At 44.5% G+C, this 72,089-nt stretch overlaps 1 long non-coding RNA gene across 1 annotated transcript; it reads left to right on the top strand.

The window, feature by feature from the left end:
* Positions 1–20,909: 20,909 nt before the first annotated feature.
* LOC134929268 (uncharacterized) lies at positions 20,910–66,519 on the top strand. The gene is made up of 4 exons (XR_010178431.1): positions 20,910–21,070; positions 64,487–64,555; positions 64,631–64,843; positions 65,763–66,519. It is a non-coding gene; the product is annotated as an uncharacterized LOC134929268 (long non-coding RNA).
* Positions 66,520–72,089: the final 5,570 nt, after the last annotated feature.

Here is a 72,089-nt window from a genome sequence, read left to right as displayed (position 1 = left end):
GTATGAAAAATCAGGTAAGGGCTTTTACAGGATAAAGCCGCCAATTCTGACACACGCCTGGCTGAAGCCAGGGCCAACAGCATGACCACTTTCCATGTGAGATATTTTAAGTCCACAGTGTTGAGTGGTTCAAACCAATGTGATTTTAGGAAACCCAAAACAACATTCAGATCCCAGGGTGCCACTGGAGGCACAAAAGGAGGCTGTATATGTAGCACTCCCTTAACAAACGTCTGGACTTCAGGCACTGAAGCCAGTTCTCTCTGAAAGAAAATCGACAGGGCCGAAATCTGGACCTTAATGGATCCTAATTTTAGGCCCATAGACACTCCTGCTTGCAGGAAATGCAGGAATCGACCCAGTTGAAATTCCTCCGTCGGGGCCTTTTTGGCCTCGCACCACGCAACATATTTCCGCCAGATGCGGTGATAATGCTTTGCTGTTTCATCCTTTCTGGCTTTTATCAAAGTAGGGATGACTTCGTCTGGAATGCCATTTTCCTTTAGGATCCGGCGTTCAAACGCCATGCCGTCAAACGCAGCCGCGGTAAGTCTTGGAACAGACAGGGTCCCTGCTGGAGCAGGTCCCTTCTCAGAGGTAGAGGCCACGGGTCCTCTGTGAGCATTTCTTGAAGTTCCGGGTACCAAGTCCTTCTTGGCCAATCCGGAGCCACGAGAATAGTTCTTACTCCTCCCCGCCGTATAATCCTCAGCACCTTGGGTATGAGAGGCAGAGGAGGGAACACGTACACTGACTGGTACACCCACGGTGTTACCAGAGCGTCCACAGCTATTGCTTGAGGGTCCCTTGACCTGGCGCAATACCTGTCCAGTTTTTTGTTGAGGCGGGACGCCATCATGTCCACCTTTGGTTTTTCCCAACGGTTTACAATCATGTGGAAGACTTCTGGGTGAAGTCCCCACTCTCCCGGGTGGAGGTCGTGCCTGCTGAGGAAGTCTGCTTCCCAGTTGTCCACTCCCGGAATGAACACTGCTGACAGTGCTATAACATGATTTTCCGCCCAGCGAAGAATCCTTGCAGCTTCTGCCATTGCCCTCCTGCTTCTTGTGCCGCCCTGTCTGTTTACGTGGGCGACTGCCGTGATGTTGTCCGACTGGATCAGCACCGGCTGACCTTGAAGCAGAGGTCTTGCTTGGCTCAGAGCATTGTAAATGGCTCTTAACTCCAGGATATTTATGTGAAGTGATGTCTCCAGGCTTGACCACAAGCCCTGGAAGTTTCTTCCCTGTGTGACTGCTCCCCAGCCTCGCAGGCTGGCATCTGTGGTCACCAGGACCCAGTCCTGAATGCCGAATCTGCGGCCCTCTAGAAGATGAGCACTCTGCAACCACCAGAGGAGAGACACCCTTGTCCTTGGGGACAGGGTTATCCGCCGATGCATCTGAAGATGCGATCCGGACCATTTGTCCAGCAGGTCCCACTGGAATGTTCTTGCGTGGAATCTGCCGAATGGGATTGCTTCGTAGGAAGCCACCATTTTTCCCAGGACCCTTGTGCATTGATGCACTGATACTTGGCCTGGTTTTAGGAGGTTTCTGACTAGCTCGGATAACTCTCTGGCTTTCTCTTCCGGGAGAAACACCTTTTTCTGGACTGTGTCCAGGATCATCCCTAGGAATAGAAGACGTGTCGTCGGGATCAGCTGCGATTTTGGGATATTGAGAATCCAACCGTGCTGCCGCAGCACTACTTGAGATAGTGCTACTCCGACTACCAACTGTTCCTCGGATCTTGCCCTTATCAGGAGATCGTCCAAGTAAGGGATAATTAAAACTCCTTTCCTTCGAAGGAGTATCATCATTTCGGCCATTACTTTGGTAAAGACCCAGGGCGCCGTGGACAATCCAAACGGCAGCGTCTGAAACTGATAGTGGCAGTTCTGTACCACAAACCTGAGGTACCCTTGGTGAGAAGGGTAAATTGGGACATGGAGGTAAGCATCCTTGATGTCCAGAGACACCATATAATCCCCTTCTTCCAGGTTCGCAATCACCGCTCTGAGTGACTCCATCTTGAATTTGAACCTCTGTATGTAAGTGTTCAAAGATTTTAGATTTAAAATAGGTCTCACCGAGCCATCCGGCTTCGGTACCACAAACAGCGTGGAATAATACCCCTTTCCCTGTTGCAGGAGGGGTACCTTGATTATCACCTGCTGAGAATACAGCTTGTGAATGGCTTCCAATACCGCCTCCCTGTCGGAGGGAGACGTCGGTAAGGCAGACTTTAGGAAACGGCGGGGGGGAGACGTCTCGAATTCCAATTTGTACCCCTGAGATACCACCTGAAGGATCCAGGGGTCCACTTGTGAGTGAGCCCACTGCGCGCTGAAATTCTTGAGACGGGCCCCCACCGTGCCTGAGTCCGCTTGTAGAGCCCCAGCGTCATGCTGAGGACTTGGCAGAAGCGGGAGAGGGCTTCTGTTCCTGGGAACTGGCTGTTTGCTGCAGCCTTTTTCCTCTCCCTCTGCCACGGGGCAGAAATGAGGAGCCTTTTGCCCGCTTGCCCTTATGGGGCCGAAAGGACTGCGCCTGATAATACGGCGTCTTCTTATGTTGAGAGGCTACCTTGGGTAAAAATGTGGATTTCCCAGCAGTTGCCGTGGACACTAGGGCCGATAGACCTACCCCAAATAACTCCTCCCCTTTATAAGGCAATACTTCCATATGCCTTTTGGAATCAGCATCACCTGACCACTGCCGCGTCCATAACCCTCTTCTGGCAGATATGGACAGCGCACTTACTCTTGATGCCAGTCGGCAAATATCCCTCTGTGCATCACGCATATATAAAAATGCATCTTTTAAATGCTCTATAGTCAGTAATATACTGTCCCTATCCAGGGTATCAATATTTTCAGTCAGGGAATCCGACCACGCCACCCCAGCACTGCACATCCAGGCTGAGGCGATTGCTGGTCGCAGTATAACACCCGTGTGAGTGTATATACATTTTAGGATATTCTCCTGCTTTCTGTCAGCAGGTTCCTTAAGGGCGGCCGTATCAGGAGACGGTAGTGCCACCTGTTTAGACAAGCGTGTGAGCGCTTTATCCACCCTAGGGGGTGTTTCCCAACGTGCCCTATCCTCTGGCGGGAAGGGGTATGATGCCAATAACCTTTTAGGGATTATCAGTTTTTTATCGGGAGAAACCCACGCTTCATCACACACTTCATTTAATTCCTCAGATGCAGGAAAAACTACAGGTAGTTTTTTCTCACCAAACATAATACCCTTTTTAGTGGTACTTGTACTATCAGAAATGTGTAAAACATTTTTCATTGCCTCAATCATGTAACGTGTGGCCCTACTGGAAGTCACATTCGTCTCTTCATCGTCGACACTGGAGTCAGTATCCGTGTCGGCGTCTGTATCTGCCACCTGAGGTAGCGGGCGTTTTAGAGCCCCTGATGGTCTTTGAGACGCCTGGACAGGCACAAGCTGAGTAACCGGCTGTCTCATGTCATCAACCGTCTTTTGTAAAGAGCTGACACTTTCACGTAATTCCTTCCATAAGCCCATCCACTCAGGTGTCGACTCCCTAGGGGGTGACATCTCCATTATAGGCAATTGCTCCGCCTCCACATCATTTTCCTCCTCATACATGTCGACACAGTCGTACCGACACACAGCACACACACAGGGAATGCTCTGATAGAGGACAGGACCCCACTAGCCCTTTGGGGAGACAGAGGGAGAGTATGCCAGCACACACCAGAGCGCTATATATATGTTGGGATAACACTATACAGAGTGTTTTTCCCCTTATAGCTGCTGTTTATATTATACTGCGCCTAATTAGTGCCCCCCCCTCTTGTTTTACCCTTTTCTGTAGTGCAGGACTGCAGGGGAGAGTCAGGGAGACGTCCTTCCAGCGGAGCTGTGAGGGAAAATGGCGCCAGTGTGCTGAGGAGATAGGCTCCGCCCCCTTCTCGGCGGACTTTTCTCCCGCTTTTTTCAGGAATCTGGCAGGGGTTAATATACATCCATATAGCCCTGGGGGTTATATGTGATGTATTTTAGCCAGCCAAGGTGTTCATATTGCTGCTCAAGGTGCCCCCCCCCCCCCCCCAGCGCCCTGCACCCATCAGTGACCGGAGCGTGTGGTGTGCATGAGGAGCAATGGCGCACAGCTGCAGTGCTGTGCGCTACCTTGGTGAAGACTGATGTCTTCTGCCGCCGATTTTCCGGACTTCTTCTTGCTTCTGGCTCTGTAAGGGGGCCGGCGGCGCGGCTCTGGGACTGGACTCCGAGGCTGGGCCTGTGTTCGGTCCCTCTGGAGCTAATGGTGTCCAGTAGCCTAAGAAGCCCAAGCTGGCTGCAAGCAGGCAGGTTCGCTTCTTCTCCCCTTAGTCCCTCGATGCAGTGAGCCTATTGCCAGCAGGTCTCACTGAAAATAAAAAACCTAAAACTAACTTTCCTAAGAAGCTCAGGAGAGCCCCCTAGATTGCACCCAGCTCGGTCGGGCACAAAAATCTAACTGAGGCTTGGAGGAGGGTCATAGGGGGAGGAGCCAGTGCACACCAGGTAGTCCTAAAGCTTTTCTTTTGTGCCCAGTCTCCTGCGGAGCCGCTATTCCCCATGGTCCTTACGAAGTTCCCAGCATCCACTAGGACGTCAGAGAAAAGACAAATAACAATATAGATTTACTATTGCTCAATAATATGAGTCATATATCATATTTAGATTAATTAAATAAATAAATCAGATAGAGCTAATTTATAAACTACAATTAACTATAGCACAGTCAGCAGAGGAAACAGATAACGGCATAGATTTACTCAGTAATATGAGTCATATAGTATACTTAATTCAGTACTAGGGAGGGCATTCAGAAACTATAGACAAAGCAAAAAATAGAGTGTTAAATAATTTATATTAATAGTTTTTATCTGTTGTACCCCTAAGGCTACTTCTCCAGATAAAATCATGAACATATAAATAGCTATTACTCACTGCAAAGAATCTATAATGGAAACATTAGGGGGATACTGGATCCTCCAGGGTTACATATAGTGTACTATAATTTTAAGTATGATTGAAAATGCCATGGGGTCAGGAGATCGAACCCTACACTCGGAATCTGATGTGTATACAACACCACATTCAAAATCCAACAATTAATAATATTATACAAAGGAAATCATATAAGGGCTAAATATGTCCTTATAGAAAGAACATTTACATTTTATTAGTATAGTTATAACGAGCTAGGATGTATTAATTATTATGTATTTATTAATAATAACAATTTTAATTAAAGAGGAAATGGGGAAGTTTACAGCACAGATGAGGACCTATATAGTTTGCCTGTCTGATGTTAAAGGTCAAATTCTATTGTTTCATTGAGTCCCTCGGGAACGAGGGTTCTCAATTTATGGATCCAATAGTTCTCCCTTTGGCAGAGTTTTCTATATCTGTCGCACCCACCCCCCACCCCCCCCTCGGGGTGGGTAAATTGATTTGGATGCCTGTAAGGTGGTGTTAAGTTCATTTAACTTTCAGGAAAAAGCAGTGCCTTATTACACAAGAGTTCGGGCCGCTGCAGCTGCTAAGTGTACGCTATAAACCTCTAAGTAATGTGTGCACGTTGCGTAGGCACAACGACACGCAGTGAGCACAATGCAGCTACACGTGTGGCTGAATACACCCTTAAACCCCTAACAGGAACAGAATGCGACACCAATTGTATATGTTATGTAGTGGTCCAACGCAGCAACAAATATTTACTTAAAAGGGGATACACACAGAAATACAATAATACAAGAGAAAAGCTACAACCAATGGATACATACGTTTGTTCGCCTGCGCCACCTGGATCCGGTCCTCAGTCAATCTGGAAAGATGACCTTCAGAGAATAGAGTGAGGCCGGCCAGGAGGCTTGGCTTTTATACAATAGTCCAAAGCATGAAACAAAGGAAACTGTAAGCTCTTCATCCATATGTCAAGGGGCAGGCCATTAACAGTATGTGAGGGGTCATAGGTTGGTTTGAACAGGTGGGCGATGCTTAGTCCAGGTGTATTTGCAGATGTCTTCCACTGGGTTCCCGCCGAATATCAGGAGTACAGTACATACAGTGAGATATGAATATTGTATTCCTGCGCATAACTATGCGCAGGAGCATGCGATTATCTGCAAACCGTGATCGGAATATTGCCCTTGAATTACTGTACATGTGGATACCAAACACTATGTTCTGACCTATTTCTGTCCCCTCACATCCTGTAAAGTTGAATATCTCTATTGTTCCATTTCTAAAGTAAATGTAACTTGCTGGTGTGGTGTGTGTGGGCTATGTGTAAATTATGCACTATGTGGATGAAATATCAGTTATGTCTTTGTGGCTTTTCCATGCGAATGCGTATACTACCGTATTTACTCATACCACGCGCTACTATGCAGGGCTTCGTGAGCCAATGTACGCAGCGTGCGGGCATGGACACGCACGGCAGCACAAGCACCCGCATGGAGGCCACTCTGTGTGCTGTTTGTACTTGATGCATGTGGGTATAATATTTTTGACTTCGACAGTCCACCCTTTGGCATTAATCAATAACTGCCACACCTAACTTGTAACACTGAAAATATTACATTTACAATATGTACAATATTCGGGTAACAGGGGGCAGAGTTGTAGGTGGGAAATGTATAGTCTAGTGGGATAGGAAAAAGCGTGTATGTATGAGTAAGAGTCTGAGGGGAATTTATCATCATGTCGTATATAAGTTCTAAAGTAAGCTTCGAGGTATTGCGAAGTATACATTTAATCCTTCTCATCCCGTATTAAGGGTCTGTACATGGGAAAACAAACATTACTGAGCTCTTTCTTGGCAAGGGCCATTAGCCCTCACCATGTCCAGCTTCTTATAATAACAAATGGGGAGCACATTTATCTGATTATACATGTGGGGAGATGTATGTGTATGCCATATTGTGTGGATAATGTTTACCAGCTATGGGGTATATTTACTAACATTCGTAATTCTCCCGATTTGGTGGGAGAATAATCACGAATGACATCGAAAGTGTAAAACTGCAACTTTTTGAATTTGTTACGACGGATTTACTAAGCTGTCGTATTCGGGTTTTTCTTTTGTTCCGATGTCGATGTCATTCGTGTTTTTATTTTTATTTTTACGGCAGTGATTAGCAAAACACTGCCGACTTTTTTACAATGAATCTCATCCGGATCTGTGTGATCCGTGCTGGGGTTCATTTATTTTTATTTTTTTAAATTAAACACTGTAAAATCCCAAAAAAAAATTGCGTGGGGTCCCCTCTCCTAAGCATAACCAGCCTCGGGCTCTTTGAGCCGATCCTGGTTGCAAAAATATGGGGAAAAAATTGACAGGGGTTCCCCCATATTTAAGCAACCAGCATCGGGCTCTGCGCCTGGTCCTGGTTCCAAAAATACGGGGGACAAAAAGAGTAGGGGTCCCCTGTATTTTTAAAACCAGCACCGGGCTCCACTAGCTGGACAGATAATGCCACAGCCGGGGGTCACTTTTATATAGTGCCCTGCGGCCGTGGCATCAAAAATCCAACTAGTCACCCCTGGCCGGGGTACCCTGGGGGAGTGGGGACCCCTTCAATCAAGGGGTCCCCCCCCCCAGCCACCCAAGGGCCAGGGGTGAAGCCCGAGGCTGTCCCCCCCCATCCAATGGGCTGCGGATGGGGGGGCTGATAGCCTTTTGTGATAATGAAAATATATTGTTTTTAGTAGCAGTACTACAAGGCCCAGCAAGCCTCCCCCGCATGCTGGTACTTGGAGAACCACAAGTACCAGCATGCAGCGGAAAAACGGGCCCGCTGGTACCTGTAGTACTATTACTAAAAAAATACCCAAAAAAAGACAAGACACACACACCGTGAAAGTAAAGATTTATTACATACATGCACACAAACATACATACATACTTACCTTATGTTCACACGAGGGTCTGTCCTCTTCTCCAGTAGAATCCAAGGGGTACCTGTTGAATAAATTCTACTCACCAGATCCCGGGTCCCAGGGTCCTCGGGGCAACCATTTGTAATCCAGGTACTTGAATAAAATAACAAAACGGAAAGCCGAGCCACGAACTGAAAGGGGCCCCATGTTTTCACATGGGACTCCTTTCCCCGAATGTTAGAAACCCACTCTGACTGATGTCTAAGTGGGTTTCTTCAGCCAATCAGGGAGCGCTACGTTGTAGCACCCTCCTGATCGCTGTGTGCTCCTGTACTGTCTGACAGGCGGCACACGGCAGTGTTACAATGTAGCGCCTATGCGCTCCATTGTAACCAATGGTGGGAACTTTCTGCCCTGCGGTTGACCTAAAGTGACGTCACCGCTGAGCAGAAAGTTCCCACCATTGGTTACAATGGAGCGCATAGGCGCTACATTGTAACACTGCCGTGTGCCGCCTGTCATACAGTACAGGAGCACACAGCCGATCAGGAGAGTGCTACAACGTAGCGCTCCCTGATTGGCTGAAGAAACCCACTTAGACATCAGTCAGAGTGGGTTTCTGGCATTCGGGGTAAGGAGTCCCATGTGAAAACATGGGGCCCCTTTCAGTTCGTGGCTCGGCTTTCCGTTTTGTTATTTTATTCAAGTACCTGGATTACAAATGGTTGCCCCGAGGACCCTGGGACCCGGGATCTGGTGAGTAGAATTTATTCAACAGGTACCCCTTGGATTCTACTGGAGAAGAGGACAGACCCTCGTGTGAACATAAGGTAAGTATGTATGTATGTTTGTGTGCATGTATGTAATAAATCTTTACTTTCACGGTGTGTGTGTCTTGACTTTTTTTGGGTATTTTTTTAGTAATAGTACTACAGGTACCAGCGGGCCCGTTTTTCCGCCGCATGCTGGTACTTGTGGTTCTCCAAGTACCAGCATGCGGGGGAGGCTTGCTGGGCCTTGTAGTACTGCTACTAAAAACAATATCTTTTCATTATCACAAAAGGCTATCAGCCCCCCCATCCGCAGCCCATTGGATGGGGGGGACAGCCTCGGGCTTCACCCCTGGCCCTTGGGTGGCTGGGGGGGACGACCCCTTGATTGAAGGGGTCCCCACTCCCCCAGGGTACCCCGGCCAGGGGTGACTAGTTGGATTTTTGATGCCACGGCCGCAGGGCACTATATAAAAGTGACCCCCGGCTGTGGCATTATCTGTCCAGCTAGTGGAGCCCGGTGCTGGTTTTAAAAATACGGGGGACCCCTACTCTTTTTGTCCCCCGTATTTTTGGAACCAGGACCAGGCGCAGAGCCCGATGCTGGTTGCTTAAATATGGGGGAACCCCTGTCAATTTTTTTCCCATATTTCTGCAACCAGGATCGGCTCAAAGAGCCCGAGGCTGGTTATGCTTAGGAGGGGGGACCCCACGCAATTTTTTTTGAGAAAATAATCGCTTTCCCACCCCTTCCCACTGATATACATGCACGGATCTCATGGATCCCTGCATGCCTATACAATCACGGATTAAAAAAGCAGGTCTGGTTTTTTTTAGCACTTTTTTACGAGTTGTAATTTTTCACGGCAGTGTTTGTTTTTTTTTTGCTTTGCACTTCTTAGTAAATTACCGCGATTCATACTTAAACAGCCGCGTTTTGACCGATGGTGTATTCATTTGTATTTTTTTTTGTTGGACTTCCAAAAAATTACGAATGCCCTCATCACTGCCGTGATTATTGCTTAGTAAATTACCGAGATGACACTTTGATGAAAAAACGGCATCTCGGTCAAAATCGGGACCTTAGTAAATATACCCCTATGTGTGTTTTTTTTAACTGAAGATTGTAGAGATGAGGGTAAGACATATAAAGGCACATTCACATAAACTAGGGTACACTGATTTCATTTCCGGATTGTAGATCTCTGGGTAGAGGGGAAAACAGAGAGATGGTGAAAGAAACAGGCCATGAAATTCACTTGCATTCCTTATCACAACACTGTTTCTACGGTTGGGTCATATATCAAATCTGCCACTGTTACAATGCCCTCGCTCCTTAGACTCATCAAATTTGTCTTATGTTTTCACCGCGTCAAAATTTGAACACATCGGAATATCAGACCGATAACTATGATGACACCCAGGATACAGAGGAGAAACTTTCCTACACTTGCAATTACATTTTTTGCCAACTCTCCTAACCCAGAGAACCATTTGAGTGGGTTCACCCATGAGGCCCAGCCGGTCAATTCATTACCCACAGCCGCTAAAGTGAGGGTATGTTTCCTCCTGAACTCCCACTTCATCTGCAAGATCGAGTCCATCTTTTTATCGATGATCTCCGTCGGGTCTTCAGTACTGTTTGTAATAAAAGTACAGCACTTCACACCATATTGAGTTGCCAGAGTAACACAATACCCACCCGTCACTGCCGTGACGTAATTTAAGACCATCCTGTGCTGAACCAGCTCCTTCTTGTAGGCCTGTTGCTCCCTACCTGTATACCTGAAGGTGTCATCATACATCACAGTGATATTATCTATCAAGTTCGCTAGCGCATGATGTACCTATAATTTATAATTCCTCTGGCTGTATAAGTGATATCTAATGTGAGAAGAATCTGAATCCCGGTGGATTCGTGGATCAAATCAGAGGCTGCGGGCTCTGTCCTATCTATAAGAGGTGTCTTTTGACAATGTGTTCATAGTGTGTATGAGTATAAGGAGTTTGATCGTTGCGGTGAATGTCTTTCATTTTGTCGTGTGCAATGGTCATGACCTCTGGTAGTACTCTGCCTATGTAACACAACCCTTTGGAGCTTGGAGTAAGTCACTTGTACGCTTTCCTTCCACATATGAAATAGGCGTCATCTGGAAGAAAATAGGGGACAAAATGCAACAAGACCATATCACAGATTTTCCTCACGAAGATACCGTTCCCCAGTTCTTCCATTTGTTCAGTACAAGTATCGGGCTGGATGATGTGGGTACAATGGGGGTAATTCTGAGTTGATCGCAGCAGGAATTTTGTTAATAGTTGGGCAAAACCATGTGCACTGCAGGGGAGACAGATATAACATGTGCAGAGAGAGTTAGATTTGGGTGTGGTGTGTTCAATTTGCAATCTAAATTGTAGTGTAAAAATAAAGCAGTCAGTATTTACCCTGCACAGAAACAAAATAACCCACCCAAATCTAACTCTCTCTGCACATGTTATATCTGCCTCCCCTGCAGTGCACATGGTTTTGCCCAACTGCTAACAAATTTCTTGCTGCGATCAACTTGGAATTATCCCCAATATTCCTTTGTCGCTTTTCCAACCCACATGATTTTGATCCCACGTGTATACCCGTACCGGTAGTACTTCCTACTTGTGGCTATCCTACGTACAAGTTCAGAGTTGATGGTTACTTTATCAGCCCTATGTGAGAAGGTCATTGTCTGATTGTTCCATATTACTTCCCAATTTCCTGGTTTCCAGAAATTGGATACGTTAAAACACAGCAGTGACCTATCTACGTGGTACTGGTGGAGCTAGCTAGGGGGCCTAGATATATTGAATTTCCTGTCCACCGGTCTTCCCCCATGTAATCCGAGTACCTCATTTACTGTTAAGGGGTATGGCACTAATCCTGATTTACTCTGTCCTTGAGGTACTTGTGAGCACACCCAGTATTCTGTTTGGTTTAAGACTGTACCCACTAATGAGTGGTAACCACTGAAAGGATGTCCGTCAGTATTGATATTATTATTTGACTGACATCTCTGGATGCACCCAGCTTTGACTATGTTATCGCAGTACTTACATATGCAGTATTCATCAGACAATAACCCTTCACATTGCCTCCGAGCTCCGTGACTACCAGATCTCTTACTGATACCCGCTTTGACCAAAGTGATGGACTGATCCTTGGGTCCTACGAATCCATCCTCTCCATCAGAACCCATTCCAGATCCTTGCTTGACTTCTCGGGGACCCTCACAAAAACAAATTGTCCTGATTAAAAACAGAGTCACCAGAAAAAGCCGGAACACAGTCTCTTGATGTGGATCCATTTTGGTAAGGAGAAAAATAGGTAGGGAGAAAAAAAGAAAAATGCAGTGGGCGGGGGGGGGGGGTTATTGGAGGAAAGAAATTTTTTTTATGACAACCGTCCTTGATTTTGCTGTTCACCACGCTCAGGTGCCGTTCAACAGTCCTGCCTCTCAGCTTTCCCTGAATAGATTCTCTGGTGATACGAGGTTCTCTTCACCTTTCTCTTTTTCACGAGTTTTCTCCGGGTCAGCGACCTTCTTGCAGTGGGACGAGTGACCCAAGTCTCTCTCTCTGCGACTTTCAATGCTGTCGTTCTGGTCAACAAAACTTGATACGGTCCTTCCCACCTGTCAATGAGGCAACCTGAGCGTACAAAATTTTGACTCATCACATAGTCCCCAGGTTCAATGTCATGACAATTACTGTTTGGTAGGTCAGGAATCTCCAGTTTCATATTCCTTTGCTGATTTCTCAGTTGCTGGCTCATCCTAACCAAATATTGCACAGTTATTTCATTATTGCACTTCAGATCATCCTGGGGGGTCAATCATTACATGGGGCTGTCGTCCAAAAAGAATTTCAAAGGGTGATAGGTTAAACGGTGACCTGGGAGTGGTTCTGATGCTGTACAACACTAGTGGCAGTGCTTCTGGCCACAACAGTCCAGTTTCAGCCATCACTTTGCTCAGCTTGTTCTTAAAAGTGCTATTCATTCTCTCCACCTTTGCACTGGCCTGTGGCCGATATGGAGTATGTAGCTTACTATTAATACCCATAAGTTTGCACATGACCTGAAAGACTTCACCTGTTAAAATGGGTACCCCTGTCACTTTCAATCATTTTAGGGATACCATATCTACACACAAATTCTTGCACAATTTTCTTTGCAGTGAATACGGCAGTATTTGTGGCAGCTGGGAATGGTTCCACCCAGTTCGAAAAGACATCAGTACATACTAAAACATACTTTAAATTCCTACAGGGTGGTAACTGTATGAAGTCTATTTGTATTACATGGAAATGTCCATCTGTAGGAGGTATATGGGATGGCTCCATTGGTATCGTCTTACCAATATTCTTCATCAAGCAAGTAAGACGTCATTGCTTTCTTGCTTGCCTGAGAAGAGAACACTGGTGCACTCCAGTAGGCACTTACCAATTTGCACATACCTTCCTTGCCCAGATGAGTCAGACCATGTGCCGCTTCAGCTAGGCTTGGGAGATATGCCCTGGGGGCCACTGGCTTACCTTGTCCATCTCTCCAAAGTCCTGAGGATTCCTGACCGTATCCATGTCACCAGTTGTGTGGTGTTAGTTTGTATGATAGTGCTTGCTGCTGATTTTGCAACTTCGTACGCTCGGCTGTTACCAAGTGAAATTGAGTCTTGGTTGTAAGTGTGTGCTTTACACTTGATAACAGCCACTCTGTCAGGTTCCTGTATGGCTGTCAGAAGCCTCTTAATGTGTGACGCATGCGCTACAGGTGTGCCAGCTGCGGTCATGAAATTTCTGAGACGCCACAGGGCCCCAAAATCATGCACCACTCCGAAGGCGTACCTAGAATCCGTGTATATGTTAGCTGACTTACCCTTTGCCAACTCGCATGCTCTGGTCAGTGCTACCAGCTCAGCAACTTGTGCTGAGTGAGGTGGACCAAGGGGTTCAGCTTCTATGATACGTTCGTCATCTACAACTGCGTATCCAGTGTACAGGTCTCTCAAGTCTGTCTGTCTGTGGCAACTACCGTCAGTGTAGAAAGTAAAGTCTACGCCTTCCAGTGGGTCGTCACTGATGACAGGTCTCGCAGTGAAAGTCTGGTTCAAGTATTCCATACAATCATGCGTATCAGTGTCTGCACTAAATCCTCCTTCACCATCATTTTCATCCTCCACCCTTTGTGCATGACAAGGCACACTTGGCAAATAAGTTGCAGGATTTAGTGTGCTGCACCTCTTTATGGTGATGTTTACAGGGGCCATCAGTGATAGTTCCCACTTTGTAAACCGAGCGGGTGAGACATGTCTGGTTTGGGCGGAGTTCAGCAAGGCTGATACTGCATGTGGTATATGGATGGTCAGGTCATGTCCTAACACTACGTCTTCGCTTTTACTTACCAACAAAGCTATGGCTGCAACACTTTGTAGGCAAGTAGGGAGAGACTGTGCTACAGTGTCCAACTGTGCACTGTAGTAGGCTACCGGTCTGCTGGCATCACCATGTTTCTGGGTTAAGACTCCTGCCACGCACCCAGCACTTTCGGTAACGTACAACTCAAAGGGTTTCTCGTAATCTGGCATCCCCAATGCTGGTGCTTGTGACAAACACTCTTTTAGTCTCTCGAACACCAGTTCGGACTCTTCTGTATGAGAGACCCGTTTAGGTTTGCTTGAAGAGACCATTTCTTGCAGTGGTAGTGCCAGAATAGAGAACCCCGGAATCCAGTTCCGACAGCACCCACACATTCCTAGAAAAGTGCGGATTTGTTGCTGAGTTTGCGGCAGAGTCATGTCACGGATGGCCTGTATCCTGTCTGTGGTCAGGTGTCTCAGTCCTTGTGTCAAGCAGTGTCCCAAGTATTTAACCTTAGTCCGACACAACTGCAACTTATCCTTTGAAACTTTGTGTCCTGTCTGGGAGAGATGAAACAGAAGTTGTTTAGTGTCTGCCAGGGACGACTCGAATGAGTCAGAGCATAACAATAAATCATCAACATATTGTATCAACACCGACCCATTCTCAGGTTGAAAGGATTGCAGTCATGTAGGGCCTGGGAGAAAATACTTGGGCTGTCAATGAAACCTTGAGGGAGACGGGTCCAGGTGTACTGTAGTCCCCTGTAAGTGAAAGCGAAAAGGTACTGACTGTCGGGGTGAAGAGGGACAGAAAATAAAGCAGAAGAAAGGTCAATGACAGTTAAGAACTTTGAGGTAGAGGGAATTTGCATGAGGATGACCGCTGGATTGGGCACTACGGGGAATTGGCTCTCGACTATCTTGTTTATCCCCCTTAGATCCTACACTAGCCTGTAACCCATCCCCCCACTCTTTTTCACAGGGAAGATGGGACTGTTGGCTGTGCTGGATATACTGACTAGGATGCCCTGCTGCAGCAGCCGTTCTATGATGGGGTATACTTCTAATTCCACCTCTAGTTTCAGAGGGTACTGGGGGATTTTTGGAGCTATCCTGCCATCTTTTACTTGCACTACTACTGTGGCTACATTCGCCATCAATCCAGTGTCTTGTCCATCCTTGGTCCAAAGGGAACCCGGTATTTGTGAGATCATTTCCTCTACCTGCGATGGACATGTGTCTATAATGGTGGAGTGTAACATTAGCTTTTGAGGGGTGTCTAATATATCTTGTACATCCTGTGCATGGTTCTCAGGGATATCTAAGAACACACCCTCAGGGGTACAATATAGGACACACCACATTTTACACAACAAATCTCTGCCAAGTAGATTAGTCGGAGCCGATGCAGCCAACAGGAAAGAATGTTTGGTATGCAAGGGCCCAATCATAATCTCTGCAGGTCAACTCAAAGGGTACTGCTGCACCTTTCCCGTTACTCCCATTGGCGAAATCGTTTTGCCCATGGTCATTACACCTGTGGTGGAGTTTAGCACTGATCTGGCTGCCCCTGTATCTACAAGAAAAGGATGTGGTATGCCAGCTACATTGACCATGACATCAGGTTCACTTCCAAGGCCAGCAATCAATTTCACTGGCTGCAGACTACAGGTATGACCTGACCCCTATTGTGGTTTTGGGCCCTCCCGCAGAGCATTGGCAGCTACTATATGTGCGGGGGATAGCTGTGGACTTTCAGGGGTCTGCCAGTCCCTCCTTGGTGGGTACTTCCTTGTTCGTAATCCCTCCTATGTGTTCCCTGATCCCGTCTATGTGTTTGGTAACATGGTTCGTATTCTGGTCTATGGGGTCTATATTTATTATGTGTCCCATTACTCTTACAATCCCTGCAAAGTGCCCTTCCTTCCTGCAAATAAAACATATTATTGACCTTTTCCAATCATCTGGGGTCTGGGGTTTAGGTTGGTTGGACATCCATTCAAGCACCTGTATACTTACCAGCATCAACCTATCCTTTTGTGACTCCCTGTGCTTAGTGATGTTTCGGCCATGGTCGATTGCGGACTCTCTCAGTGCAGCTACCGTAATACCTCTCCAGTTTGGCAGAGAGGTTTGCACTCTGGTCCTTAATGCCTCCTTTAGTCCGTCCATTAGTACAGAGACAGCTACCTCGCTGTGGTTGGCATTTTCCTTTATATTCTCTATCCCAGTGTATCTAGCCATTTCCTGTAAAGCTCTATCGAAATACTCGGATGCTGTTTCACTTTCTTTCTGTCTTTTATTCCACTTGACAACAGTGGGGAAATACAATCCTAGTTGTATGTTAATTTGCCTTATATTCTCCTGATTGTATTCATCAGTGAGTGGCACTTCTGCATCTAGTTTGCAGTCTGCTATAAATTTTGTGATGTCAATATTAGAGGGTAGACTCGCTCTTAACACTATCCGTCAATCTTTGTTTGTGGGCTCATGGGCATTGCCCAATTCTTTAAAAACTTCTGGCATCCGACTAGATCTTTTCTGGGATCGGGGAATTCTGACATAATTGACCTCAGTTCTGTTTGGGACCACGGACAATGCATTGCAATGTTACTGACGGGGGTTACACCCTGATTATCAGTTCTCCCATTGGGGACTGCAATCACCCTGACAGGGTTTAACTCAACCACTTCATTTCTGTTTGTCTCTATAATACGGGGGGCTACTGTCTCTGCATAATGGATGGTCCCATACTTAAACATAGAAACATAGAATTTGTCGGCAGATAAGAACCACTTGGCCCATCTAGTCTGCCCCCCTATACAGTGGCATTATTACTTCTTTCTTTCTGCTGCTGATTCCTCTCCCAATGCAGCCAAGCACTGGCAGGCGATCCACCGCCATTTTTTCTATCTGAGCGGCTGCATGTGACGTCACACAGCCACCCTGAAAACATAGAAACATAGAAACATAGAAACATAGAATTTGTCGGCAGATAAGAACCACTTGGCCCATCTAGTCTGCCCCCTTTTTTCTTTTTTTTTAAATATTATTTTTATCTCTAACCTTATTTGATCCTTATTTCTTTGTAAGGATATCCTTATGTCTATCCCATGCATGTTTAAATTGCTCTACTGTCTTAGCCTCTACCACCTCTGATGGGAGGCTATTCCACTTGTCCACTACCCTTTCTGTGAAATAATTTTTCCGCAAATTTCCCCTGAACCTCCCCCCCTTCAGTCTCAGTGCATGTCCTCGTGTCCTATTGCTTCTCTTCATTTGGAGAATGTTTCCCTCCTGGACTTTGTTAAAACCCTTGATATATTTGAAAGTTTCTATCATGTCCCCCCTTTCCCTTCTCTGCTCCAAACTATACATATTGAGATTTCTTAGTCTTTCTGGGTATGTTTTGTGATGTAGGCCATGCACCATTTTAGTTGCCCTCCTTTGTACAGTTTCTAATGTATTAATATCCTTTTGAAGATATGGCCTCCAGAACTGAATACAGTATTCTAGATGAGGCCGCACCAATGACCTATACAGTGGCATTATTACTTCTTTCTTTCTGCTGCTGATTCCTCTCCCAATGCAGCCAAGCATCTGACTAGCCTTCCTCATTGCCTTGTTACATTGCTTACCTGCCTTTAAGTCATCTGAAATAGTGACTCCTAGATCCCTTTCCTCCTCAGTAGTTTCCAGTATAGTGCCATTAATACTGTATTTAGCTTTAGAATTTTTGAGACCCAAGTGCATGATTTTGCATTTTTTGCATTTTTGCATTTTTAGCGGTGGATATGACCTCAATTGCCCCTCCACTGGGGGGTATCGCCACTGTTCTTGCTGGATGAGCCATCCCCACCTGAGTGTCACATATGGTAGCTGCTAGGGAGAGAGCTGAGATAATGCTGGGTTTGTCGTCTTCCTTACAACCTTGGGGAGAATTTAAAACAGGATACAACTTGCAGGGATTAGGGTTAGTACAATTGTTATGCATGTTGCTATTATTTACTGAGGTACCATTGGTTGTAGCTGTTTTCTCTCCATCGACATATGGCGGTGGTGGTGCGCTTGCAATCACATTCCTGTCAGGTTTGGAATTTGCTGTGCGAGCAAGCTCCCTTTGCATGTCTCCCTCTTGTTGCCATATGTTCAAACAGTTGTTATGTCTGATCCTTTGCTTCTTAGATTTGATCAGACATATTTTATTCCTTACGTTCTGCAGTACCTCTGGTTCAAAACTACCAACCCTAGGAAATGTTGCCCTATCATCAGCAGTCATGCATACCCACTCATCACAAGAAGCCTCTGCGTGTGGACCATACTTCCCACACATTATCAACCGAGCTGACCCCCTGGGCCTCAGCTCTCCAGCCTGAACCCTGGCTGCCGAACGTCTCTTGCTTGTGCACCTGGCTCCCATCGTGGACCTTTTAACACGATCCCCAAGTGAACAATACGAGCAGACGTGAAAGTCCTCAGAGTTCTCTCACCAATTCCTTCTCCGCTGAACTGCCACGACTCACTCCAGTAGTGACCACCGCGTACCCAGTGAGGATCCTACCAGAATCTGGTCTCTATCCATTGGAAGTTTTGTAGGATGAGAAACAACTTATTGATCACCCTTTCCAGTGAATGTCTTACCTAGAAAGATTTTCCCGAGAGAGAGTCAGCGAAAATTCCTTTTACTATACACAAATCACGTTTGCGTATCTTTACACAGAGCATATGATGATGCAATTTATGCAAAAGAGCGCAAATGGTATCACGTTGCGACACGTATCGCACACACAAATGCACGGTCCAATCACACAGCGTATAGATACTTGTTATCTATACGCCCTACGATCACTGGAGTCGAATTCACAAGCTGCGCTCCACAGCCGGAGCATAACACTAAAACCTTAAATCAATGCTTCACAATTTATACTCTATCACGCTCCTTTGCACGTTTTACAAACACACACTACGTGCCTCAATACCTGATTAATACGCAGGGCCAGTTCGAGCCCTCTCTGCGCCCAGGGCAGGAAATGGGGACGTGGCTTAATAAGGGGCGTGGTCAGTTATGCCCCCTGTACAGTAGTAGCACCGCTTAAATGCTGAGCGGTGCGCGATGACGTCATCGCGCACCGCACAGCAAAAGGTCCTCTCCACGAATGGAAACTAGACACGTAGCATCTAGTTTCCCTTTGTGGAGAGGACCTTTGCTGAGCGGTGTGCGATGACGTCATTGCGCACCTCTCAGCAAAGGTCCTCTCCACGAAGGGAAACTAGACGCATAGCGTCTAGTTCCCTTCACAGGGGACACAGCCGCACAGCCGGGGGACACAGCAGGCAGCGGAGGGCACAGCAGTGGCGGATCTTGTCATGGTGCGGCGCCCTCCGGATGGCGCCAGCGCCCTCCGGAAGGCGGCGCCCCGGGCAAAAGTCCTGCTTGCCCGTGGCAAGATCCGCTACTGTTAATACGCAAGGTTGCGACCCTTACACGCCGCTGAGCCTCTGCCAACTCAGCGTCTCCACGGGATTCCCCGTGCACAGGAGCATGCGATTATCTGCAAACTATGATCGGAATATTGCCCTTGAATTACTGTACATGTGGATACCAAACACTATGTTCTGACCTATTTATGTCCCCTCACATCTTGTAAAGTTGAATATCTCTATTGTTCCATTTCTAAAGTAAATGTAACTTGCTGGTGTGGTGTGTGTGGGCTATGTGTAAATTATGCACTATGTGGATGAAATATCAGTTATGTCTTTGTGGCTATTCCATGCGAGTGCATATACTACCGTATTTTCTCATACCACGTGCTAATATGCAGGGCTTCGTGAGCCAATGTACGCAGCGTGCTGGCATGCGCACGCACGGCAGCACAAGCACCCGCACAGAGGCCACTCTGTGTGGTGTTTGTACTTGATGCATGTGGGTATAATATCTTCGACTTCGACAGTGGACATCTTGTGAATTTTTTTGATAACATTCCGCAAAATGTCTAGGGATGCTGTGGAGGAGATAGCCCTTAAGAATATTACGCCTGTGTTCTAAAAATCGGAGTTTGCGTGTTGTGCGCCCCACATAAAGTAATTTGCAGGTGCAAACTAGCATGTATATAACAAAAACACTGTTGCAGTTGATGAAGGATTTAATAGTATATTGTATATTGTCTGACGAGAAAAAATGTTTAGTTTTATTCTGTATATATGAACATGTTAGGCAGTGATTGGAACCGCACTTATAGCAGCCTATTGTTTTAGTTAGCCACTGTGATGAATTGAGTGATTTACTTGATTGTGTCAGTTTTCTTCTATCTACAAAATAACTAGGAGCAAGGTGTTGTTTTAGGTTAATGGAACGTTTGAAGATGACTGAAGGTTTATTTCCAATTTCTGTTTTGAGAATATGATCAGTGAGCAGTATGGGAAAATTGGAAGAGATGATGTTCCTTATTTTACAGGAGGAATTATTGTATTGTGAAAAAAGTGCGGTTTATTCTGTTCTAATTTGTGATTAGTTTGTCTATATTCTAAAAGCTCTTTCCTATCGAGCCAATCAACTCGTGCGCGTGCCAATTGAATCAATTCCAATGGGTAGCCTTTCTCACATAGTGATTGGGATAGTTCGTCGGCTTGAGCCGTATAATTATGGTATTCGCTGCAATTGCGTCTAAGGTGTCGTAGTTGACCATATGGAATGTTTGTAATCCAGGGCTTATGATGTGAACTATCATAGTGTAAAAAATTGTATTTGTCTACCTCTTTCCTAAAAGTTTTGGTCGAGATAGCACCCTGTCCGCTATCAGTGGATACCAGCAGCGGTTACACCTCCCCTGTCAGTTCATCTGCGTGCTCTCCCTGTATTCCACCTAGGAACGCTGCCTCTATAAGGAGCAACCGTGGTTAGTGTGTTTTCGTGCAGAATTCCTCTCCCTTGCTGTTACACTCGTGGGCTTTGCAGAGGATTCCACCGAGGACGCTCAGTGGCAAATAGCCCACAGGAGAGGTAACTACCACACACATATTGTTTGACACATCAACGTATTGCCGGGACTCTTCTATTAATTTAAAGTGCATGTTGCATTTGCACCTGATACAATAGTTTCGAACTTCCTCTGGCATTTATATTGAGTGGTATCTCTGGAGATATATATTGCAACAAATTAGCCAAATCAGTATTACCACTGCCTACTGAATTGAAGTAACATTCTTTTATAAGAAAAGTTATAATTATGTGCTCACAATTTGTCTAATAACATCTACGGTGTTTCAGAGTCTAGTAATTTTATTGATGCATCTTTTATATGTTCATCTATTAACATTGATTTAATGAAATTAAATAAATAAATAATTTATAATACATTATCGTCAGCTCTCCACATGCCTGGTTCATCTGCAATACCCAAAGCGCAGCTATTTGTTGTCTTTTTTCTTTAATCATTATTTTGGGCACACACACAGTGCCTTCTGGCAGCGCTTTGGTGTTACTGCACTTTTGTACTTATTATATTCAGGCGCTTATAGCATTATCACCCTTGGTTCTAAACTGAGTCTGGTAGGAGGGGCATAGAGGGAGATGCCAGCCCACTCTATCAAATTCTTAAAGTGCCCATGGCTCCTAGTGGACCCGTCTATACCCCATGGTACTAAATGTAAACCCAGTATCCTCTAGGACGTAAGAGAAAAGGACAGTACAATCTCCAAATAAATGCATAGAAAAAGTGTAATGAAAGATGTCACCAGTGTTGTTATTGACTGTGCAAAATACAAAGCAAAACAAATTCTGAGCATAACACACTACATAACATATGTACAGTATAATAAGCTCTAACTGTAGCACTGTCATATATGTATCTTAACACAGTTGTTTCAGGTTGTCTATATGATAAGAGATGATCTGGGAATATTTTCCTAAGTCTTATCTTTATGGAACATATGTTAGTTCTCTTTCCTAACTATATGCAAGAAGTGCAGACGTTAGTTGTATGTGACACTAGGAGAATAAAGATTTCCTCTTGAGACATTTGCACTCCAAAGGTAATTTTGGGTGTATATGAGCTTTTTAATATCAGTATCTGTTGTTTTGAAACTGTATCCTATTTTGATAATGTCCTTCCTGACGTAAATAGATTTGCGTTGGTCTGCAGTTATAGATCAGAAATAGTTAGATCACATGGCATGTTTGTTGTTTACAGGGGTGAGAAGGAATATTTGCAACTAAGGCAAAAAAAAAAAACATAACAAAACAAAAAGCTTCATCACAATAAAATATGTAGAATGTCTAAAACCAAAGGGCACCCCTTACACATCATTTCTATGAGCAAGAAATCACTCCCACCAGTTTCACAAAACATATTTGCTTTTCTATATAAATAACAACATATTCAGGTGGCTAGTGTCTATCTATAATAATAATAATAATAATAATAATAATATTTATATAGCACTTTTCTCCTAATAGGACTCAAGGGGCCGGATTCAAATGTGCGCTCCCCCTCCTGGCTGCAATCATGCCCGCCGGCGGTATTCTAATGTTACTACCAACGGGCACGACAAGATCATTTCAGCTCGCTACCCCCGGAAGTAACAAGCTGAAATGCTTGTAAAGAAACCCGTTTGGGCACCCAAACGGGTCTTTTTACGATCGCGCCCATTAGTTTAGTCTGGTTTAGGTGCTTTGAGTGCCTAAACCCGATTGTACTGGGCGTGATGCGGGCGAAAACAGGGGGCATTTGAATATCGCCCCTCTATCTCCCGTCACTTTAGACATTTTTAACATTTTGAATACAAAACAAGCTTAACAGTAGATATTAGTGAAATCCTTGAGTAAATAGGTAAGTCTTTAGTTTACTCTTTCAGTATCTATCTATCTATCTATCTATCTATCTATCTATCTATCTATCTATCTATCTATCTATCTATCGCTATTCATCTAACATTATTTTCATATATTTACTGTAGATTAAAATGTGTTTCCCTTACACTGTGAGATGTTATATCAGCAATAACAGTTTATAACTGACAATTTCTGTACAGAGGTGACGTTTCTAACAAAGCTGAGTAATGTCACAAAGGATGGCTCTGGCCACTAGGGGGCAGAATTAGTAAAGCTTCTAAAAATGAATAGTGGAGGTGTTGCCACAACAACTTATCAGATTCTGGCTTTAATTGCTCTATTGCATCCTAGAAAATTATAGAATCTGATCAGTTGCTATGGGCAACACCACCACTTATCATTTTTAGAAGCTTTAGTAAATCTACCCCTAGGTGTATGAGGGCACATCTGTAGGTGAAAATACAGACACTCCTTCACCTATGGATTTTAAATCAGACACTCTTTCTACCGATGGATATATATCCCCATACAATTACATTATTGAGAAAACCACATACATTAAATTGTTTGGAGTATAACAAGCGGCGGCTGCTGCCCCTGGGCTACAGCGCTGACAAAAATGTTGTGGGCAGGAGCTGGCTAGGACATATGAACATACATGTAAAGTTGTATGTAACATATGTGCTGGCTTCCTTACCCGGGGATCGGCAGCCGCCACACGCATGGAAGACAGGCACACACTGCTCAGCTTGTCTATCATCAATAAGTCCGCCCCCAGACTTCTGTGAAACCAGCCAGTGGGAGTATGTGGCAGGCTTAGTGATGATAGACAGTCTGAGCAGTGTGTGCCTGTCTTCCATGTGTGCGGCGGCTGACGATCCCTGAGTAAGGAAGCCAACCAGTTCCAGATTAAGGACCACATGGGCCTGGAGCTGAAATTTATGAAGGGCCTATTGTGTACCGTTGCAAAGGGTGTGACCAGCAACAGCAGGGTTGTGACTAGGGATAGAGCCCCTAACACAATAAGCCATGTAGAGCCCCTTTTATTCACGTTATGCCAGGTAGAGCCCCTTTTATTCACGTTATGCCAGGTAGAGCCCCTTTTATTCACGTATACCAGGTAGAGCCCCTTTTATACATGTTCCTCCAGGTAGAGCCTGTTATACAATCTGCACCGGGTGGCACCTTATACACATAGCAACAGGTAGCCCATTATACAAATTGCACTAGCTAGCCGTCACACGCTATTCGGCACCTGTGGTCCTCTGGCTCTATGTTCTTGTCATACTTCCGCGGTAGGGTGCGGGCAGCGTGAAGTGGCCAGGATGGGGGGCGGCCGGCCGGAGCAGGAAGCGGTGAGGGGCACTGTGGTGCAGGCAGCAGACGGGTGTTGATGGCACTGGTGGGGGCCTCAGGCCACAGTGACCCGAGTGCCCACCCTGTTAGCCCGCACCTAAAACCGCCACTGGCAGGATCCCCTGAGCTGGACGAGCAACGACCCTCCCAACACTCCAACGCTGCCCCTCCCAGTGCACATAGTGCAGCCGAATGCACATGGACTGAGCGTCCATAGACGTTTAGATCACCTGCCTGAGCATAGCCTCCAATGTGAACAACCCAGAGTCTGTGCACGCAACCAACCACACCAACATGCCCATGTCACCACACACACAGTCTGTTTCCTCACCCACTCCCTACACACACACAACCTGTTTACTCAGTCCCTACACACACACACACACGTACACACACACACACACGCACGCACAAAGCCTGTTCCCCAGTCCCCACACACACACACACACACACACACACACACACACACACACACAAAGCCTGTTCCCCAGTCCCTACATACATACCCTCCAACATTTTAAACATAAAAATTGGTACAAATTAGGAAAGGGGGCGTGGCCATGGGCAAAGCGCCCCTTTTCCAATACTTTCAATGGAAGTTTGGAGATCCAATAATCGGTACAGACCATAAAAAAAGGTACTCCACCTGCCAAAAAGGTACACACACACACACACACACACACACACACACACACACACACACACACGCATACAAATACATACACACAAAAAGCCTGTTTCCCCTAGCTCCCCTCCCTCCCACACAGCCTGTCTCCTCCAGTCACCATACACACACACACTCACCCTGTTCACCCCATTCCCTACACACATCTCCAGCCTGTCCCTTCCTAGACATATACCCTGTTCCCCACAGCCCTCTCACTCTCCCCCATTTCACCCAGTCACTGAGCTATGCAGACAGAGCAGGAGCAGACAGACTGACAAGGAAAAGTAGGGGGCATGGCCTAATTACAGACCCATGACCATGCCCTCTTGGGGGGAAAAAAACACCTACCATTTAGCAAGCACCACTAGCCGGCCCGGCAGAGGGGTCACAGGACTGGACTAGCGGCTAAGTCACTGTCACCTTGCGTCCCAGCAGGCAAGTACACCGCTGGCTGCTGCTGTTGTTCCCAGTGGAGGGGAGGCGTGGTGCCTGTGTGAGAACATGGCGCAGGGGAGGAGCTGAGAAATCTTTCAGCGTAGGGAGGGCTTCTGAGGCTGTCTAGTGCTGATGACGTGCTGTAATAGGATTTTTTTTCCTGTTTCCAGCAGCAGGGGATCCTGTGGGCCTATTTTGATGTGGAAGGGGGGGGGGGCTGCAGCTCCATCCGCCCCATTGTTAATCCAGCCCTGAAGCCAGCACATATGTTAGAAACAACTTTACATGTATTTTGATATGAGCTGGCCAGCTCCCGCCTGCACACTTTGGTCGGCGCTGTAGCCCTGGGGCAGCAGCCGCTGCCAGGTATAACCATGTTGAGCAGACTTACAGTATGACTTTTATGTTTTACTAGTATAAGTCCAAATACTAATGATGGCTGCATCCAGGGGCGCTTTAAGAGTGGAGGAGGCTCGTGTCCAGCCTCCTCCGTTCGGGCCTCCTTCTATCTGCTGGGGGCGCTGTAGAGTCTGAGCACTAGAGGGCTCAAACTCTACTTCACATGCACAGATCTCCCGGAAAATGGTGCAGTGGCCATTTAACCAGTGGTTTCTCAACTGCGCATGCGCAGAACTCCGTGAAGATGATCACTGCACCATTTTCACGAGTTTTTATCAGTGCCGGTGACATCGTCATGGGACTCCGGAGGGGTGAGTATTAAAAAAATGGGTGCAGCATGTGCGTTGTGGGCCCCCTGGACTCACTACACCCATTAGACATACGCCAGTGGCTGCAGCAGAGTATGTAAGAACAGTGGGCAGGATTTTTATTGTACAAAGGCGAATTCTCACATTACCATAATGTAGTAAGCAGATATCCATAGCAAGAAGTAGGTGAGAATGCATTTGACTGAGAATCAGCCCCTTTGCCAGTAATGCACTGTAAGGATTAACAAGCTACTGTACATAGACATACATTAAAAAATACATGGTGTCTTTTTTTCTTTTGATTTTGTATCACTTGTATTCCTATAAAATATCAAACTATTTCTTTTTTTTTAAGTCATAAAGTTTTATTGAAGAGATAGTAGAAATGACAAATGGAGGTATTGACATAATCAGAGCACAAAAAAACTAGAATAACATCAACATAAATCAGAACAGAGGTGATAGCGTAAATTTACATGTTGAAGTACATAGACTAGAAAATTAAGTGCATGAATTTGTCTCTTTTCCCCCCCCTTAAACACACCCCAAAACAATCAAGAATTAGGAAAGAAATAGAAAATAAGAAAGTATATTCCGAAGGGCCAACCAGTGGAACCCTTGGGAGGGCTTGTAGGAAGTTACAAAGACAGTCAGAGGGAAAAGAAGCAGGGATGATAATGAAAATTGAGGAGAGGAGAGAGAGTAGAGAGAAATAAAGAGTAAAAGAACAAGAACAAACCACAGACGAGGGGAGAGCGAGTCGGGAGAAAAGAAGGATGAGGAAAAGGGTAGGGTGAACTAGGAGAGACCTGGGAGAGCTACTTGAAATTTAGCGTACCAAGGTGTCCAAACGTTGTGGAATTTATCCACTGTGTTGTTCATCAAGGAGGAAAGGTATTCCATCTTCGCTACAAACCAAACACGATTCATAAATTCAGGAGGGGTGGGAAGTTTCCATGATTTAGCAATCTGGAGTTTAGCTGCACAGGCTATATGTAGAGCCAGTTTTCAGGCTTGGATAGCTGAGAGGCTAGGGCACACAGGAGAAGCGTCTCAGGAGGGGGGGGGGGCAATCCGGGATAAGCGACTGAATAAGGATTCGGACCATTGACCAGAAAGAGGCTATCTTCGGGCAGCTCCACCAAGTATGAATATACGTGCCTACTTGACCACATTGACGCCAACAGAGGTTAGAAGTGTTCGGATATATTTGGTGTAAGCGTTCAGGAACCAAATACCAGCATGCATAGACTTTGTAAGAGTTCTCCTTGATGGAGACGCTAATATAACATTTAGAAATATCCAATCGAACAGATTCCCATACGTCATCATCTAGGGAGGTCCCCAAGTCAGTTTCTCATGCAAGTTCATGTGCTGTGCGAGGAGGCGAAACTGGAGACAAAATGGACTGATACAAAATAGAAATAATGCCTCAATCCGTGGAACGGTACATGCAAAGGCGCTCCATCGGAGTCGGGATATTAGGAAGAGGCGTTGTCCTAGTAGAGGACATCACGAAGTTTCGAATTTGAAGGTATTGGAAAAAATAAGAATTCAGGAGAGAGTGCTGTGTTTGAAGGTCTGCGAATGAGTACGGTACGTTGTTATGAAGTAGATGATGAAAGCAGGAGATGCCTGCTCTAGACCGGTTGGAAGCAAAATGATAGGATCGACCCGGGGTGAAGGAGGGGTTGTTCCTGATGGGAGTTAGGGAAGAGGGATGTGTGTGAAGTGAAAGTTTAGATTTTAGTGAGTCCCACACCGATAACGTTAGGGATATTGTTGGCACTGACTGAGTGGTTTTAGGTCTGTGCAAGCGAGGGAGCCATGGAAGATGAGAGACTGAGTCGGCATGGGCCAAGTCACTCTCCAAGTCGACCCATCTCCTCGTGTGTCCTGGAGAATGCCAGGCAACTAGTTGGCTGAGTGCCGTGGCGTAGTAGTATCTCGATAGCGAGGGAAGGCCCAAACCACCACACGTAGAGCTCTGCTGGAGAGTCTCCCTACGCAATCGCGGCTTCTTATTATTCCAAATGAATTTACCATATTGGGTCTGGAGGGATGATAGAATCCGGAGAGGGACTGGGAAAGGGAGAATCTGGAAGAGGTATAAAATCTTGGGGAGGACATTCATCTTAATAGCATTAATCCTGCCAATCCAAGAAATGAAATGTTTTTTCCATCCTAAGATGTTTTGAGATAGCCCCTTAAATAAGGGAGGAAAATTTGCGTCATAAAGAGAGTGGTATCAAACTATTTCTTGGTGCTATGTTGTATAAGATTAAATAAAATATATTAATACAATTTTTTATTGAAATAAAAGAAATCCCTGTGTCCAAAACATATTCTAAATTTGCTAAGACAGTGTTAAAAAAAATATTTCCTGCTGAAACTGCTACAGTGTAAAAAAGTGAAAAATGTTGCTGAATGTTGGCACAAATCCTTGGCAGCAAAATGCTTAGGGCATAAATGTGATGGGAATGAGAAGTATTTTGGAAGAATTAATGAAGGGAGTAGTCCTTAATTGATAGTAGACAGGATTTTGATAATTTTTTCCACCATGCATATTATCAGCCGAACCTGCAATACTACCGAATTGTTTTGAGGTCAGTTCTCAGAAGTAGAAAGTTACTTGTGCACCAACATATCCACAGGGCAGATAAATAGGGCAGATAAAACATCTGTAAATAATACCAATCAATATAGAAAAGCTGGTGCACATAAGCAGGCCCCTCAACCCATCACTCTAACTAATACCCTCTTGCGCTATACTAGATAATATGATATGGCTGAAAAATTCAATACATCAAATCTTATATTTTATAAGCATAATAAAATGTATTCATACAAAATAAATCACAAATTTTAAAGCAAGACCGGTTTCATTAATATCATAAAAATCTTTGAATAAGAATACCAAATATATATTATACTATGCGGAGGTGGAGTTAAGCATAATCTGTGCACAGAAGTGTATATACTATTATGTAAAGAAATAATTCAGTCCGTGAATACTAGATGTGTAACCAATATCAGCTGCTAGTTAGAACCCGTACACTGATTAAATATCCGTAGATAGTTATTTTGTATCACAGTTCCTTTAAAAGTAACCATCCAGCACAAAGCAATGAGCTGCGTGAGAACCGCTCCAAACTGGAGCCTTACGTGCGGCTTAAGCCAATGATGTCAGCAAGGAGGAGTCCCAGTGTCTACCGAGGTGGTCTCTGGCTGCGGGAAACGGCGCCTACGCTGGCGCCTGCTGTATACGATCCTGCCCGACTTCAAAGCTCTGTGAGTCCACACCTCTTAGTGCCGTATGCAGGCACTGGTGAGCGGTTTCTCTCCTCCCAGCAATTGTTCCAGCAAATGGTGATAACAGTAGCTGTTGCAAAGTACGGGTCCAGTTAATGCAGGGGTCCAAGAATCAAAGCTTCTGACGCGTTTCGCTCCTCCCACAGGGGCTTTATCAAACCCTCAACCCATCAATACAGAAGCGTCACCCTCACTTCACAGTAACAATGGTAAAACAAATATAATACACTGATAGACGTAGAAGCGCTAAAATAAAATAAAAAATTTAAAAAACTTAAAATTCCTTGAAAGAGTTAAATGATGTCCTGTTAAAGTTAATGGGTTTTCCACTCAACGTGTTCTTCTTTCACAATCGGAATCCTCAGTCTTGACACCACCTCTTTCATAGTATCTCAAAAAGAAGCAGAGCAACACAACATAGTGTCATCTTGAGGTAAAATATAAGAAGACACTAATAATAAAATACTGGACTCCTACCCGAAGCAAAGTCTCCCCTTATTGGTAGACATTTGCGGTTGTCACCTTCCCACAGTCATCTGGAATTCACCACGTATGAATAATCCTCAGGATAAAAGGCACAGAGCTTCCGATAGTGTAACACTGTCTATATTTATTAAAAATAATTAAAAGACACACTTAATTGCAAAGCAGAACAAATGTTTGCACTCATACCAGATGTTGAGTCTACACAAATGGGTAGATATAAATGCTCAATCAATGCTATAAACCAGGCAGGTGTCTGGTTTACCTGACATCATCATGCCTTGATAAAGATAAAGATAAAGATACCATTAGGTATCGCAATGTGTTTGGCTGCTGCTTACCTGTTTCTGGTGATGCCTGGTATGGTTTACAATTTATAGAGGTGATGTTAAGACTGAGGATTCCGATTGTGGAGAAAAAACATACTGTAAGGTGGAATTCAATTGTTTGAAAAGTCAGTTGGGTGTCTGATTTTTTTCTGTCTATTAGATAGGAAAAACAGACACCCAACTGACTTTTCAAACAATTGAATACCCCCCATAGAGTGAAACATCCATCAAGGAATGTCAAGTTATCTTTATTTATTTTAGCACCTCTATGCCTATCAGTGTGTATCTGCTTCACCATTGCATCTGTAAATAATGAAATGCATTGCATGGCTGCTTTTCTCACTTTTCTGTCCCTATATCACACAAAGGGCCTTATTCAGAACCCGTTGTAGTTGCAGCACATGCCGTAATGTACCCATGCTCGGTACTTTGCGCAGGACCCATAGTGCACATGTGCAGTATGGGTTCGGCATCAGACTGTCAGTGATTGACAGTCTGATGCCATTTGGGGGTGGTGACGACCTCTGTTTCTCAAGACAGAGGTGTGTTGCCGCAATTGCGAGGAAGTGACGAGGCCAAGATCACCGGCCGAGTATGTAGATTTCCTGGCCTCTTTGCTGTTGCTGCGGCAGATGGCTTGTGCAACCCCATGGGCCAGACAGCCGGCCAATGGTGTCATAGATGATTCGATGCTAAGTCCTAATATGCAGTTTGAATCATTAATACATGCAGCAGGTGTCACGCCTGCTACTGAATAACCATATTAGTGCTATTGCTGCTGCTGCTTCTATATAATAACTCCAACCCATCTAAATCAGGCCACATATCTGAAAAAATAGGATTTTAATACCTACCGGTAAATCCTTTTCTCTTGGTCCGTAGAGGATGCTGGGGACGCTTCAAGAACCATGGGGTATAGACGGGATCCGCAGGAGACATGGGCACTTTAAGACTTTGAATGGGTGTGAACTGGCTCCTCCCTCTATGCCCCTCCCCCAGACTCCAGTTATAGGAACTGTGCCCAGGGAGACGGACATTTTGAGGAAAAGGATTTATTGTTAAACTAAGGGTGAGATACATACCAGCTCACACCACAAACACGCCGTACAACATGGCATCTAACAGAAGTCCAGTCAACGGCATGAACAATGTCAGCAACAGGCTGAACATAACAAAAACACAACCTGTGTGTAACACCACCAATAACTAATAAGCAATTACTGCAGATAGAGTCCGCACTGGGACGGGCGCCCAGCATCCGCTACGGACTAAGAGAAAAGGATTTACCGGTAGGTATTAAAATCCTATTTTCTCATACGTCCTAGAGGATACTGGGGACGCTTCAAGAACCATGGGGTTTATACCAAAGCTCCAGAACGGGCGGGAAAGTGAGGATGACTCTGCAGCACCGAATGCACAAACAGGAGGTCCTCATCAGCCAAGGTATCAAACTTGTAAAATTTTGTATAGGTGTTTGAACCTGACCAAGTAGCTGCTCGGCAGAGTTGTAATGCCGAGACCCCCCGGGCAGCCGCCCAAGACGAGCCCACCTTCCTGGTAGAGTGGGCCTTCACCGATTTCGGTAACGGCAATCCAGCCGTAGAATGAGCATTCCGAATCATAGTGCAGATCCAGCGTGCAATAGTCTGCTTGGAAGCAGGAGCCCCAATCTTGTTGGGCGCATACAGGACAAAGAGAGCATCTGTTTTCCTCAGTTGAGACGTCCTAGCGACGTAAATCTTCAAAGCCCTAATCACATCGAGGGATTTTGACTCAGCGAAGGCGGCAGTAGCCACAGGCACCACAATAGGTTGGTTCATGTGGAACGATTAAACCACCTTCGGTAGAACTGTTGACGAGTTCTTAACTCTGCTCTATCTTCATGGAAGATTAAATAAGGGCTCTTGTGAGACAAGGCCGCCAACTCAGACACCCACCTCGCGGATGCCAAGGCCAACAGCATGACCACTTTCCACGTGAGAAATTTCAACTCTACCGTCTGCAAAGTTTCAAACCAAAGTGATTGAAGGAACCGCAACACCACGTTAAGATCCCATGGCGCCACTGGGGGCACAAATGGAGGTTGGATGTGTAGCACACCTTTCACGAAAGTATAAACTTCCGGAAGGGAGGCCAATTCTTTTTGAAAGAAAATTGATAAGGCCGAAATTTGCAATTTAATGGAGCCTAACTTTAGACCCGCATCCACACCTGCTTGCAGAAAATGGAGAAATCGGTCTAGCTGAAATTCTTCCGTAGGAGCCTTCTTGGATTCACACCAAGACACATATTTTCTCCAAATACGGTGATAATGTTTCGCCGTTACTTCTTTTCTGGCCTGAAGAAGCGTGGGAATGACTTCACTGGGAATACCCTTTCGGGCTAAGATCCGACGTTCAACCGCCAAGCCGTCAAACGAAGACGCGGTAAGTCTTGGAACACGCACGGCCCCTGCTGTAACAGATCCTCTCGTAGAGGAAGAGGGCAGGGATCTCCCATGAGTAATTCCTGAAGATCTGGATACCAAGCCCTTCTTGGCCAGTCCGGAACAATGAGGATCGCCTGAACCTTTGTTCTTCTTATGATCTTTAGCACCTTTGGAATGAGTGGAAGTGGAGGGAACACGTACACCGGCTGAAACACCCATGGTGTTACCAGCGCATCCACCGCTACTGCTTGAGGGTCCCTTGACCTGGAACAATACCTCTGAAGCTTCTTGTTGAGGCGAGACGCCATCATGTCTCTTTGAGGAGTTTCCCAAAGACTTGTCACTTTTGTGAAGACCTCCTGATGAAGACCCCACTCTCCTGGATGGAGATCGTGTCTGCTGAGGAAACCTGCTTTCCAGTTGTCCACTCCTGGAATGAATATTACCGACAGAGCGCTTGTATGTTTTTCCGCCCAGCAGAGAATCTTTGTGGTCTCTGCCATTGCCGCTCTGCTCTTTGTACCGACCTGGCGGATTATGTGCACCACTGCTGTTATATTGTCCAACTGGATCAGGACGGGCAGGTTGTGAAGAAAACGTTCCGCTTGAAGAAGGCCGTTGTACATGGCCCTTAACTCTAACAAATTTATATGTAGAGCAACTTCCTGGCTTGACCATCTCCCTTGGAAAGTTTCCCCCTGTGTGACTGCTCCCCAGCCCCGGATACTCGCATCCGTGGTCACTAGTATCCAATCCTGGATCCCCAAACCTGCGTCCCTCTAGGAGGTGAGAGCTTTGGAGCCACCACAGGAGTGAAATTCTGGTCCAGGAGGACAGGATTATTTTCCGGTGCATGTGCAAATGGGATCCGGACCACTTGTCCAACAGATGCCACTGAAATACCCTGGCATGGAACCTGCCAAAAGGGATGGCCTCGTAGGCCGCCACCATCTTCCCCAGCACTCGAGTGCATTGATGGATTGACACTCTCGCCGGCTTCAGAATTTGTTTGACCAGACTCTGAATTTCCCGAGCCTTCTCTTCTGGAAGAAAAACTCTCTGTAGTTCTGTGCCCAGAATCATTCCCAAAAACGACAGTCGTTTTGTCGGAGTCAACTGTGACTTTGGCAAGTTCAGGAGCCAACCATGCTGCTGCAGAACCGTCAGGGAAATCGTAATGTTCTGCAGTAATCGATCCCTGGATCTCGCCTTTGTCAGGAGATCGTCCAGGTATGGGATAATTGTGACTCCTTGCTTGCGCAGGAGAACCATCATTTCCGCCATAACTTTGGTGAAAACTCTCAGAGCCATGGACAGACCAAACGGCAACGTCTGAAATTGGTAATGACATTCCTGAATAGCAAACCTCAGGTAAGCCTGATGCGGAGGATATATGGGGACATGTAAGTAGGCATCCCTTATGTCGACCGACACCATAAAATCCCCTTCCTCCAGACTGGATATCACTGCTTGGAGAGATTCCATCTTGAATTTTAATTTTCTCAGATAGAAATTTAGAGATTTTAGGTTCAGAATTGGTCTGACCGAGCCATCCGGCTTCGGGACCACGAACAGGCTCGAATAAAAGCCTTCTCCCTGTTGTGACGGGGGCACGTTGATAATGACTTGATTTTGACACAGCTTTTGTATTGCATCGCATACTACCTCCCTGTCTGGGAGAGAAGATGGTAAGGCCGATTTGAAAAATCTGTGAGGGGGAACGTCTTGAAACTCCAGTTTGTACCCTTGGGACACTATTTCTAATACCCAAGGATTCAGGGCCGAACGAGCCCAGACATGACTGAAGAGTTGGAGATGTGCCCCCACCGATGCGGACTCCCACAGAGGAGTCCCAGCGTCATGCGGTGGATTTGGCAGACGAGAGGACTTCTGCTCTTGGGAACCTGCCACAACTGGTGACCTTTTTCCCTTTCCTCTTCCCCTAGAAGCAAGGAAGGAAGACCCTCGTCCTTTTTTGTATTTATTGGGCCGAAAGGACTGCATCTGATAGTGGGGTGTTTTCTTTTGTTGCGCAGGAACATAAAGTAGAAAAGATGACTTACCCGTGGTAGCCGTAGATACCAGGTCAGCGAGGCCGTCACCAAACAAAACACTACCTCTATACGTCAGAGACTCCATAGCCTTCTTAGAGTCAGCATCAGCATTCCATTGATGAATCCACAATGCTCTCCTAGCTGAGACTGCCATGGCATTGGCCCTTCATCCCAAAAGGCCAATATCCCTTGCAGCTTTCTTTAGGTAGGCTGCAGCATCCCTGATATGACCTAGAGTCAAGAGAACGCTATCCCTATCCAGGGTATCTATATCAGATGACAAGTTATCTGCCCACTTTTCAATAGCGCTACTCACCCACGCCGATGCGACGGCAGGTCTGAGTAGTGAACCCGTAGTGACATAAATGGATTTCAACGTATTTTCCTGCTTACGATCCGCAGGATCCTTTAGGGCTGCCGTGTCAGGGGACGGAAGCGCCACCTTTTTGGACAGCCGTGACAAAGCTTTATCTATTGTGGGGGGTGACTCCCACTTATCCCTATCCCCAGAGGGGAATGGATATGCCACTGGAATTCTCTTGGGAATCTGAAATTTCTTGTCAGGATTTTCTCAAACCTTTTCAAAAAGCGTGTTCAGTTCATGAGAGGGCGGAAATGTTACCTCAGGTTTCTTTCCTTTATACATACAGACCCTTGTATAAAGAACAGCAGGGTCCTCCGTGATATGTAACACGTCTTTTATCACCACAATCATGTACTGAGTGCTCTTAGCCATTTTAGGATTTAATCTGGCATCACTATAGTCGACACTGGAGTCAGAGTCCGTGTCGGTATCTGTATCCGCTATCTGGTAAATGAACGCTTTTGTGACCCCGAGGGGGTCTGGACTTGTGATAACACATCCTCCATAGATTTTTTCCATGCCTGATTCTGAGACTCAGATTTATCCAATCTTTTATTCATAAGAGCCACATTTGCATTCAAAACGCTCAACACATTTACCCAATCAGCAGTCGGCAGTGCCGACAGGGTCACTCCCACATCCTTTTCTGTCCCCACTCCAGCCTCCTCCTGGGAAGAGCACTCAGCCTCAGACATGACGACACACGTGTACCGACACCACAACCACACTGAGCTATAGGGGACAGACCCACAGTAAAGTCTGTCAGAGAAACACAGAGGGAGTTTGCCAGCTCACAACCCAGCGCCTATCCCGGTTCTGAAACATTATAAACAATGCCTCAGACCTGTTAGCGCTTTTATAATCAATAAACCAGCACCAAATTAACTGTGCCACCCTCCCCTTTTCAACCTGTTACTTGTACAGCAGTGAATGAGGACAGAATCAGCGTTGTGAAGAGAAAAATGGCGCTGATGAGAGCTGTTAGGGCTAAGCCACGCCCCCGTACTGGCACGCTTCAGCCCAGCTATTTTTTAAATATTTATACTGGCAGGGGTCCGGATTTAGTGCCCAGGCACTTAATACCACTCTTGCCAGTCTTGAAATGAGGATTTATGCTGCCCAGGACACCCGCGCCCTGCACCCTGTAGTGCCGCTGTGTGTGTGGGAGCATGGCGCGCAGCGCGGCCGCTGTGCGGTACCTCAAAGCCGTCACTTAAGTCTTCTGCTCTTCTACTCACCCGTCTTCTGACTTCTGGCTCTGCAAGGGGGGTGACGGCGGGCTCCGGGAACGAGCATCTAGGCGTACCTAGCGATCAGACCCTCAGGAACTAATGGTGTCCTGTAGCCTAAGAAGCAGAGCCTTGAAACTCACAGAAGTAGGTCTGCTTCACTCCCCTAAGTCCCACGATGCAGGGAGCCTCCCTGAAAATAATAAACCTAACAAAAGTCTTTTTCAGAGAAACTCAGTAGAGCTCCTCAGAGTGCACCCAGTCTCACTGAACACAGAATCTAACTGGAGTCTATAGAGGGAGGAGCCAGTTCACACCCACTCAAAGTCTTAAAGTGCCCATGTCTCCTGCGGATCCCGTCTATACCCCATGGTTCTTGAAGCATCCCCAGCATCCTCTAGGACGTATGAGAAATACTGTAAGTTATATTCAGTTGCTCTTAGAGTGACTGTAGAAATCTGCTGATCCACAGTCTACAGAACACTTTCTGCATTGCTAGAACTATGGGCCGAATTTATAACGCGTTTTCGAAAAACGTGAATTTGCTGCGAATTGGGGGTAAATTCATGAAAGCGCCTATTCAATTGTCCGCAAAAATATTTTCACTGTAATTTTACCACAAATTTCAATACACCATTGGGTTGCTTTATGAGTGGGACAAGTGTTTTTAGACTTGCAGGTGGGAGTAATTGATCTGTTTCCACTTTTTTTTTAAAAGTCCCAAATACTGTATATACCTATACCCATTTTTATGTACCCCAAGTTTAATTTTAGAACTTATTTTGGTGCAAAAAATAGCTTTCTAAAAATTTTTAAAATTTCTAACAAAATGCATATAAAAGCCATTTGACCCAATTTAAGTACCAGAAATACGTTTATTACAACTAATAATAAACGTTTATACTGTTATCCGATGTTAGTTTAACTTTTATGGGGGGTACAGACAGATTTACCCATTTTTTACTTTTCACTTTCGACACCAATTTTTGTGGTAATCCCAGGATGGAGCAGAATAACTACACACCATCGGATTCCTTAAAACTATGAAAAGTCCAGTTGCTTAACCAGTGAAGTGGTTATTGAATTAGTAATGGGTACAGATACTTAATCTGATACACACTGGTTGGATGGAGTGGAGCTTGAGTGGAGTGGGGTGTCATACAGTTTTCCAGCCAGGGAATGTATGCAGGATCAGGGCCGGTTCAAACCCGCTCTGCGCCACGGGCAGGAAATGGGGCATGGCTTTATACAGGGGGCGTGGCCAGTTACGCCCCCTGTACTATGTAGCACCGCTTGAATGCTGAGCGGTGTGCGATGACGTCATCGCGCACCGCACAGCAAAAGGTCCTCTCCACGAAGAGAAACTAGACGGGTAGCGTCTAGTTCCCTTCGTGGAGAGGACCTTTGCTGTGCGGTGCGCGATGACATCATCACGCACCGCTCAGCAAAGGTACTCTCCACGAAGGGAAACTAGACGCTACGCGTCTAGTTCCCTTCACAGGAGGCACAGATGGGGGACACAGCGGGCAGCGGAGGGCACAGCAGTGGCGGATCTTGCCATGGTGCGGCGCGCTCCGGAAGGCGGCGCCCCGGGCAAAAGTCCTGCTTGCCTGTGGCAAGATCCGCTACTGTGCAGGATGCAGGTAATGTTACAGAATCTGGAAATACTTTGGAGCAGGAATATTGCAGATCTCACTGGAGCTAAGTGGTACAAAGCCATGTACCACTGCTTTGCTCTTACATTCTAACAAGATGGCGCCACACATGACCAGTACTAGGTTCGGCAGCCATATTGGTTAGGGTTTGCCTCCCCATAGATACCAACATGGAATCTGTGCAGTAGCACACTACACTTTCAAACTAACCATCACAGTTACTTTTCTGTTGTAAGTGTTGCACAATCTTTGAAATGTAGAACATGTGCAGAAGGACTCCCAGGTTTTAAATCCGGAAATGCTTCTACTGCAAAGGGTAGCTGTCCTTTGCACTTTTCTAGGTACAGCATTGTGAATGGATGCTTAGCACTTCCCACCCTGTATATTGTTGGGGGAATTTATTAAATTATGTATTTTTCCCAATGGATTTGATCACTGGCAATTTGGACATCTAGGCAGCCAGATTTGTTATCCAGTGGTTTGGACAGTTAAAACTTGGTAAAAATTCACCAGTGATATGCACTGGTTTATAATCCCTAAATTGCATGCGGTTTGAGCCAAATAACATATTGCAGGCATGTCCAAACTGCGGCCCTCCAGCTGTTGTGAAACTACATATCCCAGCATGCCCTGACACAGTTTTGCTATCAGAGAATGCTAAAGCTGTGTCTGGGCATGCTGGGATGTGTAGTTTCTCAACAGCTGGATGGCCGCAGTTTGAACATGCCTGGCATAATGTTTATGGAAAACTGCCGCCATTCTAAGTAAGGAGACAGGACTGTTGTCACGTTTGGTTCCACATTTGAATCTACTCTCTATATAATTAAGTCTCTGCTATTAAGCTCACTATCTGATCTCCAGCATATGTTCTACTTGGGCTGCCTGTGTACTGATCACCTGCACTTTTGGGACTGCTTTTAGTGACTTCCAGGTTCTGATTTTGGCTTTCTTATGACCTGATTCTGCTTGTCCTCCATTACAGCATGTGTATGGTTCTGACCCGTTTCTGATTACCACTCTTCAGTATACCTCACGGCATCCAGTTTACTACTTGCCTTCAGTTCCTCCAGAGTCCACCAGCCCTGTACAGTTGGGACCTTTGAGAGGGTCTCTGGTAAAAACCACTGATACAGTAGGTTAATCTCCACAACTCTACTCTGGGTATATGCAAATCCTACAAGTGCAACCAACATGGGGCAGTACGTATGGTGTAATGGTTAGCATTACTGGCTCACAGATGTCCTGGGTTCAATTCCCACTATGGCCCTGTTTGTATACTCTGTCCATACTTTTGTGGGTTTCCTCCAGGTACTCTGGTTTCCTCCCACACTTTAAAAATACACTGGTAGGTTAATTGGAACCAAAACAAAAAATTATCCCTAATGCGTATGTACATGGGCAGACTAGATAGTGGTTCTTATCTGTTGTCTATGTTTCTATGTAACATCCATATTATTCCAGCAAGAGTTGTGGCAGTAACTACAGGATAGATCACTTAACCACACTTTCTCATGGTGTACTATTTGTTTTTCTGGGATATTTGTTATGTTAATTTGATTATCCAGTATGGGGTATATTCAATAAGAGTTGGGTCCATTCCGACATGCAGTTGTCGGACTGGACCCGACAACCCCTATTCAAAGAGCGGCCAAATCCGACTGTCGGATTTGGCCGCTCTCGGTGTCTTGTCCTGCCGCTGCTGTCAGCGGCTGCCGGGTGCGCTGACAGCAGCGCCAAAACCGCAAAACGCAAAACTAACTTTTTCGGTGGGTATACGCGCTTCCGCGATTTGCCCTATTCAAATGCAAATTAGCGGAAATAGGATTACCATGTGAAAAATGGGTAAATCTGTCCGTACTCCCAAAAAAAGTAAAGTAAACATAAACTAACATCAGATAACAGTGTAAAAGTTTATTATTGGTTAGAATAAACGTATTTCCGGTACGTAAACTGGGTGAAATGGCTGTTATATGCATTTTTTTTTTAAATGTAAAAACATTCCAGAAAGTAATTTTTTTTAAGCAAAATAAGTGCTAAAATTATACTTGGGGTACATAAAAATGGGCATAAATATATATTTAGGTCATTTTAGGGGACTTTTATAATAAAGTGGAAACAGACTGATTACTCCCACCTGCAAGTCTAAAAACACTTGTCCCACTCATAAAGCAACTTAATATACCTGTTCCATACCTTGTACCCCAATTTCCATCATTCTGCACTTTTTCACCCCAAAAATGATATGTCACTATTGGCCATGACTTCTGTACCAAATCCCGACATTTTTAACTTAAAATAGGGTTTTTCCCCAAGTTTATCACCTGCTCAGAGCTGGTGAATTGAAATTTGTGGTAAAATTACAGTGAAAACATTTTTGCGGACAACTGAATAGGCGCTTTCATGAATTTACCCCCAATTCGCAGCAAATTCACGTTTTTTACAGCGAAAATGCGTTATAAATTCGGCCCATATTTCTAGCAAAGCATAACGTGTTCTGTGGACTGTGGATCAGCAGATTTCTAGTCACTCTAAGAGCAACTGAATATAACTTAATATACCTGTCCCATACCTTGTACCCCAATTTTCATCATTTTGCACTTTTTCACCCCAAAAATGATATGTCATTATTGGCCAATTAAAAATAATGAAAAACTTTTAAGTGCCTAATTGGTCATTCAGGGGGTCGTCCCAGGGGTTCAGAACCAACATTTTGAACTTAAAATAGGGATTTTCCCCAAGTTTATCACCTGCTCAGAGTTGGTGAATTGAAATTCACAGTAAAATTACAGAAAAAACATTATTGCTGACAACTGAATAGGCAAATTCCCCCCTATTATGTACTGTAGTAATTTCAAACCATAGTGGGCAGGATGTACTAATGAGAAAATGCGGTGAAAACCCAGTTTTCGGGGTTTTACCGCATTTCCCATTTGCACTAACCCACGGCTGCCGAGTTTCCGATGCGGAGGGAAAAGCCAGCAAAAGATGACGTTTCCCTATAGAAGCCTATGCGATTCTCTCCACATCAGATGTTGTCAGAGGGATCCAATCGGATCCCTCCCTGCATGCCCCACTGCGTCTGCAAGCGCAGATGGATTCTCGGATCATAAACCAGAAGTCCAGGGAAGGGAGCAAAACGAGAAGGATAGCTGTTATCGGAAGAGCTGTCCTTCGCAATACCAATCGCATATCATAGTGCATATGCAATTGGTATCCATGTGTGTCCGGCAATGTGTGGCGGGGATAGTACATCCCGCCCATAATGTCTAAACCCCCATCAATCCTCTTGTACACATATCTTGCATACTAAACATGTAAAACCAGATCTCCTTTCTCAATTATTTGAACACATTAACTCCTTTGGCCTTATTCAGAGCTGCTGATGTTTATGTACTTAGCGATTTTTTGCTACTGTACGTGTGCTGAAATCCCCAAAAAACTCTTACGGTGCACGCGTCACACAGAGTGTACACATCGCACAAAGGGGGTCATTCCGACCCTTTTGCACGCTGATTTTTTTCGCAGCTGTGCGAATGGGTCTGAACTGCGCATGCACGCGGGCTCCAATGCGCAGGCGTGTCATTGCCCGTCGCCGGGCAGCAATGAGATCAACAAGGAAAGCGTTCGCAGCGGCGAACGCTAGAAGATTGACATCAGGAAGGCATTCCTGGGTGACAACTGACCGTTTTCTGGGAGTGGTGAGGAAAATGCAGGCGTGTCCCGGTGTTTGCAGGGCGGGTGTCTGACATCAAATCCGGGACCTGACAGGCTGAAGTGATCGCAGTGGCTGAGTAAGTTGAGAGCTACTCAGAAACTACACAAAACTTTTTTGCCCAGCTCCCCTGCACAAGCCTTCGCACACTTGCTAAGCTAAAATACACTCCCACATAGGCGGCAACTATCTGATCGCACGGGCTGCAAAAAGTTGGAATGACCCCCAAAGTGTACACATCACACAGAGTGTATACACCACACAGTGTATACACCACACAGAGGGTACGCATCACACAGAGTGTACACGTCACACAGAGTGTACACACCTCACAGAGCGTACACCCCACGCAGAGTGTAAATGTTACATAGAGCATACACACCACATAGAGCATACGCACCACAAGTCACACAGAGTGTACATACCACTCAGAGTGCATGCACCACACAGAGTGTACGCACTACACAGAGTGTACACATCACACAGAGTGTACACACCTCACAAGAGCATATGCCCCACACAGTGTGCACACCACACAGAGTGTACACACCTCACAGAGCATACACATCACACAGTGTACACATCACACAGAGCGTACACACCACACAGAGCGTACGTACTACACGCCACACAGGGTGTACACGCCACACAGAGTGTACACACCACACAGAGTGTACATGTCACACAGAGCGTACGCACCGCACATAGCGTACGCACCACACAGAGTGTACATGTCACACAGAGTGTACCTGTCACACAAAGTGTACACACCCCAGAGTGTACATGCCATATGGAGTGTACAAGTCACACAGGGTGTAAACATCAGACAAAGTGTACACACCACAGAGAGTGTACACGGCACACAAAGTGTACATGTCACACAGAGTGTATACACAGAAGCGCTGTTCAGAAAAGTATTGGAAAAGTGGTGGGCTTTCCTGGGTGGTTACTGAGGTGTCTTAGCACTTATGGGCATGTTATGGAAGCAATAAGTGCTCTATTCATTTAGGAAATGAAAAATGAATTGATACTTATCACTATATATCGCATCAGTTTGATGTGATATATAGTTGTTATAAGTAGCAATTCATGTATACTCACCCTTCCGGCGAAGTGATACGGTATCCCGGGCTCCAGTGATGCTGTCTCATCCAGCGGTGCTCCTCTGCGGTCTTGAAGTCAGCCGGCGGGTCCTTCTACACATGAGAGGTCAGGGGGGTGGAGCCAATCCCTGGTGTGGACAGAGAGCAGGGAAGCATTGAACACCACAGTTCAGGTTCCTGAGATGGCGAACCTGAACTCCATGTAATCTTTTATGAATCGCACTCACCATACTAGAGTATGGTGATACGATTCAGCTGCGGAGTGGGGGTGCTGCTGGAGAAGTCAAGGACTTCTCTACGGTAACCTGCTCCATGGATAGCAAAACAGGGCTTTTCTCTGGTATATTAATAGACCCCTGAGAGTGTGCCGGTGAAAGTGGTTGCCCCTTTTCTGGGCAAGTGGCTCAAATTCTAACAACAATAGCAATAGTATATAATACTATTACTGGAGCTGCCACCAAATCATGCAGTTTTAGGGACAGAGCAGAGCTACTGCACGTGCCTAGGGGTAGCAGCTTTTCCTACCAAGTATGCTGTGTATGTGGATCTGAGTCCAGAGAGTAGCTCCCAGGAAGAAGAGACAGGAGCCTTACCATGAGGTGGGTGAAAATGCAGTACTGGTTCTATTATGTTCGTGTATTTATTTATTTATTTATTTATTTATTTATTAATTATGGTATGTTTAACCTTTTCCTGACCACTTATCTTATGTATATTATTCAAATGTTTGATACAGTCTATTCCCTAGGCCATCTATAGGGGGGAATGCAAATGTTTGAAAAGTCAGTTGGGTGTGTGTTTTTTCCAGTCTATTAGATAGAAAAAAAACAGACACCCAACTGACTTTTCAAACAATTGAATATCCCCCATAGTGTTAAATATTAATACTGTTTTCCATACAGTATCCAATGTATAAAAAGATTAAGTTTGCATTACATTACATTTACAGCCTACCTCCCTACATTTAATGCCAAACTAAAAAAGTTAGTCAAATTTTGCAAACATTTTAATATTTTACATTTCAATTTATTATGATGCCTTAATATGCACAAAATCCCAGATCTAATTCTACCATGTTACTCACTGATCCACTATAACAAGATCTCTTTGAAATAATATAGCAGTAAGGTATCAGAGTCCTCGACTGAAATCTGTAGATAAAAGTTGCCTTTATATCCAGAACAATTAATTACAAATAGAAAATAAATGTTTCCATAATTCACTGTCACCTACTAATTTGCTAAACAGGCCAATGCTGTTTGTTTGCTTTTGCAACTTTAACAACCCAATTATTTGTAGATTTCAGATGTACTTCGTAGCTTGTTACAAAAAACTTTTGAAACGTGGATGGTCTCAATGTGGCGCTAATGGGTGTACCATAGGATGTCCAAATACCCAAAATGAAAGGAATACATAATACGCAGTGATAAGCAAATAATTAGGGTTTTTAAAGAGACTCTAGGACACCCATCACCATGCTTCTGTGGAAGGACCTATGTGCCCGAAATAAGCTGGTGATGAGAGACCCCTAAATGGACTGTTTTCCATCTGGATGGGTAAGCGTTGTGCACTGTGAAGCAAGCTGTATCCATGGCAGGCCGAGCGACAGGTGGGGACTAAGGGGACATCTGTACCAGGCCCCGAGGTTCAGAGGAACCCAAGGTTTGGGTGGTCCCCAAACACTCAGTGTCACAATAGGGTTGGATCTGGGCAGTGCACAGTTGCATAAGCACTGTGATTCTTCTCAGGGGAGGTGTTATTTGATTGGCATGCACTGCTCAGCAAGAAGTTGTATTTGGAGGGGGAACAAGTTCCGCCTCCACTGCAGAACTGCAAACAGAACTTCTTGCTGACTAGTGTCTGCCAATCAAATAACTCCTCCACTGCAAGGAGTTACAGAGTACTCACTCGTGCTGCCAAGTTCTATAGATGTTGCAGGTGGCGCAGGCGCTTCATTGTGTTGGCCAGCTAACCTCTGCCTCCTGTGGTGTGCCCTGCAGAGGAACAGCAGAGCCTGATGATAGAGCCACGCAGGCTTCCACATGCGTATCACTGTTGGGGCTGCCCCTTCCAGCCTGAGATCCCTGGAATCAGAGTGGGAGGAGGATTAGGAGGATGTAGCATGTCAGTCCCTTTCCAGCTGTGTCTGTTTCCCTTGCGATCTGGTATGTATTTATCTACCTTTATTATACTAGTTTTCCCCCGTGATCCACCCCCTACACCTCCTTCGTGATCGCGTACACCCCCCTTCAATTGCATCATGCAGCTCCTCCTTCCCCACGGGAAAAATGATCAATCCCGTGATTCCTGGGATACCCGGGCTTGGTTCCCTTGCAATGTCCGCCACTGTCCCGCACTCTACCGCCCTGCGCGGACCACATAATAACTAGAGATGAGCGGGTTCAGTTCTCAGAGAACCGAACCCTACCGGACTTTGCCTTCCGAGCCCAGATCCGAGTCAGGCTTGGGTTTTCCCTGCTGACTCAGAAACCCGAAGGTGGCAAAACGTCATCATCCTGCTGTCGGATTCTCGCGGGATTTGGATTCCATATAAGGAGCCGCGCGTTGCGACCATTTTCAATCCAGTCTCGGAGAGTGTAGTGAGAGGACGTGTCTCCGTCCTCCAGTGTCTGTGTGGGGGCGGGAAAGTGGGGTTGCAAGTCTTGTGCCGTGTTGTGCTGCTCAGTCCAGTCCAGTGTAGTCACAGTGTATTGTGCTGCATCAGTCCAGGCAGTCACAGTGTTGGTGTCCTCTCCTGCCAGTGTAGCTGTATAAAGTGTTGTTGACTGTGTTGTGCTGCATCAGACCAGTGGTAGTGTCCTGTCTCATCAGTCATTCCAGTGACGATATACGCTGCTGCTATATGTCCACTGCTGCCGTATAATAATAATAACAACAACCACAAGTCTCTTACAGTATTGTTGTGTTGTGCTGCATCAGACCAGTGGTAGTGTCCTGGCCATCAGTCATTTCAGTGACGAGATACGCTGCTGCTATATGTCCACTGCTGCCGTATAATAAATATAACAACAACCACAAGTCCCTTACAGTGTTGCTGTGTTTGTGCGGCATCAAACCAGTGGTAGTGTCCTGTCTCATCAGTCATTCCAGTGACGAGGCAGTCACAGTGCTATACGCTGCTGCTATATGTCCGCTGCTGCCGTATAATAATAACAGCGACCACAAGTCTCTTACAGTATTATTGTGTTGTGCTGCATCAGGCCAGTGGTAGTGTCCTGTATCATCAGTCATTCCAGTGACGATATACCCTGCTGCTATATGTCCACTGCTGCCGTATAATAATAATAACAACAACAACAACCACAAGTTCCTTACAGTGTTGCTGTGTTTGTGCTGCCTCAAACCAGTGGTAGTGTCCTGTCTCATCAGTCATTCCAGTGACCAGGCAGTCACAGTGGTATAAGCTGCTGCTATATGTCCACTGCTGCCATATAATAATAATAATAATAATAATAATAATAATAATAACAACCACAAGTCTCTTACAGTATTGTTGTGTTGTTCTGCATTAGACCAGTGGTAGTGTCCTGTCTCATCAGTCATTCCAGTCATTCCTGTGTCGCATATTGTCTCATATAACGCCCAAAAAATAATGGAGAACAAACATTTTGAGGATAAAATAGGGAAAGCTCAAGAACCACTTCCTCCTAATGCTGAAGCTGCTGCCACTAGCCGTGACATAGATGATGAAATGCCATCAACGTCGTCTGCCAAGGCCGATGCCCAATGTGATAGTAGAGTGCATGTAAAATCCAAAAAGCCAAAGTTCAGTAAAAAGAACCAAAAAAAGAAATTTAAATCGTCTGAGGAGAAACATAAACTTGCCGATATGCCATTTACGACACGGAGTGGTAAAGGAACGGCCTATGTTCATGACTAGTGGTTCAGCTTCACATGACGATGCAAGCCCTCAAAACTGAGGCCTTGACACTTATGTTGGTGTTAGACGTGTGTCCGGGATCCGCCATTAGTGCAGTGGGATTTAGACAATTGATGGAGGTATTGTGTCCCCGGTAACAAATCCCATCTAGATTCCACTTCACTAGGCAGGCGATAGCGAGATTTTGCCATTTAATTCCAGTGATTTGGACGTATAATTACAGTGATTTTGCCAATTAATTTCAGTGATTTATAATGATTAATTACCGTGATCTTGCCAATTAATTCCAGTGATTTATAATTATTCATTACAGTGATCTTGACAATTAATTCCAGTGATTTGGATGTATAATTCCAGTTGGAATTGTTTGTGTCGCTTGGCTTAGTTATACAGCTACCTCATTGCACCTCTTCGACATCTTTGCATGAGGTGCTGTTTAGGGCCTAGTTTTTGAAAAGTGCCATCCTGTGTGACACTGCCGTGTGAGTCCAGGGGTACTGCTGTATTAGTCCTGGGGTACTGCTGTATAAGTCCACCAATTGCAGATTTTTTTTTAAAGTGACTGGAGTGTGCTGGAGATGCTGTCAGTGGACCGAACAATTGCGGCCCACTCTCGACATGTAGCCACTGTGTGACACTACTAGATGGGCCAGGTGGTTGTGTCGCTTAGCTTAGGCCTACAGCAACCTCGTGCACCTTTTTTTCTTCTTTGCATCATGTGCTGTTAGGGGCCTTTTTTTTTATATCTGCTCTCCTGTCTGCCACTGCAGTGACACGCCTAGATGGGCCAATTGTTTGTGTCGCTTGGCTTAGTCATACAACTACCTCATTGCAATTCTTTTTCTTCTTTGCATGTTGTGCTGTTTGGGGCCTTTTTTTTATATCTGCCCTCCTGTCTGACACTGCAGTGCCACTCCTAGATGGGCCAGGTGTTTGTGTTGTCCACTTGTATCGCTTCGCTTAGTCATCCAGCAACCTCGGGGCAACCTTTTGGCCTAAAAACAATATTGTGAGGTGTTCAGAATGGGATCCGGTCTGAAGATCGACACTGTTTAGGTTGACCACTATAGGTCGTCAGTCACTAGGTCGACAGGGTTGGAAGGGCAACAGAGTTTCTAGGTCAACATGTGCTAGGTCGACAGGTCAAAAGGTCGACATGAGTTTTTTTGTTTTGTTTTTTCTTTTTTTAACTTTTTCATACTTAATGATTTACGTGGTCTATGATTGGAATGGTAATCTGTGCTGAGCGAAGCGAGGCACCTTGCCCGAAGCATGGCGAGCAAAGCGAGCCATACGAGGGGACACGGTGCACTAATTGGGGTTCCCGGTCACTCTACGAAGAAAACGACACAAAAAAAACCCTCATGTCGACCTTTTGACCTGTCGACCTAGCACATGTCGACCTAGAAACCCTGTCAACCTTCCGACTCTGTCGACCTAGAGACTGTAGACCTATAGTGGTCGACCAAAACATTGTTGACCTAGACACTGTCGATCTAATGATCCACACCCGTTCAGAATAGACTGGAAATGAGTGGAAATTATTGTTATTGAGGTTAATAATACCGTAGGAGCAAAATGACCCCCAGATTCTGTGATTTTAGCTGTTTTTATGGGTTTTTTAAAAATCATCCAGATCCAAAACCAAAACCAAAACACGAAAGGGTGGTTTTGGCAAAACCAAGCCAAAACCAAAACACAAAAGTAGAATTAGAACCAAAACCAAAACACAAAAAGTGCCAGCCGCACATGTCTAATAATAACATACCCATCTGACTTAGTGGCAGCGTCTGAGCCTCTTGTTGAAGCTCATCGCTGCCCGGCATTGAAAAAATAAAGGGGATTCCTAATCCCAAAATCCTTGGGATTGGAAACCCCAATCCCGGGCAGTTTGTGGCCAAAATCCTGGGAACCCGCCGATCCAGATCCCAGGATTGGCCACCATAGACCCAAAGACATCTATGTTCCAGGCCCCAAGATTTCTGTTGCGGCCTTGATGGGATCTACCACATTGTGTGGGGTATATGCTTTTCTCTTTTATCAAAATGTGAGTGTGCTGTGTGAATAAATTGTTATATTTTGCTCCAACGGTGTTACACTATTGTTCCTTCTCTCTTTACATTTGATATTACAAGTGTGTGAGGAGAATGTGAATGGAGTTGGTGAACATAAAGCACCTAATTGGCCCATTTCTGGATCCTACACTGAGAAAAAGAAAGATGATTGGTTTATCACTATGGGACTGAACTTGTCAACCTTTTGTGCAGCACTGAACCACAGAGTAAGAAAATTGACTTTTCCTTCTCTCTTGGACCTTTATCTTGAACTATATATTATGTACTCTTTTCATTTTGAGCATTTGGACATCATATGGTAAACCTATTAGCGCCACATTGAGACCATCCACCTTTTACTAGTTGTACATTGATTGCAAAGTGGTAAATTCTAGGTCTTCAATAGGCTGCTTTTTGGGTTATTGCTGCACAACCTGGTATTCATTGTTTGTATTATACTAAAAACTTTTATATATGAGTGTTATACTATAGGAATCAACATTGTCTCACTAATGTCTGACCCTACTGTCATGCAGTCTCATGTATACTGGATCTGTTCATCTTGTTTTTGGCACTCAAGGTGCACTCTCCCAAGGATCTTGGTTTATCCTTAATCCTTATCAGTGGAGTCACTATATGCTGCTTGTCAGCCAGTGCACCTATTCCTCCCGTCACCCACAATGCACGACTTCTTCTCCTGCAAAGTGGCCGCAAAGACAGTACTTGACTCTTGGGGGCATAGCCACATGTACTTTATTCCCCCTCTCACTGCAGCTAGGTGACACCATCTAAAGGTAGTGACACCAAAATAGCAGAGCAGCTCTGCTATTTTGGTGCCACCTCCTCGGATGGTGTCACCAAAATTGTGTATATGTGTCCATGTGGTAGGGAATACAGTAGAGCTGAGCGGGTTCGGTTCCCTTCCGTGGAGCAAAAGGGCAAAAGCTCGCTTGATCTTGATTTTCACTATGAATACAGACCGTGAAAGCGGGGCCTCACGATCCTTCTGACTTTTTGGGTTTTAAGCGGGAGGTGTCAGAAAAGAACCGAACCCCCCCCAAACATCACGTCCTGAGCCCGGATCCAAGCCTGTCTCATGACTTTCCGCCAGTATTGGAGACCAGAATGTGGCAAAACGTCATCATCCCGCTGTTGGATTCTCGCGGGTTTTGGATTCCATGTAAGAAGCCACGCATCGCCGCCATTTTCACTCCAGTCCTGGAGAGTGTAGCGAGAGGATGTGTCTCTCTCCTAAGTGTCTGTCTATGCGGGAAAGTGGTGTGGCGACTTGCTCTGTCTTATGTGTCATTCCAGTGGTGGTGTCTTGTGCTGCATCAGTTCAGTCACAGTGGTGGTGTCCTCTGCTGCCATATGCCCAGTGCTGCTGTATAAGTTCTGTCCAGTGCAGTGGTGCTGTATTGTCCTGCATCAGTCCAGTGGTGGTGTCCCTGTGCTGCCATAAGTCCAGTGGTACTGCCGTATGAGGCCAGTGATACTGCCGTATAAGTCCAGTGGTACTGCCACCTGACACTGCAGTGCCACTCCTAGATGGGCCAGGTGTTTGTGCCTCACACGTGTTTAGCTTAGCTTAGTCATACAGCTACCTTATTATTGCACCTCTTTTTCTTCTTTGCATGATGTGCTGTTTGGGGCCTATATTTTAAATCTGCCATCCTGTCTGACACTGCAGTGCCACTCCTAGATGGGCCAGGTGTTTGTGCCGCCCACTTGTGTCGCTTAGCAAAGTCATCCAGCTACCTTGGTGTAACCTTTTGGCCTTAAAACAATATTGTGAGGTGTGAGGTGTTCAGAATAGACTGGAAATTAGTGGAAATTAATGTTATTGAGGTTAATAATACCTTAGGATTAAAATTACTTGAAAATTCTGTGATTTTAGCTGTTTATGTGTTGTTTTTTTAAATCATCCAGATCCATAACCAAAACCCGAAAGGGTGGTTTTGGCAAAACCAATCCAGATCCAAAACACGAGCGTGGATCCCGAACCAAAACCAAAACACAAAACATGAAAAGTGCCCACCACGTATCTCTAGCATATAGGGGATAATTCAGAGTTGATCGCAGCAGCAAATTTGTTAGCAGTTGGGCAAAACCACGGGGGTCATTCCGAGTTGATCGCTCGCTAGCTAGTTTTAGCAGCCATGCAAACGCTATGCCGCCGCCCACTGGGAGTGTATTTTAGCTTAGCAGAAGTGCGAACGCTTGTGCAGGCGAGCTCTGCAAAAACAGTTAGTGCAGTTTCAGAGTAGCTCTGAACCTACTCAGCGCTTGCGATCACTTCAGCCAATTCGTGTCCGGATTTGACGTCATACACCCGCCCAGCGAACGCCCAGCCACGCCTGCGTTTTTTCAGACACGCCTGCGTTTTTGCAAACACTCCCTGAAAACGGTCAGTTGACACCCAGAAACGACCCCTTTCTGTCAATCTTCTGGCGGCTGTCAGTGCAAAGAAAAACTTTGCTAGAACCTGAGTACAACCACAAAGGAATTTGTACCTGTATGTCACTTGCGCATTGCGGGGCATACGCATGCGCATAAATGCAGTTTTTCACCTGATCGCTGCGCTGCGAAAATCGGCAGCGAGCGATCAACTCGGAATGACCCCCTCCCCCATGTGCACTGCAGGGGGGGGGGGGGGGGACCGATTTAACATGTGCAAAGAGAGTTAGATTTGGCTGTGGAGTGTTAAAACTGAAATCTAAATTGCAGTGTAACAATAAAGCAGCCAGTATTACCCTGCACAGAAACAAAATATCCACCCAAATCTAACTCTCTGCACATGTCATATCTGCCACACCTGAAGTGCACATGGGTGGTCATTCCGAGTTGATCACTCGCTAGCTACTTTTAGCAGCCGTGCAAACGCATAGTCGCCGCCACGGGGGAGATTATTTTCGCTTTGCAAGTGTGCGAACGCCTTTGCAGCCGAGCACAGCAAAAACATTTTATGCAGTTTCAGAGTGGCTCTGGACTTACTCAGCCCTTGCCAATACTTCAGTCTTTTTGGTGCCGGAATTGGTGCCAGACACCCGCCCTGCAAACGCCTGGACACGCCTGCGTTTTCCCAAGCACTCCCAGAAAACTGTCAGTTGACACCCATAAACGCCCTCTTTCTGTCAATCACCTTGCGCTCGGCTGTGCGAATGGAATGTTCGCTATATCCATCACCCGTACGGCGCACCTGCGCATTGCGCAGTTTTGCCATTTTTTACCTGATTGCTGCGCTACGAAAATCGGCAGCGAGCAATCAACTCGGAATGACCCCCCCCCCCCCATGATTTTGCCTAACTGCTAACAAATTTGCTGTTGCGATCAACTCTGAATTATCCCTATAGATTGTAATCTCTGCTGTGGCAGCGACTGATATAAATGACTGAAGTATTCTCTATAAAGATCTGCAGAATATGTGATCATTATATAATTAGTAAATAAAATACGTAAATAAATAAGTAAATAATCTAAGGTTCACTGGTGCAATCCCAGTGCAACTTGGTATACATCTAAGGGCACTGGTGCAAACATAAGTGAACTATGGGTTAAAAGATAGTTTTGCACTGCAGAGCGGATGTTTTTAACAGTATACAAACAAATGGCCTCCACTCAACCATTTATCTCTCTACTACTGAATACATCCACTTCAAGAGCAGCTGGGTTTTCCAGTCTGACATATTTCATTGGGTAACTATGTACGTTTCCTGACACACAAAATATATTTTTATATTTTTGAACTATTAACATGGTAATAAATGGTTGGATGTATGAACTTTATGTTGTATACAGTAGAAGTTTGTTTTCAAACCTGATGCTTCCAATTTCTCACTCAGGGGCATATTCACCATGGAAAATTGTGAAATGCGAATTTTTAGTTTTCATTCTTCCCCATTTTTTCATTATTCATCAAGCATGCATCATAAATTTATCACTTCTGAAAAACTGCTTATTTATTTACAGATACAGCTTTTCGGAAAGTGATAAATTCCTCCTGTGCTGCAGTCTTTTTTATGTGCTTTTTTTGTCTGCACCCGCCCAGTCCAGTCGCCAAACAAGGAAGTAAACTGCAGGCTCACTTGTATATACCGTACATAAAAATAAATAAATGTGCATATTCAATCGCAATTGTGATTTTCTAGGCTACGGAGCTGTTAATGTTGGCAAGTGATGCTGCAGCCCTGAAATGAAAATAGACGCCCACCGGAGCGATCGCAAACTCATTCACAATTGTGTACACATTTGCAGCCTGTACGCAGAAATGAGGAACATCGGCGCTAAGGGTTGGTCTATGGCTATGCAGAGTGGACACAGCAGTAACGATGCTGGCGCCATGTTTCTCTGCATAGATGATCGCAGCTGAAGGCTGATACATACCCCCAAAAACGGCCATGACATGACTGCAATTTTGCTGCCACGCCCCATTAACTTCCCCAAACAGTTCCTTCCTGTCAATCACTCTGTGTTTAAGTCCTCATTGCGAGTGAGATCGCTGCGACACTTTGACGCTTGCACAGTGTGATCTCAGCACATGCGCAGTCTGATGATAATCGCTCCATTGCATGAATATTGCCCATTGCGTACAAACATGAATTAGACCCAAAGTCCCATCCCTAAAACGTTAAAATGTGATACACCGACTAACATGATAAATAGATGAAGAATGATAGCAAAGAGCTGCTTAGTCCTTAGGTAACTCACCATAACAATGACATTGCCCAAAAATAACTCCGTTGCTTACTGTAAATCCATTTTTTTTTTCCAATATCCAATTTTTTTCCCAGACAGCAGAGACGGAAAATCCCCATATTGCTACTCATTGTTCCTGCATAACAGATGCATGGAAAATCTCTTGTTCCCAGTAGGTCAGGGTCCAATGGAAGGCAAAGGGGAAACCTGTAGCAATTTTAATTTAAAAGATCAGTGATCTAATATTCTATTAAAAAATAATATTTCACTAATTAAATAAACTTAAGTGTGCTAATCAGAATTACATTCAATGGGCTTTTAGGGCCTTATTCAGAACTGGACACAAGCCACATTACTGCTGTGTATTTGGATGCCGCAGCGATGTGAGTATCATAATTGTCTACTCTCCCGGAAAGGCCGGGAGGCTCTCGAAAATCGGATGGCACTCCCAGTCCCCCGGGAAGTGGGCAAGTCTCCCGCATCCCACTCCCCACTGCAGCACCCCCTGCTCACCACCACCAGCTCCCTTCTGAATCCTGTCACACACAGGAGGAGGGGGCGGGGCGATTATGCTATTCACACTAAATTGCACCATCATAACCCCACTTTGCAATGCCGGTAATGTAGGAATTTTAAAGCAGGGGGTGGAGCTACAATGATGTGATCGCATCCCCACGCCCCGTACCGCCTCTTCCATGCCCCCTCCTGTGTGATTTGGCTGCTCCCTCCCGAAGGGAGCAGCCAACAAGTAGGCAGGTATGAACTACATTAATGCCGCAGGAGGCATCTGAGGGAAAAGGACCCTCCTGCCAGCATTGCATCCTAAGATGCAGCCATCAGATCATCTGCGAGGCCATCGCCTACCTGAGTAACCCAGACTATCCTCAGATTGCCCCATGTAGCTGTGTAGCTGAGGCCAGGCAGTCTACGTCGAAAGAAGCATATCCTGCTCTCAGCACTCCAAGAAAACGTGAGCAACACTCCCCCGCCTTCTGGAACTCTGCCCAGCTGTGCCCACTGCCTTATTGACTAGCTGCGTCTCAGGGGGCACGGCATATGATGAAGCAGGACACGTTCTGCACATGATACGCAAAATGGGTCCTAAGCATGCGCAGGCACTCCACCATCGGATATGTACTCAGACCATTGGGTTTTGCGTACATTTACTAGTAAATAGGCCCATAGTTTCTTTATAGTAAATGTATGCCTTGGTAATATATGGAAGAATCATTGCTTTACTCTGCTAAAAAAGAGATGTACTGTACTACAAACTGAAAGTATGTTTAATGTATTGTGTTAGCGATGTTTGTTACCCATTTAGCTTATGTATAAGTCAAATATATTTGTGACATTTTCCCCTTGTTTTATTCAAAATAAATATTCATACAAATGTTCCAAGCATCCAGCACCAGTAGCTGGTAGTGCAATCCTGTTATGATTTCTGAGAATTATGTTGGATAAGCGCTCAGACTGAATACATCTGTAACATGTAGGAATACTGTAATGCTGCACAGCGTATCACAATAATAGCAGCTTTTACTTCTAGCCTTCATTGGCTACTGATCCTGGTTACAGCAGCTGTGCTGTGAAAGTTGTGAAACAGCATACAGTACAGCCCAGTAACTCAGGGATGTTTACGCTGTAACATAAGATTGCTGTGTACAGGTCATAGTTTCATTTATTTTGCTGTGAACTGAAGCATTAAAAGGGAAAGAATGCTAAATGAAGCAACAACAATATCGGCGAAGCTTGTTGATAAAAGAGGTACCGGCCAGCGATAGGGGCTGTTGTGAGACAGGAATAGGGGATAACAGATCATGTTTGGAAGAGAGAAGAGACTGCTGGCTGCATAGCAGGGCTGTTATTATGTAGTTTACAGTCACATTACAAGTGTTAACTTTGAACTTTCTTTTCAAAGAAATGATGCCTTTGATAGTTTGAACCATAGTAACAGATGTAAAGCAGAAATATATGTGCTCAGAAGTCTCAAAAAAATGTGTTGACACATAAGTAGGAAAGTGGCTCCACTGCTCTTCTATAGCTGGTAAGAATCCTTCCCTGCTATACTCCGTATTGTTGCTGACTGTAGCTATAAATGTTGCTACAGGTGAACCATAAAGTGTTTTTCCATGGCAGAACAAAAAGGGGGAGAGGCAATGTCATAAGCCATAAGCCACAATAGAGAGGTCTACTTATTATAGGCTGACCATATTATCCCTTTAACCTGGGACACTCATGAATTACACAGGTTCTGTGGCTGCTTAAAACCAGGTGAAATGCAGGCCTGTTGTCAGCCAGCCACAGAACCTGTAAAATTTATGAGTGGCCCGGGTTAAAGGGATAATATGGTCAGCCTAAGTTATATCTAGTCCTCAGCATTGTGTGACACTGGGTTTAGTGAAAGCTGCATATTTTCCTAGTATGAATTACATATTTATTGAAAATAAATAAAGATAGCAGAGGAATGAGTAATATCCAGGGGATAGTTTTCCATAAGCGTCTTCACGTCAGAGTAGGACTGTGGGAAGGATTCCATTTTCCTGTCACAGAACTCACACACTGAGCAATCACTTCTGGTGCAATAGACCCATTGCTGTAATGAAGCTCTTTATCATCACTTCCAGAAAGGGACTGAGAAAGAGAAATGAAGCTTCTGTGAACCAATGGCACACAGTTGTATACAGAAAGGGCCTGATTGCGTTTGGGGCCAGATAACACTATGGGGATCACTATTTGACAGCTACTTAAATGCTGGGAGAGCAATAAAGGTAACTCTGGGCTGAGTTTAGTTGTACTTGGACGTTATTATCTGATCTGGAAACCTTACTGTTTCCCAGTATTTCCTTTACCTGAAAGTGCTTAGGTATATTATATGAACTTCCTCCGTAGGTCGCCAAAGAGGAGCTACAGGAGTAGCACATCCTTAATATTAGCTGGAAGCCATATTTACACAGAAAATCTCCATGCCAATTTCTAGAGTTTCATTCAGAAAAATATTTCATGTTCAGGAAACGTGTGTGTGTGTGTGTGTGTGTGTGTGTGTGTGTGTCTGTGACACCCCCCACCTCACCTCCCCCCATTTACCATCCACCTTAGCCCCTTGGCACTATGCTGACACGAAACCCATCACTGATGCAAAAGTATTGTTTTCCATGATAACCTAGATGGCATCACTACAAGAATCATAATGGATTTCATTGGCTGAGTTCAGTAAAATGAAACTGTGCAATTGCTTTAGATTGTATTTGTAATTGCCCTACGCATTACTATGGTCATGTAACATTTATGTATTTAAAAAGGGTAATTTACAAATAAAATAAACAAGATATATAGCTACTAGAGTATATATCCTTTATGCATTATATGGGATATATGATGCATATGGTATATATGCATAAGTATTTGCACAACTGCAACTATTTTTACATGGGAGTTCATGAATTTATGCCAGGGTGGTGGCATTACTTGGGATAGGCAATAACTTTTGCAAAGAACTAAGGATGAAATAGAATTGAGGTTACCTAAAATATAAAAAAGGGTAGACTGGATGGGCCAAGTAGTTCTTATCTGCCATCAAATTCTATGTTTCTGTCTCTAGTATGCAACATTCTGCATCTACTGAAGGGAACTGTGTGAATCAGGGATACCACTTGCTGAGTTTGGGCTAGGTGCATGTGGTCTTGGTTTTATAACAACAACCTGCAGAACATGATTATATAAATGTGTTTGAAGACTAGAGAGCGCACCTTTAGAAGGCATTAGCAGGTGCTGCAGAGCTACCTTCCCCTGCAAAAGGACTTGCATTTTACCTGCCTTGTATATGAAAACAAAACGTCTGACAGTATTTTCATTTAGACCCATTTTACACCTTCCAAATGCACAGAAGGCCAGCACAAGTAAAAAGGCCGTGCCCTTACGCTCATGCTAATTAGTGTATTACATAAATAGGACAAACCATTCAGTTAGAGATAATGAAATAAGTCATCGCATAGTAATATGGCGATACAGTATTATCACAAACTTCGAAGTAACATTTTCATTAAATTATGTGTATTTCCAGCAAACCACTATTCTTCAAAAGTATCCTGAAGACTAGGAGCAGTTCTTGAAAACCAGGATGTAAGCATACACATATAAATGAGCTTGGTGCGCAGATATTCATATTTATGTGCCTGTGTCGCCTTGTCTTGCATTTTCAGAAATGACCTTTGCTGAGGTGGAGAGAATTACACCACTGATGAGGCTACAAAATGTATGTAAAGGGGTGAATTAAGGTAAATTCTGCATTGAAGCAGCCCCACAGAGACTTATGGGGGCTGCATTTGTGAACGGAAATGGGGGATTGCAGCAGATATCTCCGCTCTCTGCTGTGGTTCCCCATAGATATATTCAGGCCAGAGGTGTAACTGTGGGAGGCAACAGAGTCAGCTTCCGCCAAGCTTCTGCTCTGAAGGGGGGGGGTGGGGGAAGGGGCACCTCTCCTCCCATTCCGTGTGTTCAGCGACACCATTCAATTAAGTTAATTGACAGCTGCTGCTATCTCTTCCATGGCCAACTCCCCCACTATTCCTTGCACTTTACAAGTCACACCCTCTTTAGTATAGATACACATTTTACAAGTGTCATACCCTCATGCTTAGAAAGCATGAGAATTCTAACTATATGAAGTTTCTTCTCTGACAATTACAAGTAACTTCATATAGTTAGAATTTTCATGTTTCTAGTTCCAGTGTAATAGGTTGTGGGTTCTAATCCTATCTATGACACTTGCAAAATAAATTGTCAGAGAAATAATCAGCATTGTGACTGACTGAGCAGATCTATGTAGTGTGTGCCTGCACGCTGCATAGATCTGCCTAGCTGCAATGGTTTTGAACCAACAATTCTAAATATGCAGGAGCAAATAGCTCCATCTGTAAGGTTATAGAACACAAAAATAAAAATATTTTTTTCTGATGAAGCCGCTGAACCCGGAGGGAGGCGGAGAAACACGTAAAAGGACTCACGTTACTTTTATCCATACCACCGCTAGTGGATACGCTCACCGCCAATTTCAGCTCCAAGCCATTTCACATCTACAGATGGACTTGATCCTTCAGAGATGACTGCCCTCTAAGGTTATAAGCACCAGCAGCCGGGAGGAGTCCTGTGTACATATCTAGCTGGAGAGTGGGGTGAGAATAATTACCTTGTCTGGCCAGACGATTCAAATAAGTCTATTTTGTCATGCTCAATATAGACGGTTATTGACTGCTAAACGGACTGTTCTATATTCTGTGGTTTTCAAGAAACATCTAATTACGGCTATCAGGGACACCAACCAGCCGCAGGAATCAGTGTGTTTCATGTCACGTTGGTATAGTGACATAACATTATTAAGCACTGAATGGATTGCCAGTGCTAAAATGGATTGATCAATCTAGTGTGTCTGTGAAGTTATTCATGAGAAGTGTGACTGTTACTGTTAGGGTCTCCTGCCCTGTGCTGCCACGTCGTCATGGCAACCGGGAGACAAGTGCTAGCGGAGTGACCTGAGCGCAGCTGATACTCCGGTTCGGGTCTTTTGCTGTGCAGTGGTTATAGGCTCTGTGCATGGCAGGGGATCCGGTGCTGGTTTTTGTGCTCACAGTCTGTGAGGTCTGAGTGGGGCGTGGACAGCACCTGCTTTATAAGGCCTCTTCTCAGGGTAAGCAGATGCTGCTGAATCTTTGTTGGTTAGTCAGTTTCTGAAAGTTAGCCAGTACTGTGTAGCTTTGTATTTGTTTGTTGCTTACTGCAAATAGGCCTGGGGATTTGGTATTACACTCTGCCAATCCAGACCTAGCAGTAAGACTGGAGTCAGTCATTTAGCTTGCTGGGGTTCTGTTACTACTCTGTGAACTTAGCAAGTTTGCGGCTGTATTCTAAGACTTGCCTGTCTAATCCTGTCTCACTGTGCTAGGTGTCAGGGGTCAGTTTAGTGGCAGTAAGCTGAACCTGTGCACTGCAAGTGAGAATTAGGATTGTGGAGACTCTTCTTGTGTCTATCATTCCATCTCTGACCAAGGAGTTTACTGCCACACCCGTTGGTAACCCTTTAGGGTTTTGCTGTTGCCCTTAGCAACAGCATTTCGGGTTCTCTACGTATTAAAACACAACATCTTGCTTTTCCCATCTGAGCAGTTCTAATACAAGGGAGATACCCAGTTCCTTAGCCTCTGGGCTTCTCTGTTCACTTTGTGTGTATTTTGTTAACCTATCACCTTCTGTGTACGTTATGTCATATTCCCCAGTCTGTCTGTAAGTCCATTTGTTTTGCATAACAGTTCAAACACCAGTACATTCCTGCAGGCACTGGAGTGCATAACAGTCCTGACACCAGTACTTTCCTGCAGGCACTGGTGTGCATAACAGTTACTTATTAGTTACAAAAGAAAGTTGTTTAGAGTGCCATATTGTTACATTCTTTTAGCGATTTAGTGATATTAATTCCTGACTGAGCCTCTATACATTCTTGTGTTTATTCAGACAGATATTTTAGGTGGGAGTGATTCCTTGTGGATGTATTAATTAAGTTTTAGTGTGTCTATTCACATAAGATATTTTATTAGAAGAACAGGCTGTGTCATATATGTTTTTTAAATTTTAGTATACCAGTCATTTAAATTCACCGGCCGGTGGTTTTGGATTCTTGAATGTAATTTTAGAATGAAATAGTAATATCAGTAAATAATAAAAAATAAAAAAATCTTTGCCCAACTTATGTGCGCTGCAATATTTTTTGCTTTTTCCATCTGTAAGGTGTCTGCCTTCAATGTAACAGGTCATGGGTTCTCATCCTGGGTAAGACTGCTAAGAAATGTGTGATTTAAAATAAATGACAATCTGAAATATATATATATATATATAAAATTCGAATCACTCCATAAATACATATATGTTGTGTGTGTGTGTGTGTATATATATATATATATATATATATATATAGGGGAAGGGGCACCAATATTTATCTTGCCTCCGGGCAACTGGGACGAACTTCGCCACTGAATCAGGGGCTATATAATCTCTGCATGTAAACAGCCAAAATTGGTGTTTTCTGGGAATATCGTACAAATATGATTTTTTATAAAGAATTTTTTTATTGAAGCATCACATGTACAACTTCAGATAGTATTCCGGTATACAAGCATTTTGAACAGTAGGGCCACAAGGCCATAGATACAAAGGTAGTATCAACTATAGTTGTACCAATGAATAGCTGTAGGAAACATGTATAAACAATCAATGATCAGTAAAATTACACGTAAAATGGCATGTTCCCGCAATGACAAATTACAATACATTAGAATGAAATGATTAAATTAAAACATAAAAAAACACAAATATGATTTGATAAGCAGGCCCCTCTATGTATGTTTTTATTCCGTGCGTAATGCGTATTACATATTGTGGGTAATTCAGAGTTGATCGCAGCATCAAATTTGTTAGCAGTTGGGTAAAACCATGTGCACTGCAGGGGGGGGGGCAGATATAACATGTGCAGAGAGAGTTAGATTTGGGTGGGTTATTTTGTTTCTGTGCAGGGTATATACTGACTGCTTTATTTTTACACTGCAGTGCAAATGGTTTTGCCCAACTGCTAACAAATTTGATGCTGCGATCAACTCGGAATTAGCCCCATGATGCAGTATTTTTTTATATTGCTGCAGTTATCCTTTTTGAATTTTCATCATTTGCCTTGTTGGACCTGTACATTTTATGTACTGGTTCCCACTGTACTGCAGAATTTTGTGATATCAATTATATTGATTTTTCTTTTAAAGAAGCCAAATACATTAGCCTTGTTTCTGCTGTTTAGTCCTGTTGAAAAAGTTAGTAGTCACTAGCAGGGCCGGTGCAAGGTTTCTCGGCACCCTAGGCAAAACTTCTGCCTACTGCCCCTTCCCCCTACCCACCCTTCAGATGAAAGGCATGCTGCGGCTCTCCCCCACCCCCAGTTTGTTGCATGGCTGCTCTCTTCTCCCTATCTCCCCAGTCTGTGTGGGTGCCTGCTACTCTCACCCCCCCCACTCTGTTAAAAGTCTGCTGTCCTATCCCCCCCCACCATCTGTATGCATGCTGCTGCTCATCCCCCCCAAACTGTGTGCATGCCTACTGCTCATCTCCTCTCCCCCCCCCCCCCCCCCCCCCCCCCTCAGTGGACTGAAATGCAGAGAGTACACTGTGCAGCCACTACCTGCAGGCTGTGATGCAGAGTTGGGACTGAGTAGTCTGTGAAAGAGCCTGGAATGAAGAGCAGTGCTGCATGTCACCCCCAGCCAGGACTCCAGGAGCTGTCACAGTTACTGCCTGTGCCTTGTGGAGGTGGAGACTGCAATACAGGAGCTTAGCAGTCACGGCTACTGTAAGATACGAGTCCTGGGAGGATTGCAGCGGCTGTGAAAGATAGGACCACGCTACCTTTTTCAGGCAGCTGTAGCAGGCCGCCCCCTCAGGTCCCGGCGCCCCTAGGCAGCTGCCTACAGCTGCCTAGTGGAAGCTCCGGCCCTGGTCACTAGACATAAGAAACTTTAATTTATTTCTTACATGGAATATTAAGTTGACAGAATGTTGCCACTGGATCAAAACTGTAATATTTTTGAACATATATAATGGATTATACTTATAAAACATCTTAGCAAACATCTTGTTATTTAAACACTAATAAAATAATTTTGTATTGAATTAAGAAAAACAGATTTATTGGCATAATACCTTATATCTCTGGTTATTTTGCAAATCAAACCAAGTTTTACTTATCTCTTGTTTCCAAAGACTAGAAAACTAAAACGCAGCACAATCAGTGCAACACACTAACATAGTAAGAAAAATATTTAAAATTAATATAATACATTGCAATAGTAAGTTGTATTTAATAAACAGTAATATGTACTACTTAGTTTAGCCCTAGGTTATCTGTCTATGGAGAATATTAAGTAATTGCATCCATATCTGACAATGTTCTATTGCCGGTTTGATTATCTAACTTCTAAAGTATGCTTGGCAGTCTCTGGAGAAGGTGAACGACCTGTGACCTGCAGGAAGAAGATAGTTCACTCAATTCAGTTAGTCTTAAACTTTTCATCTTTACAGTTAAGTATAAGAGACTATGGGGTATATTAACTAAAATTCGTATTTTTCAGAATGAGATTAAAGTTTAAACACGAATGACATCGAATGTGTGAATTTGCAACTTTTTTAATTTATTACGCCTCATTTACTATGCTGTCGTGTTTTGATTATTTCCATTTTTCGATGTCGATGTCATTCGTGTTTTTCCAAGGTAGAATGCGGCCGATTTTGTGGATTTGCGGCCGTGTTCTCTGTTTTTTTTCCGACTGCGTAATTTTTCGGTTACGGCAGTGTTTTTCCGTTCCTGGACGCATTTTTTTTCTAAGTTTCGTTTTTGTCACTCGTCCGTGATTGGTTTGATTCATGATGGAGGAGTGTCTGTGCTCATTACTATAAAACCGCCCCAAACCGTCCGCACCTCGTGGGTTTAGCTACTGGAGAGGTGAGAGGAAGGTGTGTTTGGAGTTGGTGAGTTGATAGGAGTTTTTGGCGGTTTTGAGGAGATTCTTTGAGATTGTTGAGTGCTGTACTGTGTGTGTAAGTAGTCTTGTCATACTTGTTGTGTAGTTATTTAAAAGTCTGTCTAGTTTTTTGTCTTTGTTTTTTTTTTAACGTCTATTGTCATTGTTTGTGAGTGAGTGTGTGTGTGTGTGTGTGTGTTTGTGTGTGTGTGTGTGTGTGTGTGTGTGTGTGTTTGGTGTGTGGTGTGTAGTGGTAGTGGAGGAGTGTGTTTACTGTGTTTTTTTTTCTCAGTGTTATTTGTTGTTTGTCCTGAATATGTCCCAGTCAGAGGTGAGTGTGGTGGAGGAGGTGAGTGAGAGGGAGGAGGTGAGTGAGAGGGAGGAGGTGAGTGAGGTGGAGGAGGTGAGTGTGGTGGAGGAGGTGAGTGAGAGGGAGGAGGTGAGTGAGGTGGAGGGGGAGGTTGCTGCTGCGGCCTCGAGTGATAGTGACAGTGATGGTGCTGTGGCTCGCAGCCACGCACCACTACAAAGACGGGCCGCAATGTCAAATTCAGCTACGCAGAGAATATGGCATTGGTGCGGGAGCTGATGAGGCATCATCGACAGCTGTTTGGCCATGATGCTGCAAAGGTTTCTTCACGCAGGAAGAGTGTTCTGTGGGGGAAGGTCATTGCGGCAGTTAATAGTGAGGGTGTGGTGAGGAGGACCGAGGACACGTGTCGTAAGCGATTCTACGACATCAAGCGCCGTGTCAAGGCTAAGATGTCTAAGGAGGCTAAATCAGCACGCCAAACAGGTGGTGGCCACCCCTTCCGAGCGTCATATCGGGATTGGGAGGAGCCTGTGCATACTCTTATTCCGCCAGAAGTGGTTGGTGCGACTCATGTCCGGGATTCGGATCGCCCAAGGCAGGATGGTGAGTTTAAAATTTTTGTTTATTTATAATTAAAACATCTGTGCTTTGTCCTTAGTTGGTGATGTAGTTTTAATCACAAATAGTTATGTTTTTATCCTTTGTATTGTCAATTTAGCAGGTGGCCTTGGGCTTTTTCTGTTTTTTTTTATAAAAAAAAGTAAATTGTTGTTGGTGTCTTTAAATGAAGTGTGAGTCATGTGTTTTGCATAATTTTTTTTTAATGGACTTATGGTTATTGTGTGTTGTTCTGAGTTGTCCTTTGTGTGGTTGATGTGATTTTTCATGCATATTTTAATTTGATGCTTACAATTTTGCGCATATATTTGGGGGTACTGTTTGGTTGTTAGCAGCAAACAAATGTGAAATACAGAGCAATATTCTGGTTGTGTTAAGCTACCATGGTTGGGTTTTAAGTAGTATAATATTGTGAATTCTGCACCGTTGTGTATGGATTGGTTGGTGTCATTGTTTCATAATTTAAGTATACACACCCAATGAAGTCAGGCAGAAAAGCATAAGCATAGTTTTGTTTACTTCTCATTAGGTTCCTCATATGTTTACATCACAATAAGGATTTTGCATAAACATATAAACATAATAGAATTTTCATAAGGACAATCTTCATATTTCTACAGTACGAAAGAGACACAGCACAGCCAGGCCACAACCCACACTGCCAAGAGATGCAGATGCTGGCGATGCAGGTAAGAATTTAGTGTATACACATATTCAGAAAACACATAGAAAAGCAGAATGTTAATGTTTATCTTATCACATAGGTAATTCTTCATCAAACACCCCTCCACTAAGACGACCATCACAGGGCTCGTATAGTCTCCATAAGATGGGTACCAAGAGACGCCGGCTTGAGGCTGAATCTCCAGCAGCATCCTCACCACCACAACGGCGCATCTCTACAGTGTCGTCCCTGCCACCACAAGCCATTTTGGCCAGTCCACAAAGCGAGGAACCACAATCCCCTCAGCTGTCTGGTGAGTAAACATAACAATTAATTGTAAAAATATAAAAAAACAGTGGGGTAGATGTATTAACCTGGAGAAGGCATAAGGAAGCGATAAACCAGTGATATGTGCAAGGTGATAAAGGCACCAGCCAAACAGATCCTAACTGTTAATAAGCATATTGGAGCTGTTTGGCTGGTGCCTTTATCACCTTGCACATATCGCTGGTTTATCACTTCCTTATGCCTTCTCCAGGTTAATACATCTGCCCCACTGTTTGTGCACAGCCAAAAAAAATGTGTTACAAATAAACAGTCATCCTTGTAATAATAATCACCAACAGCAAGCACTTGGGGGTAATGTTAGTTATTTTTTTAAATTTTCAGATGTGATGTTGGCCATAGCAACCAATTTTTTTTTGTTTTTTTTTTGTTAGAAACAGCTACATAGATGTTACGTCTAATCCAATTGTTTTGCATGCCCAACATCACCAGTTCTAAACATAGGCCACCTTAAGACATTTTCAACCATATTATTAAATTTCATTTATTTGCACTATATTTATTAAAGTTTTGGCCAGACCACTGACTGCCTTGAACAATGTATGAGTGTATTGCTCAACACATTTATTGTATTGTGTGTGTTTTACAAAAGGAAGCTTCATACACAATATGTAAATGTAGTAATTTGTATTTGTTAGAGTTCTTCGTGTTAGCACATTAATTATGGCTCAGAGTCCAACAATTCCCTGAAACATTTTTCAACTGAATTGGGAAACATTAGAAGCCACATATTTCTACAAAAAGGTGAGCTAAATTGCTAAGTTTAGGCCACAATCTATTTAACATTTCCAACATGAATATTAAGAAGTAATGCATGTTGACATAAAGCTATAAAAAGACCAATGCAAAATATTGACTAAATAGTGGCTGTCTTCAACCCCATACAGAACCATCCATCATGCCCGAGGATGCCCAGCAGGAAACTGACTTGCAGGATTCGTACACACTACACCTGCAAGCGATAGATCCAAACCAGCCAACCACGCCGCAGGACATAACCCAACCACCCCAAACATCCCACAGCCCCCAATTTAGCCCAACACCACCCCAGCCACAAATGGCCCCAGAGTTTTGGTCCAGTTGGGCCACACAACAGGCGTAACACTATGCCTGTCTGAACACCCACACCCAATACCTTGCCAGTCTGCCCCATCATCTTCCTAGACTCAGTCGGAACTCAGGCAGACTGATAGTTCAAGTTGGCAGAGTTGCAAATTCTATGGAGCAGATGAGGGCAGACAACAGCCAAATGCAAGCAGATTTACAATGAATCATGGATGACCAACAGCGGCAGCAACAAGCCCTCATACAAATTATCCAACACAACCAACTAATAAACAAAAACCTCTCCCGAATCATTGCCAACAACACTGCCGCAAATACACAACTCACTGCAAGCCTAAACAACCTGAGCCAAAGCCTAAATGTGTTGGGATCCCACCAACTAAGCTCAAGCTCAGGAACAACCACACCAAGCCAGACCCCAGTTACCTCCCCAGTTAGACGATCCAGCAGAACCAGGACCAATGAACCATCCCAATCCTCTGCACCCAGCAAACAAAAAACAAAGAAATGATGAAGGCTGCAGCAACAACTACAATATGTTACTTTAAAAATAATATTTTTCTAATTGATTCACTAAAAATGCCTGTGTTTAAGGTAATAAATTAATCACACGCAATATGTGTATTGTTTCATTTGCTAATGAGTGACAGTGTAAGTTATACATTTTATTGCCTAACTGTAAACAACATGAGAAATAACAAACAATAACGCAACACAAACAGAATTCAGACCTATAAAACATTTTATAATAGTGGTTAGGCAAGGTTATTTATGACTAAATAATACTTACCGTTAAAATAACGCAGAATCACTTCTTGCCTTACCTGCCTCCCTACATCTTTACTCACATTGTCGCCAGATGTTTCTAACTCACCTACTTGCTGACTGTTTTCTTCATCAACAACATGTGGCAGATGTTGCCACAAACACATGTTATGAAGAAAACAGCAGCAGAACACAATCCTAGTCACCTTTGAGGGACTATACAACAAAAGCCCTGCAGACTTATCCAGACACCGAAACCTAGATTTCAGCACCCTAAAACATCTTTCTATCACATTCCGCGTGGACTTATGTGCATTATTATAATTGTGTTCAGCAGGAGAATCAGGTTGGGACAATGGAGTAAGGAGCCAAGAGTAGCAGCCATAACCACCATCACCTGAAAGACAGATATAGGCAACATTAGGACATGTGGTTTATGGGAAATAACATAAAAAAATGAGGAGGTTGAAGTTAACACACATACACACAACACACTTGGAACATACCCAGCAGCCAGCCATCAGGCATTTGTCCGGCCTCAAACTTATCAAAGAGGGATGACTGACTGAGGATGAAGGAGTCATGGCAGCCGCCAGGGTAACCTGCAACAACACTCACAATTTTTAGATTTGCATCACAAACCACCTGGACATTAGTGGATTGGCCCAGATGTCTATTGGTATAAATATATTGCCTGCCCCTAGGTGGTCTCAGCTCAACGTGTGTGCAATCTATGGCACCCAGCACATTGGGCATGCCAGCAAGCTCATAGAAAGCTACCCTAACTGCATGCCACTGCGACCCCTGGGTAGGGAAGCAGATAGAGGCATCTATGTGGGGATCCAAGAGATCCAAAACCTGAGTGGACATTACAAAATATAAGGTGAGTGTCATGACCTGTAATCAATACAATACTGTGTTATATTACATAACAGAAGCACCACTTAGATATAGACATGTATGTATGTTTTAACTCACCTGAATTAAATATTTTGAAAAGGTGGGCTGTGAGATACCAATTACATCGCCAGTCACAGCCTGGAAGCTGCCAGTAGCCATAAAGTGCAACACAGCCAGGAGTTTGTGCAGGCCTGAGACAGAGCGAGAGCGTGCTGTTTCAGGGTCTAGGTCCAGTTTGACAAGGTCATACAGACGGAAAATGTTGTTTCTATTTAGCCGGAACATCTGTATAACCAGGTCATCGGCCAATGCGTTCAAGTTTAAACGCCCCCTAAAAAAACGAGGCCTGCGCAGCCTCCGCGGCACCTGTACAACCTGCTGACCATGTTCAGTTTCCTGGCCCTGGTTTATTGTAGCCTCATGGAGCAGTCTCAGGTATCCCCCAGCAAACAAGAAATCAGTACTACACACGGCAGCAGCCATTTCAGAGTGAGAGTTGTTAAAAATGTGCTAGGGTCCCTTTTAAAGGCCAAAAAATTCAGGTGTGATTAATGTATAATTGGAAACACATGTAAACACGCTTCTCAAAAGCAGGTCTACTTTTTTTTAGCCTTTTTTTACGATTTGTATTTTTTCACGGCCGCAAATGCATTTTCACGGTAGAGATTTCAAATACGAATGCATAGTAAATGCATAGTAAATGACCGAGTAAATGCATTTTCACGGTAGAGATTTCAAATACGAATGCATAGTAAATGACCGAGTTCTATACCTAAACAGCCGCGTTTGACCGATGGTGTATTCATTCGTATTTTTCCTACACAGCCGTAAAAAAAATACGAATGCCCTCATCACTGCCGAGATTTGAGTTTAGTAAATTCCCGAGATGACACTTTGAACAAAAAACACCAAATCGGTCAAAATCGGTAGCTTAGTAAATATACCCCTTTTAGAGTAATGGATTACCAATCACACATGTATGTTATTATGCTATAGCGAAATGTACAGAACAGTGCTGAGAAAATTAACACCATTACCAAAATTATTGCAAATTAGTAGTAACTGGTGATTTGGCCCACGCGGCCATTAAATAATGTTGTTTCATTATATATGAGTCACATAAAATTAACTGCAGTAATTAGATGATTTGTTAAATTGTTCTGATTACATCAGCTGTTTTTCGACAGGGACAGAATGTTCCAGCATTAGTGATAGATGTTTCCTTCACACAATAAAAAAGAGAGATTCTGTGGAGTGTAGTTAAAAAAGTTTGTCCTGATTGCGGAAGTGAGTTTGTGACGAAGGTGAATGATGGGAGAATACTGGGAAATGAAGACAGGATGGTCATGCCTCTCAGGTGGGCATGGGGAGTTTGGGACGGACAGCTGGGTATTTTGCAGGAAATTATTGAGCCACTGTGAAATCCCAAAAGAATTTAGCAATGGTTATAAACAGCTAAACATTTTATTTTTAACCATATTGTCCGTATTTACTGCATTTACTGTTAACAAGATTTTTTTTTATTGCCGCTGTTACCTATCTGTTGTCTGTCAGCCACAAGTATATATTTTCCTTGAGGCTTGACTGACCTAACAATAGCTAAGTAAGCAAGTATGACTTCATATATTGGCTTCACAACCCTCATTGTTTATGAAATCCAGATTGTTAGCTCTCTACATGATTTGTCTCATGCCTTCACCTTATCTATGAACCCTGCAAGTTTATGTTTTCTTTGTTATACCGACTGTCCTGTCCTGGCACCCCACAAAATAAATGAGGGTGATAATATGTACAGATTTTCCACAACAATAGTAATTTCTCATATGTTCTTATAGGACAAACTCTATGTCATGAACATACAAATCAAGATGTTGCAAAGAAGCACAAATACTACTATAAAATATATTGTTAATAGATAATAGTAAAAACATAAACAAACATGAATGTCTACTTGCCCGGCGTCCAGTGTTTGAACCACTAGCACAGGGGTTTTCAACGTCAACCCTTAAGTTTCCCCAACAGGTTATGTATTGAGAATTTCTGTCTGTGGCAGCAGCTGGAATAATTACAGATCTAGCAAAATAGATTCATTTACCTGTGCATGATTAAACGAATCCACAAAAACGTGACTTGTTGGTGGTACTTGAAGACTGGAGTTGAGAACCACTGCACTAGCATGTGTATGCCATGTCTATATGAATCTGAATGTGAGCCAAACATGTCAGAGGGCCAGATTCAGAGATGGATACAGTTCACTGTATAAAAATATGTAAAAACAGCAGGAGACGCCTTGCTTAGATAAATGCCTCCTATATGCTTGTTTGATCCACTTCTGCTACCAAAGATGCAGCATTGGATCAGTTGCGTGAACATCGGCCATCTGAGTGACCCTGAGGTTATGCAGGATGGTTGGGCTGTTCATGCTGCCTGAGCCGGGAAATCTGCATCTGAAGGCTGTGGCTCAAGCAACAGTGGTGTATCTATAATGTGTGCAATGTGTGCGGTGCACGTGATCCTCCGAGGTCCAGGGGGGCCCACATTGCACATCCTGTAGCCATTTCTCCCACACCGGTGGCAGCATCTCTCCACAAATCTCTGGGTAAAGTATGCAGCACCCATTTTCCTTGAGTTTTGTGCATGCGCAGTAAGGAAATCTTTTGGAAAATGTCTGCCGCACCATTTCCCAGGAGATTTGCGCAATCGAGTCTGTGCCCCGCTAGTGGTTAGACTGTGCTGCCGGGCACTGGCTACAGAGAAGGGGGCCCGGAAGGAGGAGGTTGCACATGGGCCTTCTCCTCTGTTAATACACCCCTGTCAAGAGGCACTGCGTGGGCCATGTGGGATCCCCTCTGAACATGTGCATCGGATTTGTGTACATCTCAATCAGGTCCAGGAAACATAACTGATGATTGTTAAGCAGCTGTATGTAACAAAATATTTGCAGAAATACATTATATACTTGAAATTCTTTTTAACATCACAAAATCATGCTGTGCCCTATAAGACTACCCAGCCCTGAGCTCAAGTGAAACAGTAAATGTTTTCTAAATTTTAGTAGCACATATGTAATATTAATTAGTGGATACATTAATTACAGTCTGAATCACTCTAAAAGATCCATGTGTGGGAATGATGCGATATGTTGTCATACTGCACCCGTGAAAAGACCTGGAAAACATGCACTGTTACAGTAGTTGCATATCCCTGAGGACCATAGTTAAGAAATCCTTCTGTACGACATGCAATATCATCCATGTGAATGTTTCTCTGCTTTTTCCATTGAACAACATGTATTTTAAGCAATTTTGTTGGGTTGCTTGGTACTCACTCCTCTTCTCCTTTTCCTTCCTTCATTTATACCAGCATCTTCTCACTGCTTACACCAGCACCAAAATTTGGGTCTGGCCATCCCGATGCTGATTTGGGTCTTATATGTTTATAACCTTATGCTTGTTCTGCTATGTTTGGTACTGTAAGTCACATTGTTGTTTTTTTGTGTGTGTTCATACTGTTACCATTTATGTGCTTTGTAAGGCGCTGCAGGCCCCTTTTGGCACCATATAAATAAAGAATGCTAAAGAAAAATCTGAAAGAAGAAGAAAAAAAGGGAGAAATAAGAAGGAGGAAGAGAAAGAGAAGAAGGAGAAGAAGGAGAAGAGGAAGAAGGAGAAGAAGAAGAAGAAGGAGGAGAAGAAGAAGAAGAAGAAGAAGAAGGAGAAGAAGAAGAACTTTGCACCTGGACAAACCATATTGCAATTCAAGGCGTGCAAATACATTGGGGGGGGGGGTGTATGTAGGGTAATACTGGCTGCTTTTGCATGTTGCCCACATATGATGGACAGCTTTATTCTTACACTGAGATTTAGAGTTCAGCAAGGACATGCCCCTCTGAAATCTAACTCTCTCTGTACATTTGAAATCTGCCCCACCTGCAGTGCAACATAGTTTGCCAAGGTGCAATTTTTCCATGCTTTAATTCAGCCTGTGTATGTATAATCAGTAACATTCATTAATACACTAGCTGATGTGCCCAGTGTCAACCGGGCAAAGGTTTACTCGGGAGAACATTTAGGAGTCAATACCCCTTAGTATCCCTACTTAGTGGGTGGCTGCACATTACTGACAGTTTCTAGACCACCCAGCAGGTGCACAGGCAGAGTTGATCAACCATCACATTTTCAAAGAGCTCACTGGTGATGCAGTGTAATACCACTTTTACACTCGCACTCCCGGGTCACTCCCGGGATGCTTCCCGGGATGCGTCCCGGGATGCCTTCCCGGGACTGACCCCTTTCACACTGCACTAAGACCTGGGATCGACCCGGGACAGCCCCATTTACACTGATCCCGGGATATCCCTGCAAATGCACATGTATGTCATTAGAAATGGCCTTTTCTGGCTCACATTGATGAGGTCACACTAGTCAACAAAGGGAGGGGTGGTGCCTGCTCACACCATTGCTGCAGTCATGGCCGACAGAGTA

This window comes from Pseudophryne corroboree, chromosome 5 (assembly GCF_028390025.1).
Source record: "Pseudophryne corroboree isolate aPseCor3 chromosome 5, aPseCor3.hap2, whole genome shotgun sequence".
Classification (NCBI taxonomy): Eukaryota; Metazoa; Chordata; class Amphibia; order Anura; family Myobatrachidae; genus Pseudophryne; species Pseudophryne corroboree.
Note: the sequence above shows the minus strand (reverse complement) of the source record. Positions and strands in the feature narration are given on the sequence as shown.